Source organism: Rhyacophila brunnea, unplaced genomic scaffold, assembly GCF_057557595.1.
Source record: "Rhyacophila brunnea isolate RB1 unplaced genomic scaffold, BYU_Rbru_1.0 scaffold_12, whole genome shotgun sequence".
In the NCBI taxonomy this organism is placed as follows: domain Eukaryota; kingdom Metazoa; phylum Arthropoda; class Insecta; order Trichoptera; family Rhyacophilidae; genus Rhyacophila; species Rhyacophila brunnea.
Window position 1 is genome coordinate 40,419,543 of NW_028232774.1, and position 72,089 is coordinate 40,491,631.

The window sequence follows — 72,089 nt, forward strand, 5'->3', positions numbered from 1 at the left end:
TCTGAATAGCGACGGACAAAACATTGAGAGCGTCGACAGCTTCAAGTACCTGGGGGTACACATCACGGGAGATGGCATTTTGCAGAAAGAGCTCGCTATCCGAATGGGAATGGCTGGAGCAACATTCAACTCGATGCGGAATGTCTGGGACTCACGATTGTACTCGGTCAAAACTAAATGCCGCCTATTAGACGCTTGCATTCTGGCGGTGCTGCTTTACGGTAGCGAATCATGGCTTCTTACGAAGGCTCAGAGCAAGCTTTGAAAACAGATATTTGTGACGAATTCTGGGTGTGCGGTGGTATGACTTTAGGAGCAACGAGAAGATAAGAGAACGCACCAAGCAGCTTCTCATCACGCTGAAAGTGAAGAAGCGACGTTGGACCTGACTCGGCCACGTGCTGCGGATGACAGAAGAGAACTTCAACCTGGCTTTCCTGTTCTTTAAAACGACTGGATTACGGCGTCCTGGAAAGCCGCTAAATACAATCTACAGAGTGTATACGGCGGAGCTACGGGATGCTGGTTTAACCTGGAATGAAGCAAGAAGACTGGCGAGTGACAAGGATTCATGGAGGCGCCACGTGGTGTCCATGTACTCCAGTTAAGGGGCGGATATGGCCAAAAAAGAAGATAAATAAAGCTACAGTTTGTCTAGGCAATCTTTTTGATATTGTAATAATTTTTTTTCTTATTTACGTCAAATTTATATTATTCTATAAAAAGTCCATTAGTTTAATATGAGTAATAATATCACAAGGTGTATTTTGATAATAGCTTTACCCTTTAACAGATACATTAAATAACTTCCCTGAAACCAAATTACACTAATAAAATATGTCAATATTATTATGATAATGGGATATTTAGAATTCCGCGATAATTGCTAATAATTATCAACATAATTATTATACCAATTTGGCTCTAATGACTATCTGGTTAATTAAATATATTTCTTTTCTATAATCTTGAACAATTATGCATAATTATGGTGATACTGATTGGGGGGTCGAACGCTGTGTTTAACAGAATTTGATCGATTGTGGAGTGAATTTATACGGACAGTGTGTATATGGACAGTGACAAATAAAAGTCTACTTTTATATACAAATAGGTAATAGTAAACGTGGGATTTCTGAAATTTATTGCAAAAACGTATTATAAAAATAACGGCATTTCTACAAGATATCACAGCATTGCTAACTGTGTATCGTTATTACAACTAAGCTAATCTACAAGTACGATATATTAATAAACATAGGTAATTGATTTAAAATTCATTATCATTCATATTAACGAATGATACAATTTTATGACGAAAACAACTTGTGCCATGTAGATAATGATAAGGAATATCTTTTTTTGTCAAAGGAGATGAAAAAAAAACTTAACGTAACATAAAATCACCTACCTACTAAATCTATCATTTGTATAGTAAAATTTATCAAACACAAAGCATCTCCCCGACAGAAAATAGTTTTCCTTTAATAATTATATTTTTGACACAAACCAAATAATGTTAAAAACGTGTACCTGAGATTTTTATGATAGTTTATTATATCATACAGAATATTAAATATAAATGACAACAAAAAAAACACGTGAAAATACAAAACAATATGAGATACCACTGGATTATTCATAACAATACAGCAAAATACAGTCAATTTTTATATACGTTTCTTGGCGTAACAGGTAAAAATATTTCCACGCAGCTTGATTTATCAAACGCTTCCTTGATTGTTCTAGTTGAGATTTCGTCACACTAACTATGGATACATTCATTATTAAAAATAAAAATAAAAGTAAAATAGTCGAAGCAATATTACGAACTTCCTCACTTAACGTTTTGACGGTTTGTACAGAGATTAAATCATTCGTGAAGAATCATGATTTAAATCGCGGCGTCTGATTGGCCGGTTACGCAGAGAGGGTTTTAGCAGAACAAATTTATTTTCAGAGCGGGTTTAGTCCATCACCTCGATATCTATTTTGGTTTTTTGAAGAAACAGAGAGAAATTTAAAACTCTCACCCAGAATAGAAGATAGATCATACGAAAGAGCTCCTGCGTACATTCAAGACTATTTTTTTTTTTAAATCGCCCATGGTGGGTTTTGTAACTCTACGCTTCATAGTTATATTCTTTGCGGTTATTATTGTAATTCTCTCTGTATCATGTACTTTATGTACGACGTTTTATTATTTTATTTGAAAAACAATACTAAATACCTAATATCATTATTTTGTGAACATATTTCATGAGGCAACGGGCAGCTGTCTTTGGCATCAATATGGCAACCACTTGCTGACGATGCATATTATTTGTGACGAATACTGAGTATCCAGTAATATGACATTAGGAGCAACGAGAATCTGAGAGAGCGGACCAAGTATATTTTCGTGATGCTGAGAATGAAGATGCGATATTGGATCTGGTTCGGCTACGTGGTGCGATGCCTGAAGAGAATTACAACCTGGATTGCATTTTCTTCAAGCCAACAGTATTCCGGCGCCATGTAAGGTCGCTAATTACTAGCTACATAGTACATAGTGTATACAGCAAAGCTACGGGACGCTGTCATGATCTGGAATGACGCAAGAAGACTGGTAAGTGAGAGGGGTTCTTGGAGGCGTTGTATGGTATCCATATGCTCCAACTAGCGGACAGGGTAAAGAAGAAAAGAAAAGAAAGAATAGCATATTGAACGGATATTAATTTATATTGAAAGAATTCATGTTCAATTTGATCAATATTTCTTGATGTGTAGGTACTAGTGTTTTTTGTATTAGTTAAGTAACATTAAAAATAAGACACATTATGTCTCTATTACAATAGCAATAACGTTACTATATTATAATATGAATCCATTGAGTGTAATCAGGTGTTATTAATGGAATGCTTTTAAATTTTCATAGAAAGAAGAAACATATACCTACGTTTGAATCCTTTTTCACATGTAAATAAGTACCTATATGGTGATGTGAAATACTCCTAACTACTAAGCTTGTAAGCTTATGTGTCATTTGTACTTCTTTAATTTCTCCACCCTTAAATTATTATTTTTAAAAAATATAGAAAATAGTTTATTACTAATATTTTTTTATTATTCTTTATTTAGGTCAATCAATAGTATAAATCATAGATATAATTATTCATAATAAAAATATAAAAAATACAGAAGAATATAAAAAAAGTATATATAGAGACAGACAACATAAGAAAATAAATGCAATAAAAAAGTGAAATTTGTTAACCGTATCTGTGATACGTGAAATGTTGTATCGGAAATATATGGTCGTATATGAAAGACCGTCCAACCTCTTAAGCTCGTATAGTAATGAGATAAAATTAATGTCTAAATAAAACACGGTTCTTGTCAGTTTAAACTAGGAAGCCAGCGGCAAACAAATTTTGAAAATAGCTGATATGCTGAATCATTTATTAGGTTAGGTTAGATGTAAATTGGAACATTATTGTCTGCAATGTCCACGAACAACGCATATTTTTTCATCTCTTTCCGATAAGAGAGTTCACTGCGAACTGTACTACGGTGGAATGTAATACGTACAATTTACATGTAACCAGATTTTTGAGGAACTTAATTCGAAAGAGAGTCAAACAGAATCAGTCGATAACTGTGAAGATTCAAGGTTTTGCAGAGTCGAGTCAACATAGATTGGTTTTATATGTATGACTGTATAAAAGTAAGAAAATGTGAGGACGAATATTCACTCTGGGTACATCACATTTATCGTTAGACAGTAATTGTACATAGGGAATCTGAATGGTTATTAATTAATTTGTAGTTGATATACATTTTATAATATTAAACACTTTTTTTTATAACTCTTCCATAGAATTTATTTTTAATAAAAAAAACCATACTAGATACAGTAAGAATGTGTGAACTAATTACACCAGTCCTTACTTTAAAGGTTGTGAGTTGTGATTTAATTAAGATATGGCCTTCTACTAAAGATCAACCGTAAACAGAATTAATTGTACAAGGAAATCCGTCTAAAAATGGACCCCTTAAAGAGCAACATACTGAATTAATAAATTAAATATAATCCTTATATATACCTATATAGGTGGGTATGTATCAAGTTACCTAAAAGAGCCAGTAGCACAATTAAACTTGCGTGGAGTTTCAGGTAATCCATATAGAATAAATAGGGGTTGATTATTAATTTGTTATTAGACCCTATGAGGCCGTCAATATAATGAACCGTGTGAACTTAACTTACGATATCTGTTCTAGTAGATATATTTTCACTAAGTGTATAGCTGATCGGTTACCGCGTTGGCTTATAATGTCAAATTCAGTTGTTGTTTTTCAATGTGTGTTTGGATCCTACCTACCATTTCTCTAAAAAACAAAAGTCTGTTAATACAATCTCCAATATATGGAGGCCCATATGATTATTTTTGGATCGAACATGGTTATATATTACATGGTCGATATATGTTTATATATATATATGTGTGTGAGTGTGTACGTATCCGGTATATAAACGGTTACGGTCAAACGCTTACATACCCAATGAAAAGATGTTTTCTTGAACAGAAGTCATACGTTTTGTATGGTAAACAGTTCAAAACCGAAAAAAAACCAAAATATTTTAAATTATGAGTGGCGTGCCAAAGTTAATTATTAACTTGTTGACCGCGGAGCAATTACTATTTAATGACCGCATTTAAATAACATGCTAATTATATTGAATGGCCAGTTAATTAGTGTACAACAGGTGTACCTTCCGCTTAAGAAACAGCATTGTTCCTTCTTATAAAAGAAAATAGATTTTGTCCAAAAATAAATAAGTGTCGAATAGTCAATTTTCCATTATTTCCATTGATTAATTATTAAGACACATTTAAAGGTAAATTTTGAAAACGCTTGTCGTTAAATGATCCTAGAGCAGTAGTGGTGAACCTTTTCGATTACAAATTACGCCAGTATGCAACACAATTGTAGAACCTCACCCAGGACGAAAAAAAACGTCCCGGAATTTTAAAGGATACCGTCGATACTTAGTACCTAATATAATGGAAAATTGACTCTGATTGTGGATGCATATTTATTTTTATTTTGTAAGGAACAATGCTATTTCTTAACTCATTCGCTTCTGACTAGATAATGATTTTTTAATTACCACCTTTAAAATTCACGTTAATTACATTGATCGGCCGCCTGGTCATTACGCGCCAGGTGCGTCTTCAGAGTCCAAAGTATTAATATAAATAAAAAAAGAAAACTTTTATATGCCACTCATAATTTAAAATATTTTGAAGTTTTTTTGGCACCTAAGCATAAAAAGATTCACCTTTTACATTTCGCATTACATTTTCCCTTTCAAACAAATATCAAACTAAAGTTTAGGACTCCTAGCATGGCTGAGCTTCAATACTTTGTACAGGACTTCCTCTTGCGGTGGGATAGCTATGCGCCACTGCTATGGGAAAGTTTATTAAAACACTTTTTTATTGTCAGTAGACTATTTATTTATGAAAAACACATAAAGAAATGTAATAAAGATTAAAAATATTTAAATAAAATAAAGCAACAATAATTAAACATAACAATAGGTATATAAATTAAGTAAAACATAGCGTACAACAACAACATAGACAAGACGTAATAATTTAAGTCGTGGAATTCGATTTACGATTCGCGCCGCGATTTACGGTTTAAATTCACTCTGGCGTAATAAAAAGCATTTTAAATTAATTACACAGATAATGCCTTACTTTACACCGTAAATTTTAAATGTATACCATACCTAAATATTCAAAAGGAGCAAAAAGTGTATTACGCAAGAAGCTAGACGTAATAGAGTATCATCGATCATCGTCGTTATTATATCATGACCTCTTTAATATGAAATCAAATAAAAAAAAACAATAGACAATCTCACAAACCCAATATAAACTTTTTTGAAATATTAGGAGTTAATACTCAAGGTGTGGATAATATTTGCTATTCCCAAAAGTCCATTTCGAATCCTGTCAATTAGGCAAAAAGGTATATATTTACAAGACAGAACGAAAAATAAATAGTAGCTTGACAGGGTGAAATAGAATCATCGATGACAAAGATATTTTTTATGTTTTTGATTTAACATTTTGTTTTTTAAATCAATCGAATGAATGAAAGATGGATTATCAATAATGGACTGTTTTATAAAGATAAGATGTAGTAAAAAATCAATAATGTCAATCACGTTATAGGAGAATTTGTGACATCTTCTTTAGGGTCTGATTATGTCATAGGAAAGCATTAGACGACCAATCTGTTCGCGTTCGGGTTAGTGATAAGATTAATGGATTGATAAACCAAAACCTTTTGATTTTAGATATCTCCTGGATCCGTGAATCAGATTGAACATGCAATGTCTGCCATACAGTTTAAAATTCATGGTTGTTATAAGACAATAAATGTGCTACGAGTATCAAAGTGAATATTAATCATAAAAATTACACCACACTTCATTGAGCTTCCTCCTCTTCTGCTCCTTCTTCTTCATCTTCATACTCTTCCTCAGGTTCTCCAGCGTCAGAATTTCCAACCAATTCCTGAACAGGCGCTGGTTCTTCGTAAACTGGAGCAAATTGATGAACTTCTTCCAAATGGATTGGATTATCATCATGTGCAACACCGCCATGAGCAGAAGCTGGGATATAATCGGATGAGATGTCATCGTGGTGTTTATGTCCGTGCTTATGTCCGTGCTTATGTCCATGCTTATGTCCTCCTCCTCCGTGCTTGTGTCCCCCTCCTCCACCTCCTCCGCCGTGTTTATGACCGCCTCCTCCACCATGCTTGTGTCCCCCGCCACCCCCTCCACCGCCGCCGCCATCTCCTTTCTTGTATCCCCATTTCTTGCCAGCATCTTTGGATTTCTTCTGGGCGTATTCTTGGTGATGAGTGTGATGTTGATCGTGGCCTCCTGCGTGCTTATGTCCCTATAAGAATTAAATAAACGTCAATAAAACATATCGCCTTATTTCACATGGAGAAGAACGTTGACATCTTCAACAATAAAATTCATATTCATAGCGAGAGCAGAAAAACCAAACAATGCACTTCCTAGATATTTTTCAGGGATTTACTTTATAAATTTTTTCTAAGACGTTTGATTCTAAATTTTATTATTATTACTTTAAAAAAATCTATGATTTTTAAATGAAAATTCATAATGTTATGCTGTAAATAAATAAATAAAATATCCCAATATATAAATAGATAAGATTTACGTAACCTAAATTAATCAACAAGAAAATTATGTTGAATATTTGAATTTAAATAAAGTTGAACTAAACTTTTGATATAGTATGCCTGATAATTACATGACTGTATTCCATTTCGTAATTTTAATCACACAATAAATAATACCTACTAAGTTTTAAAAAAATCGGGTCGTTTGTTTGTGAAGGTGAAGTAAATCCTACAAAAATCAACGTTACGTGCATATGCGAATGTGTTAATATAATAATAAATCATCTATATAGCACACTATATTATTTATCTTTCACATCTGTCAATAGTAAGCACAAAAACAGCACATTTATTTTTATGGATTCGTAGAAGAGTAATGTGTATTATATTTTTAACAGTATAAAGTATTTTTATACTAAAATCTCTGAAAAATCAACGATTTAATATGATGAACAGACATCTTTTCCGTACCAATAATGAAATAAATTTTTTGATAAGAAAACTTTCCCAGAGACGAATAAAAATGTATTTGAACGAATGAAAGATAAAGTTTGATGAATATATTATACAAAATTACTAACTTTGTGACAGATATTGCAGGAAAGAATTTATATAAAAACCTCGAAAATGTTCATGTTTTATTTATGAGAAATTATTGATGCTATGCTAATATTGGCAAATAAAATATTTCAACACAAAATTATTTTAAAACTACCTTGTAATATTTCAGATAATATTGCAGGTAATAAAAAATGTGTGTGGTATCCACGCGCGTCAAAATTAAAACTTAATCAAGTTTGAAGTGAAAATTTACATTTAAAACGGTTTAAAAGACAAAGAAAATCACAAGTTAAAGTACCAATAATCTTATTAATATAAAGAAAATTTTAGAAAAAATCTTTTGTTCTTTTAATCATAATATTCTTACACCAAATAAAGATTTTCATAATAGAGTTACAATGAAAGATTTTGCATATCATATATATATATATGTAAAATAAAGCTTTTTACGTATATAAAAATACTGAAGTGAATTTCGGTTTATTATAAATACACGGCTGCTAAGTAAATCGACCAATCAACAATATTAAGGTTTCAGAATTTCCATCATCATTATTAGTCAAAGAGTTTTCAGTGGCAATTATATAAAATAAAAAATATATTCTTGTTACAGATTATTTTTTTATGAAATAAAATTAAATATAATATTTACGATTTTATTTCACAAGAAAACTTAAAATGAACGGAACCCATTATCGGATTTTCAGAATTTTTCAGTTATTATATACATATTTTTCATGATTAATAAAACTAACTAGACGCAAATACAACTTGAGTATATACGAGTATTTACCAAATTACGCAAATAAAAAAACTAAGGATTAAGGCTATTAGTTTCAATTCAATTTCATTTATTTTTTATTCTATAAGCAATTTTCCATCGTATGTTTACCCCAGTTGTTAAGGAGGATCCTATATGCCAACATAGTACCTAGCGGAAAAATGCAATCTGAGATTATTAAAATTTAGTTTATTAAGTTTTTAATTTTTTAGAGCTTAGATTTTTTTTACAAATTCATAGTTTTAATGATTTTTATATTTATTTTAAAAAACATCGATTTTTATAAAAAAAAATATAAATGTGCATAACTTGAAATCCTTTTTATTTCTTCTTACATTCTTATTACGTTATATTATATTCTTATTACATATTTATTATTTAATACAGTTGAAATTGTAAATTATCAACAAAAAAAATCTCAAATTACAACCTTCGTATTTTTCCGCTAGGTTCTCTGTTGGCATATAGAATCCCCCTTAAGTAAATAGAATTAAGCCGGGGGTTTATTGTAAAGCCGTCTATATTTATCAGCCGCCATTTTTTATATTCTATTACTAATTTAAAAAATGTTTTTTATTAATTTGAATGACTTTAAAGACATTTTAATTCGCTATTCGTGTATTCTAATTATTCAATAAAATGTTTGCTAAAATAAAATATTATATTCGCAGTTCTAAATATGCTTTATAGATTTTCGCAATTATCTAAAAATTGCAGAATATGGAGGTAACCGACTTTGAAACTAATATTCTCAATTATTAATGTTTTATACTATAAATAACAATTTTCTTCTGATTTACACACTTCTATAAAGATTAGCTTCTTCAGGCTATAAATTCTTTTTTTGGTTCCTTTACCGGAAAATTAAAAACATTCAAGCATTTATATTAATATCATGCTACCCTAATACTATGATATAGTTAGTGATGAAGTTTGGTTTTGCATTCCTTACCTTCAAGCGATTTTATTTTACGCCACCGTGAATTAAAAGGTTTTACGTTAAAAAAATACATAGAAAACTCGCAACCACAGTAAACAATGCACCTAAAGGCGATGTATACTTATTTAGTATATTAATTTGATAGGGAGGCGTATTTACGTTGGATATGTTCTTCGAAAAAATACACTCCTGTGGGAAAAGTTAAACTAAATTTGCATATTTTATCGTTGAAACAACTTGTTTAGACGCACACTAGGCGTACCATTTCAGTAACACATCCACAAATTTAGTTTTTCTAGTTGTTGAAAAGGTAGAAAAAGTTTGCTGAACACAACGGAAATGTACTGAGAAGAATTTCCACGCGGTCTAATTGAGGGATGTTTTCTTTTTCAACACCATGTATCATATGGAATTACAAGTAGCTTAGTGTAAGAGTGTAAGCCAATACAATATCCAGATATTTTTATATAATATATACCTAGCGATTGTCCAAAATTTCGTACACATGAAATACGAAAAGTAAAATCAGACAGATATATGCATACTAAGGTGCATTAGTACAGAAGTACAATGTGTTATATAATTTAAATAATTACTCGTGTATGGTTATGCTCAAATAAAAAAAAAATAGTGCCAATAAATTGTCAGTGAAAAAGATATTAACATAAATCAAAAGCGTAACAAATCAATGAAAATTTTACTGTTTCTAAATAATTATAAATTAAAATCAATTTGATTCTTCCAAATTGGAAACCAAAAACTCTATATGGTCTTCAGAATAGAGATGGAAAATAATTGTATTAGCACTACGCAGAATTAATCATGTTAGTAAATGTGTTTTATATAGTGAAAACAATATTGAAATACTATCTCTTAGTTACAAAATATAAGAAGTGCCAAAACTACTAACATTAATTGAAGAAGAAACTAGGGTATACTAATATATCACTATGCTAGGTATATTATATTTTCACAAAAATGTCATTGTGATTTTAAATTAAAGTTGAAAAAATTCTGAAAACATTCCTTTTCTTTAAAGGTACACCACTGGATGTTCGTAAATTAAAGTCAGTTAACAATGTTGATTGAAATACCTTGTGGTCGTGATGATGGCCTCCCTTCTCATGGTGTCCCTTCTTTCCCTTCTCTGAGTGATGATGGTCGGTCTTAAGGTGGCTACCCTTGGATTTTCCTCCCTGCAATTAAACATTTCTTAATTAAATGACAATTTCTTGATTGGTAGGAATTTATTTTAAAGGGAGAAGCATAAATAGGACAGTTTGACTGTTTAAATAATACAAAAAAATGTTAATACAAATGGTTTATTTAAAGTATTCATTAAAAAAAGATATATATTAATGTTTACAAGAGTTTTAAATATATCTAGTTTAAAAAGTCAACCATAGTGCATAATTAATACTGAAGACTTATCGGTCGGCAGAATAAAATTGGTTATGTTAATTGAACATAACAATGTACTTTATTAAATATTGAGCAAAAAGAACTACGTTTAATGGTATTAACTGTCAATAAAATTTTTATTGAAAAAAATTGTAATAAATATTAAAATAAAATAAAATATAAATGTCGATGTCGTCATTGATATTATATAATATTGTCACCTCAATACTACAACTAAATAACTCTGATTTGGTCATTATTGGGAACATTAATTATAACTTACTTTATTAATAGAAATCTAGGCTATACTTATTATTTAAAATTGGGAACAATAAAATAATTTTCAATTGTATGAAAAAATATTGTAGATATATTATTTTATTTATTTAATGCATTTATAGTTTTAAAGTTATCTAATATTTTTAAACACAAAATTATTAATACAGTTCCCATTAAGTTCTGGCTTAGTTAGTTTTATCATATTGTAGAGAAGGAAATGTAAAATAATATTGAATAGCTAACTAAAAAATAGTGAAAAACAAGTTATCTAGTTGTAGTATATTTAAAATGACGAATTGTATAATGCCTAGGACTACTTAGTCTTAGACCAGGGAAAGAAATCTTTTTATATTGAAAAGCATCAAGGAATTACACAGAACTGTAGCATTTTTAGAAAAATCTTAATTCGCTAAACTCCAATGCAAATTATATTATTCATAAAATTGTCATTATCTGTTCTCATAATATATTTTTTAAAACATATATTACTGCGATGATCAATACATTTTTGAATGATTTTAACAAATAGGTACACTAAATATCTCGCAGCTGGAGAATTATTTTATTAAATCTTATATTATTCACAGGCAACAGGTTCTTCACTCATGCCTTAGGGTTTAAACTATGATTGGTGACAATAGACCCCCGTCAACGATAGAAATGCGAAAAGAATCCTAGCAATATAGATTTTTTAGTGAATTATACTAAAATGATTTCATACATTCCTAATATTTATTTTATTTTAAAAATCCATGCTATAAAATAAATAAATCAATGCAGTCACATGTAAATTTAGCCATTGGTTTGAGAAAAATGACTAGTTCACTTATCATCATCATCAGCCTGAATCTATCCACTGCTGGATGAAGGCTTCTTCAAGCTGCTTCCACTTCTCTCGGTCCTGTGAATTTCGTTGCCACGTACTTTCGCAGAAATTTATCATTTCATCGATCCAGTGGCCTCTAGGTCTACCTTGCGGACGGTTTGTACTTCTTGGATACCACTGGATGACTAGATTTGTCCAACGATTGTCTCTTCTTTGAGTTATGTGTCCAGTTCATCTCCATTGAAGGCTTTTAATAAACTCTATTACATCGCAAACCCTTGTTTGCTTCTTTATCCACCTATTCCTCTTTTTGTCGTTTCGCGTTATGCCCATCATGCACCTCTCCATACCACGTTGTGCTACTCTAAAATTCTGGATCTCTCTTTTACTTAGGGTCCATTTTTCACACGAATATGTGGCCAAAAAGAGATCCTCATCAATGGCAATCAGCTCAAACAGGTGAAAAGCTACATCTATCTGGGACAACAAGTGTCTATAAATAGATGGATGTATATTTGATAAAATTGTTGAAGACGCCTCAATAATGTCTTCAAAAGTGACCTTCCACTGTGCCTAAAGCGCAAAGTGTTCAACTTCACTTATATGAGCTGATAGCTATTACACATAAAATAAATAGTCTGTAACTGTAACGTTTATTCTATGAAGGTATTGTTTTCTACTATTGCAATCTTGTAAAATGGAAATCTACCAATTGTAGTTTAATAGAATCATAGCGTCAAATTCTAGAAATCGCAGCACTCAATAAATACTTATATCAAGTAATATATATATATATATTATATAAGTTGTGCGTAATATACAATAAATAAAGATATTTGAATAGATTGAAAAGGTTAACCCATTATCTTTATAAATAGATTATGGATATTTTTCCCACTTCTTATATTTTTTTCAAATCATTAAGGGGGGACATGCTCGTCGAAGGTCAAAATTGAGTTTGTATTGTATTTTCAAACCATGATCCTGGACACTCCTTAAACGTTGTAGATAATCTATTTATATAATTTTGAAGCCTTATTATCTTTTATAGTTATTTTAAACATTTGATGACTGCATGAAGTATTTTTGTTGCATAAAATAGTATTCTTTTAAACCTCTCGCTCTAATGTTTTAGAATATAGTCATATTTCGGTACAGAACTGTGCAGTGGTGTTAAGATTTTTTACATTTATTAATTTTTAAACGCATTTATAAAACCATTAGTATAATTTATTACGAGATAATTTTTGTAAAATATTCACGATAAAAAATTATTTCGATAATCTCTGTGATCCCAAATTTGACAAGAATTAGGCATTTTATTATTCAAAAATCGGCAAGATTAACACATTTGAAGATGATTCTAAAGATACTTATTATAAGCTATGTCTTTGACCATTCAAGTGTGATAAAAATCTTATGAATAATGATTGCTTTATAATAATTATTGACCTAAGAATAAGGTAGTGTTTTTTTGAAATACGCCATTTCTTTTGTCATTCCCTTGTGGTTAAGCTACAACATACGGCCGTAACCATAAAATGACAAACAATAATTAAAGTAGGGAGTAAAATTATGTTAACGCGCGTGTTTGAACATGTACCTAACCGATTTTTTTAAATTTTTTTTTTAAACGGTACATGTTCAAACACGCGCGTCAATATCATTTTACTTCCTACTTCAATTATAGTTTGTCAATTTATGGCTACGGCCGTATGTTGTAGCTTAACCACTGGGGAATGACAAAAGAAATGGCGTATTTCAAAAAAACACTACCTTATTCTTAGGTCAATAATTATTATAAAGCAATCATTATTCATAAGATGTTTATCACACTTGAATGGTCAAAGACATAGCTTATAATAAATATCTTTAGAATTATCTTGAAATGTGTTAATCTTGCCGATTTTTTGAATAATAAAATGCCTAATACTTGTCAAATTTGGGATCACAGAGATTATCAATATAATTTTTTATCGTGAATATTTTACAAAAATTATCTCGTAATAAATTATGCTAATGGTTTTATAAATGCGTTTAAAAATTAATAAATGTAAAAAATCTTAACACCACTGCACAGTTATGTACCGAAATATGACTATATTCTAAAACATTAGAGCGAGAGGTTTAAAAGAATACTATTTTATGTAACAAAAATACTTTATGCGATCATCAAATGTTTAAAATAAATATGAGGGATAATAAGGATTCAAAATTATATAAATAGATTATCTACGACGTTTAAGGAGTGTCCAGGATCATGGTTTGAAAATACAATAAAAACTCAATTTTGACCTTCGACGAGCATGTCCCCCCTTAAGCTTTTGCGTCAAGTCTATCAAATGAAATAACAGAAAATGATATAGGTCTGAAAATCTTTTTCTGAGATGTGAAAGCTTTTATCTAATATATTACGATACGATACGATATCAGTATACCTATTTTATTTGTATTATTTTCGTTGAAATAATATTATTGTTGAGTAAAATAAAGCTGCATTTCTTCTATTGTTTCTGACCCTTTGCATTCATTAATGTACTATTGGGTACGCCGTCATTGGGTTGACTTAATGAGATTTCTCTTATTTATTCACTGTCATGACAAAACCATGTATTTTCTAAGCATAATTAATACAGCCAGGTATCTTATTTTTTAATACCTTTTAAATAGTATTATTCTACGCGTATTATTCCGCGAATAATTTAAGGCTAAATATGAAAATAGCTGTGACAGTTTGACGTCTATTTGAAAACATGGCATATTAAAAAAATGCTAAAAATAAGTATATAAAAGGTCCATTTATTATACATTTAAAAATAAAGTGACCAATACGATCCAGTTTATTTAAATCGTCATTGGACGATCTCAAGACATTGAAAAACGAGCAATTCGCTTTATTAATAAATAATTTGTAATTCAAAGTGAATTTAAGTATTGATTGAAAAAATATATCATAAAATATATTAAAATAAATTAATGTAATATATATACTATATTACTATATATATATATATATACTATATATATATTTGAATAAATACCTTGTGACTGTCGTGTTCTTGGTGGAATCCTCCATGCTTTTCTTCTTCGCCACCGCCATGGTCTTCTTCAAAGAACTCTATTTTCTTCTCGTATTCGTCTTTCTTGTGGATGTCATGAGATCCTTTCGTGCTGTGTCCCTTGGAGTGTTTTCCCGATTCGTCATACTGAAATTATTACTGGTATTATCAACATGGAAATCTATTTACAATAGATAAAAAACTTTCATCGGTAAATGAAAACGGCCTAGAATTATTAGGATTAAAGTTTTTTTAATAAAAAAATATTTAACGCCAATTTTTAACATTATTTTTAAACCTTTTAATAAATCAAAGTTTTATAAAGTGTAAAACTTTTTTATACGCTTAATAATCAATAAAATAAAAAATGTAGTTTTTGGCCTCTGTCATGAGTTTCAAATCGAAAAAATTAAACTTTTTTGGAATTTTTTGACTCCTGGATAAATTTTAAATCGGCCAATATCTTAAAAATGACGCTTAGGATAATATGTCAATAAAATTCATTATGTTTATACCAATGTCATCATTATCTTCTCCTAACTCCCTCCACTCTTCACGGTCCCTAGTTCTTTGCTGCCACGTAAATCCACCGAACTTTATGAGTTCATCTATCCAACGGGTTTTAGGGTGTCCCTGTGAGCATTTCGCGCTCTTTTGGGTACCACTCTATGAACGCATTAAACCCAACATACATCTTTGCATGCCACGTGTCATTACTCGTAATTTTTTTATTTAAAAAAATTACCAATATACACTATCTCAATTTATTTATTTTTTAATTTATTGAGACTGTTCGCATCTTATTCAACCATAGAGTGTTATAAAATAATTGTAATAAATATATAGTATTATATTTTCAATGTAATGTAATGATTTTAATATATTACTTTTACTTATATAGATAAATTTTGCTTACATAATATACAAAATTACTTTTCTTGAGTTAACTATATAAAAATAAAGAGACAGAGTCTTTTAATAAAATGCTTCAATCCACTCTAAAAGACGATATTGTCCTTTTGGAGGAATAGCAAATAACTTTATAAGGATTGATTTCCTTCGATTGTATCGATTCGACATTACGAGCGAGCTCTTAAAGCTCCCCAGTGCGAGCTTTATCACGTCTCGAGATGAGGTACATTCCAAAAGCTTGTCGTATCTACTATATTCATGGCTCATTGTAGGCGGATATTTATTATTATTTGTACGCATACTTAGACAAAGAAAACTTAGAAATGAATATTGTAAATATAAAAAATCAGCTTTCATTTTCTCGCTTAACGTGGCTCATTTTTTCTCCGCGTTTTAGGATTGACAATAGTACTATAAATTCAAACATAGATATCGATTATTTATAAAAATGTACATGGGGTGAATAAAACGTGATAAAGAAAATTAAAAGTTGTTTTAAGTTAAGTTATATCTGGGATCGACCATCAATAGAAAGACGGATATGAAGCAAGAATAAGAAGACGCACACAAAAAATGCGAAGACACGACTATGATGGGGTATATGAAAGAGTTGTGGAATTTAAATTGTCACGAAAGAGATACTTTTTTAAACATAGGGAAATAATTTAAAAAAATGCCTGTTACATTAAGCCCAGTATCGGTAATGTCATATTCATATTTACTTCATATGACCTTCGTAAAACCAATATATTTATTAAATTGTTTCTCAAAATCATAATTTTGTAGAAAAGCTTCTACCTCGCATGGGGGGAGGGGGGTTCATCAAAAATTTGCTCAAATATTAAAAAAAGGCGCTATTTTATTTCGATGCTATTAACATTATTAAATATGTGGATGTGTGATGCAATTTTTGAATGTTTTATGTTGATAATTAACAACTCCATAATTATTCAAGTGGATGTATTAAAATATTGTTAAATACACTGAATGTCTTTGATTTTACCTCGAACACTATTTTGAAAACGCTACTGTTGAGCGTCACACACTACGCCTGAGGGCCAGCTTCAGAATGTGGGAAACATGCCTCCTTAATGATAAACCCCATAAATAAAGTCTAAATATTATAAAAGTAATGTTGAAAAATCGGTTAGTTTTATTGATAATTATGACAGTGAAAAAAAATATTATTAGTGATTAAATCAACTACCAGTTATTTTGCATGATTGATTTTTAACAAAATTCACACTTTGTGTTTATTAATCATTAATTTTATCAGGTCTGTATTGAAAATATTATCGTCTTGCATTAATATAAAAAGCAGTAAAATGTTTTTATACAACAGAATCGTATCATCAATTTTTTTTTCATCAACAATATTTAGATTATTTATCATCAATATTAAGATTTAATACAATATAAAATTCAAATTATTGTATTGAGAGACTTCAGTGAAACGGAAAATAATTTTCAACTATATGTGCGACGAAATTTTGGACTCGCTGGCAATCAGAGAGTGAAAGTCGAGCTGTAAATACCTCAATTTGTTTCGTGATGGCGACGGGGGTATTTATTCTTAAATCATGTAAAGATGACTAAAAAACGTTACCCATTTACTTGAAAAAGAAAACATGTCAATGAATATATTATTATTGTTACTAATACAACAATAAACAGAACATTAAATGGATGCATGTTGGATTTATATGACAAATTATATTTCGTTTGGCACGCGTCATTTGCACAATCCGCGCATCGCCTAGCCACGATCATTTTAGACCATGCCTCAACTGAGGTATATATAACCTTAAGTAAAACAAAGCAACATTGAAATGTTGGCTATCTTAATTATGTATCTAAAAATACTGCAAGAAATAGGATATTATTTATTTACAAAGTCAAACTCACTAAAAACATTATGGAGTTACCAAAAATAAATAATTCTAAAAGAACAAAAAAAAAGCACCCTCTGGAATAAAACTTAGTCTAATATCTTTAGTTTTACTCTATTATCATGAGATTATTTTATATTATTTTATGAGAACCAATGTCTGAAATTTAAAGTAATCATACTAAACAAATAATGTAAATGGAGTGACTTATAAATATTGATAATCTTCAAAAACTGGAGTATTTTGAAAACTTTACTTGCGATTATCTCAGTTACATCAAAATCGACATGAGAACTTTTACTATGGAAGAATTGACGTCTTATTTTACTGTTTCAAATCATTAGATTAGAATATTAGTAGAATATAAAAATATCCCGATTTGACTGTGTTTAGACTGACTCAATATCTGTATAGCTAGTTGAAGTACATGCATTTTGATGATACTCGTAGTATACATATTATATGTTTTTTTTTTAATATATTTCGATTTAATATCTACCCGTAAACAAATGAAAACGGTTTAAAAACTATATTAAAAGTGTTATAGGTGTACGTCATTATTGTATACTTATATTAAAAAAAAAAAAAAGAGGCCACATTTGCGGGATTTATTTACGGTTGCATTATGTTGTTTTGATTAAACCGCGCAAATGTGTATGAAATAGACTAACAGACGATATTTAATCAGCTTTCCATATTTAATGACTTAACGGCCCACGTGCGCCACGTAGGTCAAAATGGAGATTTTATGGTATTTTCAGTGTATGATCCTGCACATTCTTTAAACGTTGTAGATAATTTATTTATATAATTTTGAAGCCTTATTAGCCTTTATATTTATTTGAAACATTTGATGACTGCATAAAGTATTTTGATTACATAAAATAGTATTCTTTAAAACCTCTCGCTCTAATGTTTTAGAATATAGTCATATTTCAGTACATCCATGTGCAGTGGTATTAAGATTTTTTAAATTTATTAATTTTTAAACGCATTCATAAAACCAATAGTAAAATTAATGTTAACATTATATAGTGAAATATTTACGATAAAAAAATATATTTTACAATCTCTGTGATCCCAAATTTGGCAAGAATTAGGCATTTTATTATTAAAAAAATGGGAACGATAAACACATTTGAAGATAATTCTAAAGATACTGATTATAAGCTATGTCTTTGACCATTAAAATGTGATAAATATCCTACGAATAATGATTGTTTTATAATAATTATTGACCTTAGAATAAGATAGTATTTTTTTGAATGTGGCATTTCCCAGTGGTTAAGCTACAACATACCTACATATATACATATTTGCAAAAAATAGTAATTTATTATGTACATTTTGTAGCGGGGAAAAATTAAAAATACTTTCATAATTTGTCTGAGGGAAGTAAACCTTTTAGTATATATAATATTATATAATTAGACTAATAAATTTGGGGGAAAATTTACGTCTATAGCATATTTTATATACAAACTTGTGCATATATGTTTATGTATATGACATACTATTTAAAGTACATGGAAAAATGAATATTGTTAAGTATATTCAAAGAGAACACGGCTATATTCTTACCTTTAACAAAAGTAAATGGTTTGAAATGATTCTAGTTAGAAATTTAATACAATGATAAAGTCGTAAGGACTTATTGTCGAATGACCTATCATAAGGAAATTAAATTTGAGGAAAATGATAAAAGCAATGTTTTTCAGTATCCTGTAGCACTGTTGTGTAGGTTAAATCGGTATGTGTAATACCCATACCAACACAATTATAGAATAACATTACAAACATATAATGGAAAGAGGCATCTCTAAAATTAACTAGTCTTGTATAGTGTCATATTCAGTTAGCGAATATACACGTCCCATGTAGATCTGTTCATTCCTTGCAAGAAAAATAAATTAGATTGATGTATGTAATTTATTAGGGGTATCTATGCTTGAAATTTGTTTCGTATGAAGGATTGTTTCTGGATTGCAAGAGATGAGCTGTTTCAGAGTGAGAGCAAGCTGGAGAATGCTCAACGACGTAACTGATAAACATCGGGCATAAGAAACTTAGGATTTTACAAAATTATACTCTACGACTGAACTGAATCCGATGAATACATTCAAAATCTGCATATGTGATAATATGTGAAGTATTAAAAGATTCCGTACTATGCGAGTAAGGTGAAATTTAGACCATGGAGTTTACCGTGCTGCACGACTGCTTTATGCTTTCCCATAAGGAGTTTTAAGAGATACTCCAAGCCTAACCAGAGGCTGTTCTGGAGATATTGCCGGCACTACTGTAACTTTTTATTTGGCTAGTGTATTGAGTTTATTTTGTTTTATCACAGGGTGCAGAACCAACAATTGGAAGGGCAATGACTGTTTGTCCAATTAGCTTCGGATATTGATATATTTCACATACGCGAGGATGAGTGTAGGTGGAAGTTATTATATAAATTCTTAACATATGCGGGTATATTCTATACACAAGGCTGCTTTTGGCCACTACAACGGCTAACTAGTGTAGGTTTGTATCCAAGTATTAGCAGTTATTGTAACAATTACAATATGTTGGCTGTAATTGTTGCAATAAGTGCTATATTTTTACACCGCCTCTCTTGGCTGTGATAAAATTTAGAGCGAGATAGACAGTTTCAACTGTTTAGATGGCTAATTTATTGTAACAATTATAATACCTTAATACAATATGTAATAAATATTATCACTTTAGCGGTCGATAGTCGCTTTGTGTATAGAATAGACCCGCTGGTCTACTTAACTCATTCGCCGTACTTCCATGCAATTAATTAATATCTTTTGTATTTATTTTACCAAGTTTTTCTTAGCTCATATTCTTGTTTATCCGGTGGTTGTTTATCCAGTACAAATCTTGCAATCGATTTTTAACTAACTTCCCGACTAGCAAGACATTTGAAACTTTTAGAATATATCAGAATACGATGCCAACGCATTCTTTTGATACTTTAAGCTATCTTTAAGTAGAATTAAATTCATTTTCAGTTAATTCTGCTTTGTATGAAAAGTTATTTCGGAAAAAATCCGTAATCCAATCCACTATTATTGGTTGCTAAGGGGGTGGTCCTAGTAACTAAATTATTAATAATATATACGTGCGTTACTATGGAAATCAAAATGACATTTCAGTATTCTATATTTGTTTGTATGTTTGTTGCAAAATAGCAAAAAAATGATTTATTGACAATTGCCTTATTTGTCCTAAATTATAAATACATAGAATTGTCAAGTTTATATGATTCAACAGAAATTTAAAAACGTGGTATATAAAAAGTTAGGTACTATTTTTATAAAACCGAATATATTTCTTTATTTTGCCATGTCATGTTTTGACCGTATTTAATTATTTTTTTATGAAGTTTGGTATACATAAATAATAATATTAACAAATTTTGAATAACGTTATTATACTTTTACCTAATTTTTTTGGCGATTAACACGGTGTAAAATTGTAAAAGATTGAAAATAAAAATAATAAAAATGCAAGGCATAAGCTATGCTAATAAATATTATTGAAGGTTCATTGTACAGAAATGTCAGGGATACCAGATTTACGTAGGACTTGAGTGGTAATTAAAACGCGAAATCGGCGACAGAAAAGTCGTTGAAATTAACAGGCGGCCAATTTTAATTGCATTTTCGTTTTTTGTTTCAACGCTTTGAGTGCAGGAACAGCTGTGAGATGTTTCGGGTAAGTGGATTTCGAATAACGAGTCATTTTGAACGACGACAGCCTTCGGGGATTCGGAGAAACGATCAACTCATGGCAACCCTGCACTTAAAGGGTTCAATGAATCTAAAAAATATTAATTAATCCTCTTTATTTAAAATGCACGTTCAGCATACAAACAAAAAAATACTGCATTATTTATATATTCTTTTATTACTTGAATAAAATACAGGTATTTTTAAATATCGGTAGTAAAAGGTTATATATTAATATATCGATGGTTTTACCATATATTAGAATCTTTATTTGAGGGATCTGGTCCACAATTCAATATTTTCGGGAAGCAACGTTTTTATGTTTCAAGCTTCAATTATTTGTATTAACATGAGATTATTTTTTCCGTAGTATTCTATGTCAAAATTAGAACCAAATGGCAATTTGTTTCAGCCGATAAACTCTTAAATGTAATAAATATAGGCAAAATAAAATTGGACGTAGCGCTATTTGTACCTCACTTTTAAATTTATTCCGCATAAGGCACATATTTCCGTGGCACTGGCATGAGTTTATCAGATGCTACAGCATGGGAGACGCTCTTATCAATATTGAACGTTCCCTTATTGGTTGACTTAAACACGCGCGAAATCAACAAAGCTTTAAATATTATGAAACACGGACTTGGCGCTTTTTGTAATAAATCGAGACTTAAAATATTTTTTTTCGTAGGGTTATGTCACGTTTTGAAATTTATAGATCAATACATATTGTGTAAAATTATACAAAGAATACGTGCGTATTTTTGACCAAGTGTGGACTTCTTTTTGGATCGCTTTTTGGAATCAGACGTCTCATTTACATAATATGATATTACATGTAATTAATATTTAGTTACAACATCCGTATAATGTCAATATTAATATTATTTTAATCTCTATAACAATAATAATTTTAAGTATATTCCATTATAATATAGTTGTCTTATCTATCTGTCTGTAATGTATACGTTGTTTTTTCTCTGACGCACGTACATTTGCATTGCGTCTTTGTTGAGCGATTGCGTCAATAGAAAACCTACGTTGCACCCCTCTCATGCGCGTTGCACTGAATCGCTCAGTCACGTATATTATGGATTTTGTTCACATGTAAAATACACCGGCTTTATCAAAATAGATACCTACTATGTAATATCTATATTAGTATTTAAATCGACGTTCTTTAGCTATGAATATTGTTATCCTATAATATTGATTTGCTTATTATATTATTATTAGATAAATAGTATTATTGAGCGCATCGATTTGTATTTTAAATCAAAAACAAAAAATCTTGGTGCGATCGGTTAGTAATTAAGATATTTTAATACCTACCTTGATTTAAAATACAAAAGCTGATTGCCATAAATTAATAGTAATACAATTTAGAAAGCGCTTTAGAAAGTACCTATTGTAAGAACAATTAATTAAAATACATCGCAATTATATAAGATTCATACAGCATAGTGGTCAATGCACGTGGGCGCGAATTCCAAGAAGCACAGGCTCGAATCTAGCCAGGTGTTGTATTCTTAAAAAGAATGTTATATTATTAAATCTTGTGAATTATTTGTTTGAAGTGTTTTTTTTCGTGCGTTACAGATAGACAGATAGATAAACCAAGATAAATATATAATAATCTAATTATACAATACGCCTTACAAAAAATTACCGCATGCGACGTATTAAAGCTGCAAAGTTTCATCTTTAATTATATTGATTATCCAGCGAGGTATATAAAAAAAAAAATGTAGATAAGTGATATATTTTCACAAAGTTGTAATTATATTTTATGTTCAAGTGACATATTATAATTAGGTATTATTTTTTTAACTCATTCGCATAAGTACCTAATAGTAATGACGATTTGTAGAGGTTTACCCAACTCTACAACCGCCGTATTATTGTCTGTGGTCATTTGTATGGCACAGACAAATAAGCTAAGCGGAAACGAGAGCTCACAAATCAGATGTATTTTCGGCTTAGAACTATACAGTCAGATATTTACTCGCAACTCAGTGAATATTCAATAAAATCACAATCTAAATCTTACGTTAACTAAATTCAATATCAATCTCACTATTCGTTAATGCCGTGTACAATCCAAAATGTTTTACCACAATATAAAACAAACAATGTCAACGCTGTGTCTTATTTCTATTGTGCCCCGAACATTTATAATACGAGGGTGGGTCAATAAGTCCTTAGAAAAGCCGACAGGTGGCGCGACTAGTACTGTAAGCGGTTTGTTTTCATGCAGCGGCACTACCGATTCAGTATGCTGCGAAGTTTCAATCAGATTGGTCGGGTTGTTGTGTGTTTCTCGTACATTTGAAAAAAAAATTTGAATGTGGAAAATGGAAAAATGGAAAATGGAGAAAATTGAGTTTAGAGCTGTTATTAAACATTTTATTATAAAAGGGTTAACAGCAAAGGAAATAAAAAATGAGTTGGATTTAGTTCACGGCATATCTGCTCCTTCACTTGCAACTATTTATAACTGGTTAAATGAATTTAAACGTGGTCGTACATCAACAAAGGATGAACCACGCTCAGGACGTCCTGTAGAGGTGACTACACCAGAAATGATCAATAAAATCCACGATATGGTGTTAAGTGACCGAAGATTAAAGTTGAGTGAGATAATTGAGGTTACAGGGATCTCAAAAGGTAGCGTCATTTCTATTTTACATGACAAATTGGGCATGAAAAATATTTCTGCAAGATAGGTGCCGCGTTTGCTCACAGTCGACAATAATCGCAATAGGGTGGTGGCCTCTAAAGCCCTGTTGTCGCTCATGCAACGCAATCCGGATGAATTTTTTCGTCGCTTTGTGACTGTAAATGAAACATGGATACACCACTATACTCCCGAGACGAAAGAACAGTCAAAGCAGTGGATTGCGAAGACAAACCATGTCCAAAGAAGGCGAAAACCGTAAAATCAGCTGGTAAGGTTATGGCTACTGTATTTTGGGATGCACGTGAAATTATTTTCGTTGACTATTTGGAAAAAGGAAAAACAATAACAGGGGATTATTATGCATCTTTATTGGACCAGCTAAAAAACGAAATTGAAGAAAAACGGCCTCATTTAAACAGGAAAAAAATCCTCTTTCATCAGGACAATGCCCGTGTTCACACATGTTTACGATCAATGGCTAAAATTGAAGAATTGAAGTTCGAATTGGTCGACCACCTACCGTATTCGCCAGATTTAGCCCCCAGTGACTTTTTCCTTTTCCCAAACTTAAAAAAATGGCTAAGTGGACAACGTTTTTTTTCAAAGAAAGAAGTCATCGATCGGACAAATGCTTATTTTAGGACCTTCCGAAAACTTATTTTTCTGACGGTTTAAAAAAAATTGAGAAACGTCTAACCAAGTGTATTGAGCTCCAAGGAGATAATGTTGAGAAATAAAAAAAAAATACAAAAATAAAAACTGTTTTAATGCTTTTTTCTAAGGAATTGTTGACCCACCCTCGTATCACACACACGACGCAACCTTCTACATACAATTAATAGATATTGGATCTACACACACCAAACAACACAAGACCATACATCTATAGATTACCTACATGTTTATTTACTTTCATCGCTGTTCAACTAAAAACTGTTTGATTTGATTCTGTTGCATAAGACCTTTAAATAGAAACTGTTGACTTAAAATGGGGTGGTCATACTAAAAACATACTGAAATAAACATTAAATATAATATACACAACCCATGAGAAATACAACAGAAAACGAAATGCAAGTTCAATTATATATATGGTAAAATAAACTTATGATAATAAATGCATAAGTATTAAACTAGCCGCTCGATATTACCCGGTACGAGACTTTTCATTTGGTAGTGAATTTAATATCGCATAAAAGTGGAATATTATAATCGTATAAAAATATTTATTACAGCGTTTTTATTAGGTCGTATTCTTATTTGTCTGGTGGTTGTTTGTCCGGTACAAATCTTGCAATCGATTTTTAACTAACTTCCCGACTAGCTAGACATTTTAAACTTTTAGAATATATCAGAACACGATGCTAATGCATTTTTTTAATACTTTTAGCCATCTTTAAGTAAAATTAAATTCATTTTCAGTTAATTCTGTCTTGTATGACAAGTTATTTTCCTAACAACTAAATTATTAATATATACGTGCGTTACTATGGAAATCAATATGAGTGTCAAAATGACATTTCAGTATTATTTCTATCAAATACAATTTTTTTTGATCGTTTAAGCTAGTCTAGTCAAGTTTATATGATTCAATAGAAAATTTAAAAACGTTGTATATAAAAAGTTCCTTCTTTTTATCTTGTAATTAATTTGTAAATAATTTAATAAAATTTAACCTGTTCATTCTATATAGTAGCAATTATTGCAAAAACTATATTCATTTGTTTCTAAATTTTCGTCTAATAAGTAGAAATAATGAATATAAAAATTTTGCCAGCGTGACAAAAAATGTTACAAACATGAAAAATTACTACAGTATGAATTCGTTACCCTCTTATAGAAACGCTTGAAGAAATTTACAGAATATATCTTGTCATGAATGACTCGTATTGAAATTATCTTTTGAAATAGGAGAAACGTTTTATTCAGAGTTAAATAGAAATAGTAACTTAGGAATAACCGTTTATTTGTGATGTTATGGATAAAAAATATGTTCACGAAGAAAGTCAGACTGCTTGGATTTACATCAAGAACTTTGTCAAAGTAATGTAAGGGGAAGATGTTTTACTCCTTTACTTTTTTAGATAAACTCTCGAGTTTTTGGATGCTGCAGATGTCACTTTTGTTGGAAAGTCCTGAGATTTTTTCGTGAACGCAATAAAAAAGACAAAGTATTAAAAAACTCTCTTAAAAATATGTACGTACACAAGTAATACGGAATAAATTCTTTCACTAAACTATCTTAGTTGAAAAATTATTTGTGAATTTAGCACTTGTTTTTTAACATTATAACATAATAGCATGAACAGATCATAAACATACATATTTTTTTGTGAAATATTGACATTAATCGTACTTATTTACTAATTAAGCAACCCTTGCTATTCGGTTTTTTTTACAAAAATACTAATTACGATTACTTTATTCATACTGTATCAGTATTTCATAGTTTTTACGTGCACTTGTTAATATTTTTTAATTGAACTATCAATAATACATAAGAAAAAATAATGTAAAATACTTAACTGAGGAATCCTAATTTTATGTCGTCGTTAAACTGTTAAGACCTACGATGTAACAAAATGGAAATAATACAGAAAAGACAAGAAACTATTTTATAAGCATAAAAATAAACCTATCACTATCAAAATAAGAAGTAATAGGCGGGCTCGTCACCACCAAGTGTTTATCTGATGATTACATAATATATGGAAGTGAGATGATGTAAGGAACAGGCAAGGTTGGTTGGTTTGACTCCCAAATGAATAACTTAGAATTTAGTGCGTGAATGAAAGGAACCCTGGTTTTATTATCTCCTTCCAAATAAATATCAATTTAATTATTACAGATTATATTTAAGCTGAGTGAAATCACGAGTTTGCGTTCTGATGAATTACGAGTTCGATTGGGCGATTACGCCTTACGGTTCAATCTTCGATAACTGAATGACGATGTTGCTTTCTTCTACTGAGTGTTTTATACTGATTCGATACAATATAAAATGCTGCTATCAACTACTTGAATATTTTTGATAATCATGCTTATGAAGTTTATTGTGCAATGCATGATTCGTTTCATAAATTATAAACAATTGATTTTAATTTGCACAATTATGCAGTTTTAATAATTGAGCAAGATTGATTTTCATACAAACACCTTTTGTGCATATCATAGTAAATTTATATAGCATTATTTATTAATTTGCGATATTATTGATTAATTGAATTATTATATTATTTTGCTAAATTAGCTTTCTGTTGAAATTTGATTGACTCGCATAAATCGCTTGTTTTGCAATTTTAACAATATTTTGTTGCAAGATACATTGTAGTTATAAATTAAAGGTTTTCTGCCAACTCATGCTGGATGGTAGGGTATTCACCCTACACATACATTGTAGGAATTACGGTAGGTATTATTAAAATCACATTAGAGATTTCTAAAAAAAATTGGTGGTATATAGAATACATCGGAGTTTTTCACAGCTCAGCGACGGATTATGTTCAATAAAGAATGAGGTTAAAATTAGGTGACATTCTTCAATTATTTTAAGAACAAATAATCTACCAATTATGTATCTACATAATTTTATCACTTCAGAATCCTGTGAATTATTCGTTGTTCTAAATAATATTATCGTCGTATAATATCCAATTATATGTTTGCAAACTATAAAATGACATATTAATAAATGTTTTCATTGTTGCTAAATTTTGACTATAATAGTACTAAAAAATATAAGAAATTAAAATGAATTACGAAAACAGATGTTGATTTAAGTTTAAGAGAAGTTTTTGTTCATTCTGCTATAACATTTATAGAGTTAAGTTTCGAGCTATTTTAAATAGACCAGCGATATTATAATCGAATTGCATTAGGTATATACTGATCAAACGACATATTTAATACAATGCGTTATGAGTGAGTGGAGTGACAACTGCTGGTAAAATACTGAAGATTGATTAAGTATAAATAAGAAGGAATTCAAGCTACAAACGTTTCAATCTCCAATGAAAATTGATATTTTTAACTGTAATATAAACAAATTAATCATAATATGATTGATATCCTACATTTTATTGTAAAAAATATACTTAATTTCAATAAGTAATAATATCGAAATATCAACTCAACGAACGCTGTTTTAATATTTTTTAAATTAAGAATATATTTGTTGTTTTTATTTAATAAAACGTATTTTTTTGTAGTGCTTATTCCACTTTTAATCAATAGATTAGAACCGGTTTTGTCCGCCTCAGAAGGACATTATCAAGTTGAAAATGTCCCTCTGAGGCGGATGCGACCGGTCCTAATCTATTGATTAAAAGTGGAATAAGTACTACAAAAAAAATACGTTTTATTGAATAAAAGTAACAATACAATGCAGTTCCACCATGAATTGACAGTTAACAAAATAAAAGAAAGAATATATTTATCTTTTAATTTAAATATTTATATTTTTTCAATTGTTTTACAATACGTACCTATTGATCAATTAATTAATTTAGTAATATATTTAAATCTAACTCGCAATTGTTTGGTTACAGTATGTGTATATCTTGTAGTTTTATCACTAGATGTCAGTAATGTTAAAATAATATTCCATATTAAATAACGAAACAACATGCAAAAAATGTAGATCTATTTTCCTCAGGGAGAGACTTGACAGTCTTATTGCGCGAATACCATAGGTATTTAATTTCAAGCTGATATACTCAGTTCTGCGAAAACTTATTTGATTCATGAATCCACCACGCAATACAACTGCTTTAGTCATTCCCTCTGTACTACATAATTTAAATTACAATGTTACTTGATTCAGTCGTAAATAAAAAAATACGTCAATTTATAAAACAAAACATTTATTCCGCAATATAGCTACAATTCAAATAATGCATATTATATTATTATTGGTTATTAGTTCGATATTAGTTATTTTTTTTATTATATCATACAACGGACAATTCTATTGAAATAAAAATGAAATGAATTATTTGGTATCTATTATTAACAACGTAATGTCGATATTGTAAATTATTGATACGAGAAACTTGGCATGTGTTGGCATTTGGACGTGAATCGATTAGTTATTACATACATACTTCAATATTCATTGTTTTATTGTAATCGTTGATATAATTTATTGAGAAATACCAAAAATAACTACAGTTTTTCATTCTTATTAATATTAAAGCACATGCAAATAAAGCTATAATTAAATATATGTATAGTGCCTATAACTACACTTAATAGTTGGTCGTTTATAAAGCAATAGTCTCGCAATAATTCCATTTTTTTTTGAAAATATATTTGAATCAGACTAAGCATCCATTAGATTTAATGACTAATAACCGTTATCAATAAAAATGTTAATATAATATCCACTTTGTGCATGTACTCTGCTTAGGAGCGAAATACTGGTTTACTTTAGTTAAAACTTAATTGAAAATTTTACCATTTTTTAGTTAAAGTGAGTTGACCACTTTTGTATAAAGAATTATTGTTGAACATTAAAAATGTGCAATATATATATGTATGTGTATATCATGGCCTCCACATCTAAAAGCGGGCCCCCAGGTTAGTTGGCGGGCCCCCCCTACCCATCGATAGGTTTAAAGGCAGTGGGACATTCTACAGAATAGTTTTCCAAATGTTGTTTCAGGTATTAAGGGTATTCGGTGTATTTTTAGCGTTTTTTTTACTCGAATAAATCCACTTGAATTATGGAGTTGTCGAATCGACACACAATAATCAAAAACTATTTCACACGAGTAGATATTTAAAAATGTTAATACCCTTCAAGTTAGCTCCTCAGGCGAATTTTTTCCCAGTATAGCAAATTTTTGATGTGTGTTTATTACACCTAACCCGGGCCCTAAAGCTAGAGCCCTGTCAGTTCCCCCCTTGTGGGAGCCATGATGTATTTATTTGCCACCTTAACGGTTTTATTACCAGGTGTAGCATTTGTAGCATTTTTAATAAGCATCAAAATAAAATCAAAGGTTGAAAAATATACATCTGGCGTATGGCGTTAAATCTAGTGTTTTTTGACACCGCAGAAAGTTTATATATTTCTTTGGAAATGAACATTAAAACCACCTTTACTTTATTTCTTAATAATAAAATAAAAGTAACTTGCGATGTTTAAATGAGTACTTAAATGTATTTTTAGCTGTATGAAATGGGTATTTACTAATTGCATTTTTTTTAAATGACGTAATGTTTTGAAAATGATAATTTGTAATTTTTTTAATTTTGATAATACATACCTAGAATTTTTTCTACTAACAATGTTATTTTTTACCCTTTTTGGCATATTTTTGTCAATGACTATTAGAAATACTGATGATAAATCAAGTTATTAATTAAGTATTCATAATTATTTTCTCACTATAGGAGTGTCAAATCTTATATCAAAACGAATCTTTGTTGCGATGCCATAAGCGTTTGTTGATATGTCAGAAGTACCGACAATTCGAAAGTTTAAACAATGTAACCTACTGGGAAATAATGTGAAAGCATTATTATTATTTGAAAAAACAAAAAAAAAGTAACCTTTATAAATATTCATACAATATATACGTGCAATAAATAAATTAAAATTGCAAATACGTAACGAGTAGAGAGAAAAAACGCGGGAGAAAACTGCAAAGTTTTCTCATGTTAACAACAAAGTAATCACGGCCTATTAGTAGGAAAATTTTTCCAACAAAACTAATTTCAACAAAGTTCCACGTGCCATCCCATATTTACCGCTTAGTCGCTCCATTTATTTACTGTCTCAATTTTCCAAGACTTAATTTGGAAGGAATTGAAAGTAATTAAGTATGCTGATATAATTAATTATTATAACTAACAGAAACACCTGCGAATACCGGCTTTATTACTAGATTATATTATTACACTCATATGAAAGATAATATACTGAGGTTTGCTGTATTGGTAATCATTTATTCATGATATGGTGAAATTAATCCATTGAGCGGTAAATTTGAAAGGATTTATTCAGAAACAGATATTCTTATTTTTGTGGCCGTTTTTAGCATATCTGCCACTACTATAAATAAAGGTGGCGAGTGAGCTCAAACTTGTCTCTGAGATACAGAGAGATTGCTATTTTTTTTTTTTTTTTTGAATTATTAATAACCATGTCCTTGCTTTTTAGTACAAGGTGGTTGTTAGTAATTTTGAACAATCACAAACACCCAGGCTTTGTGAAAAACACATAAATATTGTGTCCTCACCGGGATCGAACCAAGAACTCTCAGTTGGAAAGACAGCGACTTACGCACTGCACCACGAGAGTCACCTGAGGTTGCTATATTGATAATCAATAATACGTTCAAAATAATCTATTATAAAGTCAATAACTTATTCAGAAAAGGATGTAACCAATGATTCACAAGATTTAAGAATGTAACATTCCTTTTATTGACTATAGATAATTTTGAAAACACTTCTGCGAAAATATATAACTAATAGAAAAAATCCCTTTAGAAAAAAATACGACACCCAGCAGGAATCAAACCAGCGTCTCTCGGGCTTCGCGCCCACGTACATCCACCATAATGCTATAGATATCCTATCTAATTGCGATAAATTTTAACTAATGGGTCTTACAATACTCTCTGAAGCGCTTTCAAATTGAGTTGCTATTGGCAATCGGCTTTTGTATTTTTGTATACGTATTGCATTGTGGTCGATATGCGTGGGCGCCACACCCGAGAGACGCAAGTTTGAATTCTGCTGGGCATCGTATTTTTTAAAACAAGATTTTTTATATTGGTTATAATATATTTTCTCAGAAGTGTCTTCAAAATTATTTAATATATTCCATTAAGTGTCCATTATAATAAATGTGTAATAAATCCATTATAATAAACTCAAGAATAAAGCATCTCATTTGACGAGCTTTACGTAGAAAATGGTACCCCATTCTGCCTTAGCTACACTATAGTGCTAGGATTGTTAAGATATCAAACGAATTTAAATACATACAAAGAGTTTGAAAAGAAACTATGAGTGATTACAGCATTTGACGAATAAGACAAGACAAATGTCAACAGTCGATATAATAACGGAAAAAAAATCATAAGGTAGTTTGATGGATTTTTCTCTATTTATTATCTGCAGTCACTCACTACCCAAGAGTTCAAGCGGGTTCAATAAATACTAGACAATTTGCGGGCTCAGTTTTTCATTAATTTTCATATACTCTGTGACAGCCAGTAAATATACCAATTAACACAATTTTATCGATGTTCGCTCTTTGTTCTAAGTTAAATATATATATTAACGTAGGATTAATAGGAGTTTCAGTAAAAATATATCTATTTTTCCTATAAATAGTCATATTCATATTATTATTCATATATCTGTCATATTATAAGCTTTGTGTGGGTTGTTGCCTTACGCCTACATTATTAACTGTACTGTTACATTGATACGTATTATTAGTGGAAAACCATTATGCAACATAAAATATTAAACTAAATTTTCAGTAAAGTAGATAGATGGGACTCTACGAGAAATATTTTTTTTAAGAATTTCAGCATAATTTACTTAGGCCATGGAGAAAATATAATTATATACTATGTGTATTGTTATGCTTTAAACAAAAAATATAAGTGTTTGATTTTTTTTTATTTAAGCGTTGTAATTTTGATCAATTGGCTTAAGTTTTTGCTATGATTTTTAGAATGTAACATTCTATATATTGAACATACATAACTTTAAAGCACCTCAGATATATACACACTAGATAAAATCATATTTGAAAAAAATACAAAACTCGACGGGTTTTGAACCCGTATAACCATTGGTGTTGCGCCAATCTGTGCATTAAACAATTATGCCGATAGTCAATAATAAAGTAATTTGGTAAGCATTTCATGTATGACCTACTAGTTTAAATTGTCGTAATTATATAGGAGGCTCGTAGTATGATTGGTTAATGCACAGATTGGCGCGACACCAATGGTTATACGGATTAAAATCCCGTCGAGTTTCATATTTTTTTCAGTATATGATTTTATCTAGTGGGTATATGTGTCGCTAGATTTCAAAATCAGCGAAGTCCATAATAGATGAATACGAGAAAAACAGCTTTTTGTTTTCTCAAATACACAGTCACAAGGGTGAAAGTTTATATTATTTTGAGCATAGAATATTTAAAATTAATAAATTCCACATTTTGATAATCAGAAATGTTAGAAAGCAGTAGTTCTTCAGCAATTCACAAAAAAGTCAAAAATGCCTAAAGGTGGACTTGGCTGATTATGAAATGTAGCGACACATATATCTGAGGTGTTTTAAAGTTATGTATGTTCAATATGGAATGTTGCATTCTAAAAATCTTAGCAAAAACTTAGGTGTTTTTAAGTCGTGTATGTTCATTATATATTATTTTGTGTATTAGATAATATCCACCCCTCGAAAATAACTAACGCACAAATCATTTCAATTTATATACTACTCAGAAAATCAAATTAAATTCCACATAAACGTTTTCCGTTCAGGTGATTTTAAGCATTGTAAAATTTTATTATTATTATAGTGTTTTTTAATTAAATGGTAATGGGTAATAATTTTTCCATACCTCTGCCTTCTTTTGTCCTTTCTCTCCCTTATGGTGCTCTCCGTGGTGACCATGTTCTTCGTGAGATTTCTTCTCTTTTCCTCCCTTATCTTCGAAATGGCCCGAATGTCCCTCTTTATCGTGGTGACCCTTTTGTCCCTTTTCGTTTTCATGGTGTCCCTGTAATCACAGATAGAATTCATTATAAGTAAAATTTGTCAGCTAGTCATATTATTTATACAGTTTACTGCGTGTTATGCATATTAATCCATACTGTAGTATTAGTAGGTGTATATTACTAAATTACTTTCAATATATATTGATATATTCCACTTACGTCAGATTTAATTTAGGTGGGTGTAATATTTAAAAAAAATGAATTGTTTAATTCACACGACAGAATATCTGCGTGTTTAATTATTATATAACTTATTTAAACTTAATCCAAATAATATTTTGTGAACGTATTTTACTTATAATTTATAATATATGTATTATGTTAATAAATAAATCAAATTGATTGAAACCAAATTAATCACTAACTTGGTATTTATATAATTAAAGTAGGTACGTCTATAAGAATTAGATTCTGCAATTGTTTTACAATCGATGGTTAAACATGTCAAAGTTATTCATGTGAAACTTAACACTCGTAAATAAATAGTTTTAGGAATGTCATATTTACGCCCGAATTGGCCTGGTTATAGAGTGGCCGTCTTTGCATATATACAAAATCATGGGTCCGTATTTGAACTTGCGGCTATCAAAAATGCATGAGTGTGCATTTACTCCAGTGCATGGAGCCATCGGGTTGAGTAAATGGCAAGCAACTTTTCCCCGTAAAAAAACGTATGTTGATATAACATCCTCTCTGTGAAGGCACATTTGCTCTGTTTATGACCGAACATGGTAATATATATTTTTTTTACATATCTACAGTTTTATATTGAAATAAGAGATAAAACGTCCATGAGCTGATTACATCTATGTATATAATATTGTTCTTTTTTTAAATATATTTTTTTACTGAATAATACACATGATTTTAGAATATGAGAGTCTTTATTGAGTGGAAACGTTAATTACTAAAACACTATCCCTGCACGCGTTTGATTAGAGTTAAAATATCACTCGGCTAATTCTCGTAGTTATGTTCCCGAGGCTATGAGGGAAAAAACGTATTATTAAAAAATTGCAAAATATATCGTCACCGTTCAGGCAAAAGTCACCAACCCTGAAAATGGCAGTTTTGAGTTGAGTATGTCACCCGAAGCGTAAAATTATGTTCTTTAAGATGCAAAACTCACCACGGTACATTAGTTAGTAAAATTTAGCTTAAATCCGAATTATTTGTTTTTCACTAAATGACTTTCGATAAAATCTTAACAAGCAAAAGTCATTATAGGTGAATAGACATTATTTACTATATAAAAAAAATAAATCCTTCGTTATAAATATACAAGCAAAAGTCACTATACTATGGATGGTGAGTTTTACTGATCCTTCTTTTGGCTAACATTGTTCAGATTATTAACAAGCAAAAGTCACCAAACCATAATTGAGCTACCTTGCCTCCTTCAAAACCTTCCAGATGTTTTAATTAGCATCAAAAAGTAAAATTACCTTAAAGAAATTATTAAGAAGACATGAGAAAATAATTTAATGTAGATAAAACGTTAAAAACATTAAAATCTGATTTTTCCTGCATTTTCAAACTTTCAAATTGCGATATCTCAAAACTATGTTTTTAGGGTTGGTGACTTTTGCCTGAACGGTGACGATATTATATAATTATTATTTTTAAACTAACTTGTCATACGTACCAACTCGTTTTTTGTATATTTGAATAAATTATCGATACTACATGGAAGCTCTAATTTGAGAAGCGATCAAAATGCATACGCCTGTATCATTGATTTACCTGTTTACACAATTAGCTACGTATTCAATTTCAAATGCACTTCTAACTTAATGCTCTTATGGGCTTAATTAGATAAGTCGCTTGCTACTAATTATTATCTGTAGATCTTAACGTTAGAATTATATGATTAACGTACCAATTAATATTATATCTATCATTAACAAATTGTATAATTATATTATGGATCGTTATAATTAAAAAGGTCATTCATTAATTACACTATTAATAAAACCAATAATTAAATAATGTAATTCTTAAAAAGCATTTTATGAAAGTTACACAAAAGCTCTTACGTATCGGACTATAATGTCCTAGATACCGGGTTCAAATCATTGGTCTGGCAAATTAACATGTTGGGTTTTCAATCTATGTTTGTACACAAAGTATGGACCTAATAGGTTGAGCAAGTGGCTAACATACATTTCTCGTAAAAAAAATGTTAATTCAACCCCCACTCTATGGACGCCCATATTATGATCCTCTTAGAATTAAACATGGTTTTATACAGCAACGAGGTCTGTTTTTACATCGTTTTTCTTAACTCGTATTTTTATTTGTCCGGTGGTTCTTTGTCCGGTACAAATCTTGCAATCATTTTTTAACTAATTTCCTGACTAGCTAGACCTTTGAAACTTTTAGAATATATCAAAACACGATGCCAATGCATTATTTTAATACTTTTAGCCATCTTTAAGTAGAATTGAATTCATTTTCAGTTAATTCTGCTTTGTATGAAAAGTTATTTTGACAACATTATTGGGTGCTAGGGGTCTGGGGTCCTAGCAACTAAATTATTAATATATACATGCGTTACTATTGAAATCAATATGAAATGTCAAGTAAATTTTTTTTTGATCGTTTAAGCTAGTCAAGTCAAGTTTATATGGTTCAACAGAATTTAAAAACGTTGTATAGGTATAAAAAGTTCTTTTTATCTTGTAATTATTTAAATATGAGTTCTCTCATTTTTATATGACATAAATAATCGACTCAATGATTTTCCGTTTTAGAATTTGAACTACTTGAAATTAATACTAGTAACAATCGTGAAATTTAATATTTACATTGTTCGGGGCGCTAACTATGGTTTCGCGGATTATCGGGTAACTCGCAAGTTACCCCTTGCTGATAATGTTTCTGCCTTACAACAATAACTATTATTACTAGCTGAGCTAGCTGGCTCTCGCCAGTCTGTCTCGCTAGGTCTTGCAGACAGCTTTTCGTCATAGTGACTTGGTGTTGGATTTAAATATAAAAATTGTAAAGCGTGTATAGACGGCGCCATAGTTTTTCCTTCGGGATGGATTTTCATTCACGTCAGATAATTGAAAATTTAGCTGATTTGTCAGTTTTACGATCTGCATGTCGTCACTGCCAATACAAATTTGGAGTCATGTGCGTAGTCTATTCTGGAGTCTGGCCTTCTCAATATCGTCTGACACTATTTCAGGCTGCTAGGCCTAGCAGAACAGACAGAAAGGAGTAAAATCAGGCTTGGGAGGCTATTATCCAGCAGAAGATGGGTTCAAGTCAATGATGATAAGGACGATAGAAATATGTATAATATAGTAGTAGAATCAGGTTGCGGAACCTTTCATCCAGCAGTAGATTGATCCTGGTTGATGATGATGACGATATGAATATGTAGATAAATGTAATATCACCGATTTTGATAAATACAGAAATTCATATCACAGAAAGGAGTAGAATCAGGCTAAGGAGGTCTTTATTAAGCAGTGGATTGGTTCAGGTCGATGATGATGATGATGATGACGATATGAATATGTAAATAAATATAATATCACCGATTTTGATACATACAGAAATTCATATGACAGAAAGGAGTAGAATCAGGCTAGCGAGGTCTTTATTAAGCAGTGGATTGGTTCAGGTGATGATGATGATGATGACGATATGAATATGTAGATAAATATAATATCACCGATTTTGATAAATACAGCAATTCATATGACAGAAAGGAGTAGAATCAGGCTAGGGAGGTCTTTAATAAGCAGTGGATTGGTTCAGGTCGATGATGATGATGATGATAATGACAATATGAATATGTAGATAAATATAATATTACCGATTTGATAAATACAGAAATTCATATGACAGAAAGGAGTAGAATCAGGCTAGGGAGGTCTTTATTAAGCAGTGGATTGGTTCAGGTCGATGATGATGATGATGATAATGACGATATGAATATGTAGATAAATATTTATTTATTTATTTATTTATTTATTTATTTGAAAAAGACACGTTGAGTACATAACAAATTATTAATTCAGGACGTTCACAACATGACATTTAGAATAAAAATTACAAGTAATCAGTTAGGAAAATCAGAAAAAACAAAGTGGAGGAAAAAAAGAAAGCAAAAATAGTTTTATACAAAAGAAATAAAATTTAAGAAAACAACAATGATTCAAAAAATACAAATTAAACAATAAAATAGAATTTAAAAAACAGAATATATAATGGATCGCCAAAAATATCTACATCTCTAGGGAGTGCATTGACCAACCGCACAGCCCTCGCTATTGGTGCCTGGTGAGCCTGACATGAGGAAACAGCTTTCACCCAAAATAGGTCATGGCTGCGACCACGCATGTAATTGACGGGTGTGTAAAAATTTAAATTTTCTAGAATATCGGGATTGAAAATGATACCACGTGAGAGCAGGGAAAAATGCTTTAAGAGCAGAAGTGACCTACGAGCTTCAAGAGAATGAAAGGCGAGCATGCCTTGAAGAAAGTTAGTCGGAAAATACTCGTTTGAGAAGGTGTCAAAAGGAAAATAATTATAAACTTTAAAATAGAGATGACGAAGAAATTTTTTCTGAACACGCTCTAAAACAAGCTTATAGGAAACTTCATAAGGACTCCAGATGATGGAGCCATACTCAAGAATACTCCGTACTAACGACACATAGAGTGTGCGTAAAACAGTTGGATTCTTGAATGACTTGGCTTGTCTCATGACGAATCCTAGAAGCTTGCTCGCACGCAATGCCGTAGAAGTGATGTGCGAGCGAAATGATAAACGTGAGTCAAACAATATGCCAAGGTCTTTAATTTCTGATTGACGGTTCAGTAATCTATTTGACATATTGTAGTTGAAAATAATTGGAGATCTTGATTTCGAAAAGCTAATACACACACATTTATCAGTATTAAATTCGAGTTTATTTTTTTCCGCCCAAATTTCAATTGAGTTGAGATTATTTTGTAATATGTGACAATCTAATTCACTGTGAATTGACGCATATAATTTTAAATCGTCTGCAAAGAGTAAAAACTGGATTCCATTTATAACATTGACAATGTCATTGATGAATATAAGAAACATAATTGGACCAAGATTTGATCCTTGGGGAACACCTGAATAAGTTTGAAAGACGTCGGATCTACACCTTGCATACTCCACATATTGACAGCGATGCGAAAAGTAAGATTTGAAAAAGTTGATAAAATTTATAGATCCACCTACTGCACTTAATTTTTTAATGAGAATATCATGATCTACCCGATCAAAAGCCTTTGACATATCTGTATAAATTGCGTCCACTTGACAATTTACGTTCAGCGAATGAGATATGTACTCAGTATACGTCATAAGGTTTGTAACTGTTGACCGAGCTGATCGAAATCCATGCTGAGCGTCAGTCAGTTGACCGTCTACATGTTTATAAATATACCTATGCAAAATAGACTCAAATAACTTAGCTGGTGCAGATAGAACAGCCACCGGTCGAAAATTTATTATTTCAGAGCGCGAGCCTTTTTTGTGCACCGGACGAATACGGGTTAGGCTCCAACAATCTGGGAAGACAGAAGTACTTAGGCTGAGATTAAATAAATATAGTAGGGGGTCAGTTAACAGCTTATGACAGCCCTTTAAAATCCAAGGGGGGATACCATCAGGACCTACTGAGGATTTTGGATATAGTCGAGAGAAAGCATACACCATGTCAGTCTCATCCAGAAGACCAATATCTAGTACCGGCCAGGAAGATGAAATACTATCCGGGTGAGGTGTGGGCAATATCGAAGGAGCTTTAGAATATACAGACATAAAATATTGAGCGAAACCGTTAGCAATGGACTGGGAGCCACTCAAAACATTCCCTTCCAGAGACATAGATGATAATTGAGCAGAAGAGTCGCGCGTACTTCTAACGTAATTCCAAAATGATTTAGGATCTGACGCTAACTTCCCCCCGATACCATCAATGTATGACTTATACGCAGCACCAATGGAACGATGCACACTCCTACGCAGATTAGAAAATGAAATATAATCGCTGAGACACTTCGATTTCTTCCATTTTTTGTGATGCAAGTGCTTTAGTCGAATGTTTTTAATTAAATCAAAATTGAACCATTTTGGGTAGCTGCGCGAAGAGCCCGATGATTTTTTTATAAAGAATGATTTGTCAAATACATTATATATACATTGGTAAAATACCTTCACTGCAGCATTGACGTCACTAATTGAATATAAAATTTCCCAATCAACATTCTGAAATTCGTAATACATATGCAATAGGTCGCCCTTAAAGAAGTTCCACAAATTATTATTAATAAACTTCGATTCAATACATTCACTGTCTCCATTTCCAACATTATGATGTTGAATACGACTATTTGTGAACCGTAAAGAATTTAATGGCAAATCTATTGAGAGCGCGGGGTGATATGCATCTTCAGGTATAAGTGGGTCGGCACAGGCATGTACCGGTACACAACAATCTGAATCCGCCAAAACTAAGTCCAAAATTCGCGATTTTACATTTCTAATCTCTGAAAACTGCTTGAGATTCATACAGGACAAAAAATGGGCAAACTCCAGATCGATATTTGTCGAGGATGAATACAAATTGAAATCACCAATGATGGTTATGCAATTTTCAACTGGCAAGTTTTCAAAGTATGAAAAGAACGAATTATATGCATCGCGAGACGATCGCGGTGGAAAATACACGCAACAAACAGTGAAAAATGACCCATTGCACCGTAATCGAATAATAACGACGTCAATAGCTGCAGCAAAGTGACAGTCAACAACAGATATACTGTCCACTCGGTCGGAGCGTACAGCAATGAGAACGCCACCACCTCTCTGTCCAAATCTACGGTCACAACGAAATACCAGATATCTTTCATCAAACAGCTCGGAATCACACATTGAGTCGTTGAGCCAAGTTTCGCTCAGACATATGACTGTAAAGTCAGATGCTAGAACAGCATTTCGCAGATCAACGGACTTAGTTCGAAGACCCCGAACGTTTTGATAATAGATATCTAGCTTCTGAAATGAATTAATATTATTTGGACGTCACAGTTTCGGACTACGAGAAGGCCGTTTCCACTGCCACTCGCTTACGACCGAGTTAACAGGCCAAATATCGGGTATCATAAATTTGTTTACATCCGACTCCGGAACGACAACTTTAAATGAAGCATAATTCTTCTTTGTTAGAAGTTTATGAACAGATATTTTCACACTAGCTACACTGTCGTTTAAAAAACTAGTCAATGCCTCCACGGTAGTATCAGGATGAAGCGACCAAACGTGAATTAATTTTGTCTTCTCGATACCAGAGCAGGAGGCAGTGCCTGATTTGGTACCTCTAATGTTAACAGCTGCTTTGGTAAACTTGTTGTTTTGACGTTTGCTGCTTTCCACCGTGGTCCATATTTTATCATCAGTGCCGGCTGACTGCGACAAATAGTCTTGGAAAGGGGCCGGTGTGGCCGGTAAAGTCACTACATTAACTGTTTCCGCACAGCTGGGAGCGACAGGTGGCTTACTCATGGTTAAATTTTTTGTTTTCGACCTTGTAATGACTGTTGTCCTAGAACGGACAGCAGGGACTGGACTGACCGGAGAGATTGGCTGTACAGCAGTGGTAATAGTCGATGGCTGCTCCAAGGAAATGGACTCCAGGTGACAGTTGCATTTGTCACACAATCCAGTAGCGATTACATTCTGAAGAGCTTCCACTCGGTCAACAGCTGACTTTAATAATGCGAGCAATTGAACCAATTCCATTTTTGTATTCATTTTAAGTTTTAAATTGGTAGATAGTTTAAATTTTATGACAGATAATAAAAACACGATAAACAATATCAACACTTTCAGTTATTTCGTAAATACTAATTAAATGTTAATGAGCGTAATGACGTCAATTAAACACTTTTGGCCTGACTAAGCACTGACACATAAATCGCGATATTGATACTGTAATATAACTTTGAAGCACTTTTGAACTTTTCTTTATTTCACAAAAACGATGATTAATCTTGAATTGTAGGTTAAGGATTAAAATGATCTTGTTACAATACGTCTTTATGCATACGAAATATGTATACACATACACGATTACTACTATAAATAATATTAAATCGGCCGAAAAGGTACGAACACTACTACTCGCAGTGAATTTGTGATGCAATATAATATAATATTACCGATTTGATAAATACAGAAATTCATATGACAGAAAGGAGTAGAATCAGGCTAGTGAGGTCTTTATTAAGCAGTGGATAGGTTCAGGTCGATGATGATGATGGTGAAGATATGAATATGTAGATAAATATAATATCACTGATTTTGATAAATACAGAAATTCATATGACAGAAAGGAGTAGAATCAGGCTAGCGAGGTCTTTATTAAGCAGTGGATTGGTTCAGGTCGATGATGATGATGATGACGATATGAATATGTAGATAAATATAATATCACTGATTTTGATAAATACAGAAATTCATATGACAGAAAGGAGTAGAATCAGGCTAGGGAGGTCTTTAATAAGCAGTGGATTGGTTCAGGTCGATGATGATGATGATGATAATGACGATATGAATATGTAGATAAATGTAATATCACCGATTTTTATAAATACAGGAATTCATATGACATAACGGAGTAAAATCAGGCTAGGGAGGTCTTTATTAAGCAGTGTATTGGTTCAGGTCGATGTGATGATGATGATGACGATATGAATATGTAGATAAATATAATATAACCGATTTTGATATATACAGAAATTTGTATGACAAAAAGGAGTAGAATCAGTCTATGGAGGTCTTTATTAAGCAGAGGATTGATCCTGGTTGATGATGATGATGATGACAATATGAATATCTAGATAAATATAGTATCACCGATTTTGATAAATACAGCAATTCATATGACAGAAAGGAGTAGATTCGGGCTAGGGAGGCCATTATCCAGCAGTGGATTGGTTCAAGTCGATGATGATAAGATGGATAGAAATAGGTATACTATCATAAATTCGTTCAACCGATAGTAGTAGGATCACGTTGCGGAACCCTTCATCCAGCAGTGGATTGATGATGATCATGACGATATGAATATGTAGATAAATAACATTAGCATTTTTAATAAATATAAAAATTCAATACTGTCATGAATACAATCAACGTAGAGAGGCCTTCATCCAGCAGTGGATTTATTGAGGCTCGTCATAGGTAGATACTAATATAATATCACTGATTTTGATAAATATAACAATTCATGTGTAAGTAAGGAGTAGAATAAGGCTGAGGAGGCCTTCATCCAGCAGTGGATAGGTCAAGATTGATGATGATAGGGACGATAAAAATAGGTAGATATTATACAATATCACACATTTTGATGACTATAACAATTCGTATTAATTTCTTTCATTGTTTGCAATGGCAAATTTGTTAGTTTAATATGACTATCTGATCTATGGAAATTAGTAGCCTAGGTAATTATTCCATAAAAAAAGATTGAGTGAACAGCCACAAAGTATTTTAAAAAAATCAAATTTGGAATATCACGTTATCTATGAAATGGCCGTCAGTGGCGTACCCCGCTGTCAAAAGATATTATACGTAGTAAATTGTACCAGGATTATGGTTTTTTCACCGGAAAAAAGTGCGCCAATGCCTACATTACGATATTTGAATAAAAATAATCGAATCCATTTGTTAAATAAAGGATTAGAAGGTCTTAAGCGACAAAGACGTCATTCTGCTGTATGTTAAAAGAAGTATGGCGAATTGTATACGCTGTATGAGAAAATATCAGTTTTAAACGTCACGTACCTGTAAAATCATTGAAAATTTCTAAAATGTGGTCAATTCAAATGGTAGATGAATCGGTAGCGCACATTTTGAAGTGAATATGTAAAAATAACAATAAAATGTCGCTTAAATGAGCTGTTAGCGAATTTTCCAAAATCTCTTAGGATAATAATAATGAAAGATAATTCTTAGATCTACTAATAAACAGTGGCCTTGATCTATACACGCAAAATTTTCTCAATTTGACATGTTTTCGTTACCAGGCATTAGTTATTCTAAATACGGTTACCATGCAAATTTCTAATGATATTCTCATGGAAATCTTAAACACCCAATTCGTTTTCGTTCTAGGTATAGGAGTTTAGAAAAATATCCACTAGCATTCATAGTTCACGTATAATAATACAAAAATAGTATGGTAAATTATTTACCTTGTATCCTTTGTCCCCCTTTTCTCCATGGTGTGAATGGTGTTCTGATTTGTGCTCTTTTCCGCCTCCTATAAATAAAAACAATATAGAAAATAAATTTTCTGAAAAATAACGGAAAACAAAACAAAAGAAAAACATTCAAATGTGCTTTTTAAAAATATACAGCGTCAAATAAACTATGCAGTAGTTTTTGTAAACTATTTGGAGAATGACAAATATTTTTGTGAGCAATGCAGCTAGCTTAGAGTTTGTACTAATTAAAAGCTTAACAAAGGTTATATACTTTGGCAACACATGTTAGAAACAGTGCTTGTTTTTAATGTTTTTGAATTTTGTTTTAGATGTTATTAAAATAATAAACTTTACGATATAACTATAATAGAATTTATATGATACAGAAACAAATTTTTTAACTTTAATTTTAACAAAATTTTAATTGTAACTAACAGTTTTAAAAATAAATACATTAACAATTTTGTCACACTACCAAATATATTTGACAAAGCATTAAACACAATAAATGATACTGATTTAGATATTTGGAGTAAACATTATTTAAAACTACTAGATTAATTTGTAATAAAAATACGATTACATCCATGAATTTGTCACGTCCATTATCAAATACTAGTTACAAAGTTAGTTATCACCTTTTTTTACATCTATTCATGATTTTGTTTTTCAAGTTCTTTTTGTTACAAGCAAACAAATTCAACTTCTGTCGTTAGCAAAATTAGGTTTAAATCAGAAACTAGTTGCATTGTCACTTACATCTGTCAGATAATAACGGTATAGTATTTTATCAATGAAAAAATATTGTTTTATGATAATAATTAATTAGAGTGTTATTCTATTTTGTTATGCGTATGTATATGTATTTAGTACATTATTTAAATAATATATTATGTAATAAGTATGTATTTAAATATTTTTAAACAAAATTTTATGAATGTAATTGAATTTTCTACCATTGCTTTACACAAATAAATTTATTGTTATCAAAAACGGCTGTAGAAAAAATTTAAAAAATTAACTACAAATCGAGCGAAATTTATCAACTCCAAAAATACACTGAGATTTTTTTTGTTGTTGTGAAAATAAGCTGCACTATGAATAATTAATACACCATTTTAGCTTCCCTTTTATATAAAGAGCGGAGTTGTTACATTTGTAGTGGTCAACGATATTGGAAATTTGGCACCTGCAGATGGGTGTTTTGTATAAATAACGATAACGCATTTATTTATAGGTTTAGGAGTTTAAAATTTTATGTGAGTATATAAAACATACTTTATAACAAAATGTCATCAAAATCTCATTTTTGTGCAGTTAGCTGGTTTACACAGTCATTAAGCCGTCGATATTGAGAATTCAAAAGCCATGATAAACAAACAACGATTCATGCAAGTATCTTCAGTGTGATTAGCGGTAAATTTCCTGCTATGTTTATACTGCCAGGCGACTGAAGTAATCGTTGGCAACTCAAATTTTGAATAATGACTCTGTATAGTGCGACTATCGCACAAAATATCTCCGTGTGAAAGGCTTCATTTATTTTGATATAAATCCTGTATATATCATAATATGTGTATAGGATACGTAAATTATCTATGTAAATCCGTTAGAAGGAGGTATTTTCTTTTAGATATCTATTCTTGCTATCTGAATACTCATGTTTTCATATATGACCATTCCGTTTCATTTATAATTATTTTTTATTACCTACTATAGATATAGTTATATTGAATCTCGCGTTCTATTGGTTAGTTGTTAAATTCTAATGGATTTAAGTTTTGTACTATTCCATTTGAGTCATTTTTGGCGACCCGGGTTTCGTTTTTGCCTTTTGGTGAGTTTACACAGTACGAGACGAAATGGCGAAACCCGGGTCGCCAAAGACGACTCCTCAAATGAAATAGTATAAAACTTAAATCCATTAGAATTTAAATTCAAATTCCATCAAGTACCATCGGTCGATAGTAATAATAGTTAGTTGTTAATTGATAAATTCGTATTTGGTGCTGTTACTTTTGATACAATAAATTTATTAACAAAATAATAAAATAATAACTTAAAGGAAATTGTCCCGAATCCAAAACTTATCGTTACGGGAGTATTTAGGTAGTCTTTTCGTAATCCTTATAATCCAAGAGAAGATTAAAAAGTTTTTACCGTTGTTGCTACGATAATAATATCATAACAATCAGAAGTATTAGCATAATCGCATCTATTATTAAGTTAATGTTTCACAAAGTTTTCTTCACTTCGCCGCGAATTGTGGAAAATGTAGTCAACTGACAAAAACTTACCGTTGAGAGTTGACAAGTAAATATCATCTATTGAGACACGAGTTTCAATGAACTGTCTCTATTTTGAAAAGAATATGTAGATTTTACGTGTATTTCCGCCTTTCCGTCGGATACGCTATATTATGTTCAAATCGTTATAATTACTTGTTGTTGAAGTATTTTTAGAAATTATAATATATGGTTTTGACAACCTTTTGCATACTATGCGCCAATTTTTTCACATACGAGTTCAGATGCGCACCTTTTCTACCTTTTAACGTTCACGGTTGGGGTTGGAAAATAGAGATAAGGGTCGTGGACCCCGCTGATGATGCTACAGCTTACATAAATATGATTATATAATGTCAAAAACTTCATTAGAGCGCCAATCTGAGGCGAAAGAGATTGGCATAATTTTTGACCCTTCGTTATCTTTTCATTCGCATAAAATTTATACAACTCTACGTGCAAAGCAAGTTTCTAGGATTCATGATACTACAAGCAAGACAATTCAAGAATCAAAATGTCATACGTACACTCTGCGTTTCGTTAGTGTGTAGTATTCTTGAATATTGGCCTATTATCTGGAGTTCTACAAGCTTATTTTAGAGTGCGTCCAGAAGAAATTTCTTCGATGTCTTGTATAATATTTGTCTCTGGAAAATCTGGCCTACGCACGAATATTATTTTCGATAAGAGAGGGCATGATATGCGTGACGTAAAAGGTTAGTCGTTATTGTCATTTTGCGCAAAGTGTAGAAGAAAAGAATGTATGAGAAAAATAGAAAAAGGTTGTTTCCTTTTGCGTTCAATAATGCCACCCTAATGCCTCAACGTCGACCACTTGTTAACAGACCATGGAGTGAATCATTTATCAAATTCGGCCAGGGAAACTCAATATTGAATTTACCATAAATATCTAATATTCATAATATTTTGTTAATTTGAGAATCACAACAATGACGTATCATCTTTCCCGATATATAATTATTGTTGATCAGAACAGACGGAGCTTTGAGCTTATTGACAGAATAAATATCTGAGACTTAGTTTTTAATGGAAATATCTGATATCTCGGTATTTAACTGAAACACTGTAATACAAATAGTGGTCGTATACCACAATTATTTTTCTTCATTGGAGCCTTATAACTAATTACCGTAGCTTGGATGATAGTTTGATAGCCTTTATAGCCTAGCTCTATCCGTATCGCCATTCAGTGGTGTATAAAACTTGTATCCGTGAGAAAAATGTGGAAATCTTGATTAATTAATGTTTCCATGTAAAAATATCTTGCACTCTCTGACCTAATCAAATACCATGAGTTTTTAACATGGAACATGTTTTACTGATGGCCTCCAACGCAAAAACGTTACGAAAAATATACCTAGAAAAACCTTAGACGCGCAGCCCGCCCGCGGCCCGTGCCCCGCCTCGATTACTTACGCGCGCCGATTATTTTTCATTTTACGCTCAGTACCTAGCCTAGCGGTACTCAACCGGTGGTCAGTGAGAGAATTTTGGTGGTCCGCAGAGTAATTTGTATATATTATTTGCAATTTTCGTATTTATTAAAAAGTTTCAGTATATTCTTAAAATATATTTTTTTGCAATTGTAGCCTTAATACGTCGTCAGTCCATATTCAATGTGTTAAACAAGAAATAAATTGTAAATAAAGTTTTCTCTTCGTTTGATCTTCGCTCGCTGTATCGAGAAAATTCATTCTAAATAAAAATTAAATAACTTATTTCAGCTATCATAAACCCATAGTGTCCATTACTACTTGTTCATAGATTAAAATTTTCAGAAATATTAAATTGTTTGAATTCTTTGGATTCGGTTACTTTCACAAATAAATTTCCTTTCGAATTCGGTAAACCAGCATTCAGAGATTCAGTTAGCAGAAAATCAGATATTTGGCAGCCAACACGCTAAAGAATTTTTTGTAGTACTTATTTAACTTTTAATCAATAAATTAGGATCGGTTTCGTCTGCCTCAAAGGGACATTTTCAACTGAATACATTTTTTTTATTAAACAATATTTATCAAACAAAATCAAAAATTCAGTTGAAAATGCCCCTCTGAGGCGGACGAAACCAGTCCTAATTTATTGATTAAAAGTGGAATAAGTACTACAAAAAAAATAATTGCGTTTTATTAAATTAGAACTACAATACAATACAGTTCCACCATGATTTGATAGTTAACAAAATAAAAGAGAAAAAAAAACGCTAAAGCATGATCCATGTTTCATAATTTTAGCCATCAGGGTTTAAGTAACCATCGTCTGAACCCCCGCGAGGCGCAAAGCACCGAGTTTTTGATAAAAAAATATGTTTTTTAAAATAAAATATCCTTTTTCCCAGTATTTCGAAAATTTTTGATTTTATAATACGACTTGCCAATTAGAATATTCCCATAAATATTGCAAGTGAAAGCTTTTTTTAAGATCTTTAGATATTCCGATAATGATATAATATTATGTTAAGTTCATTTGAATTAATAGTAGTTAATTATATAAAAAAACACATACCTAATTATTAGATAAGATGCAATATGCAATTTTAATGTCCGCTATGGTGGATCAACTTAGCATTGAAAGTGCACAGATTGCGATTTTTACTACTGCGCACGAATTATTTTAGATTGTTATCCTCCTTGCAGACTATTTAATATAATATGGAGAGTCCAATAAAGACAAACAAAGAAAACTCTGCCTCGAATCTGAAGTTCGCTGATTATAGAATCATTGGTTTGTTTAACTATCCACGAGACTTTCAGCATCCGCAATCAGCACCACAGTTCAGAAATAAATCTATCCTCTGCTTCTTGCCTTTACATACTAACTTTCAGAGGCATATTTTTATGCAAATTTAGAAAATAGTTAACAGATCATTTTAGTAATGCTTTTGTTCTTCGAAATCGGTTTCAGTTTAGATATTATTGCATTTTTTGCCAGTATTATTTTCTACTATTACTATTACTAGTATCAAAATTTATTACTAGTATCAAAAATAGCGACACCAGACACCAACACAAATTTTGTCATTAACAGCAAATCAATCGAACGTGTGACCCATTATAAATATTTAGGTACATTGGTCAATGAGAAATTGGACCAGTCTCAGGAAATAAAAACTAGAATTGAGATCGCAAGGAGCGCCTTTCTCAAAATGAGACGCCTCCTTAGCAATCGAGATCTTAACCTAGGTCTGAGACTGCGTATGGTACGTTGTTATGTTCTCTCAATTCTTTTCTATTGTATGGAAGTATGGGGACGCTAAACCAAGAGATGTCACGGAGACTTGAAGCTTTCGAGATGTGGCTATATAGACGCATCCTCAAAATTCTTCGGACTGACCGGGTGACAAATGTTGAAGTTCTCAATCGAATGGGGAACGACCGAGAAGTTCTACGTTGTATCAAAACCAGGAAATTACAGTACCTCGGCCACATTATGGGAGGTAAAAAATACAGCATTCCCCAACTTGTCATTCAAGGAAAGATCAATGGGAAGCGTAGCAGAGGACGGCGCCGCATTTCGTGGCTTAAGAACCTCCGTGATTGGTACGAGTGCAGCTCCACTGAACTGTTCCGGGTAGCAGACGACAAAGATAAGATCGCCTTGATGGTGGCCGACCTCCGCTAGGGGATGGCACAATAAGAAGAAGAATTTTCTTTTTAATTTCAGTCTGGTATACATCTTTGTTATAGATGCTCGGCCTGAAATAAACATTATTCGTTGATCATCTATATGTCTTTTAGCATCAGATTGGGTTGTAGCATAGTATGATTACATTTAAAATAATTATAAGGAAAAAATAACTTTTTATATACAACGTTTTTAAATTTTTTGTTCAATTATTAAGATCAATATGATCAAACTTGTACTTGATATGAAGTAAATAAAAAAACAAACAAACAAACAAACAACTATAGAATACTGAAATGACATTTTGATTTCTATAGTAACGCACGTATATATTAATAATTAAGTTGAAAAGACCACCCACTTAGCAACCAATAACAGTGGATTGGATTAGATTACTGATTTCTTCCGAAATAACATTTCATACAAAACAGAATTAACTGAAAATGAATTCAATTCTACTTAAAGATGACTAAAAGTATTAAAAGAATGCATTGGCATCGTGTTCTGATATATTCTAAAAGTTTCAAATGTCTAGCTAGTTGGGAAGTTAGTTAAAAATCGATTGCAAGATTTGTACTGGATAAAAAGTTACCGGAGAAACAAGAATACGAGCTAATAAAAACGTTGTAATTAGGTGGGATCTTGGTTGATTTTTTTCAGTTTCCCATAAAGTATATACAATTATCAGTTTATCAGAAAGCATCAAAATCTCAAAAATATATATACTTTAAACAGTCTAAATAAAAAAACAATCAAAGAATAAAAATCGCGGCGACATAACTGTTTTTGTTACCAAATGGCATTTTATCACCCAGACTAAATACCCTTAAATCATCCCAGTGGTTTGGGTATCTACGTAACTAAAACTTCCACTATTGTAAACGTTTATAAATTGTATTTCATAAGAAATGTCTGGTTATTACACAACAAACTGAGACGATGCTCTAAATTTAAATACTCATTAAAAAAAACGCGTATCTTTGATTATGGCGGGAGACTAACTAACCCGTGACCAACGGAAATAGAGACAGGCATTCAGTACACTATTGTACCAGTTATTAATATTTTTTTAGTCCTTAATTAGCATACGAAATGACAAAAAATATTACCCAATGAATGAAAATCATTTAAATAAATTAAAGACGTTTTGAATTCGTATAATAAGATCACAACGACTATTTGCTATTGTTGTAATTTAATATTTTTTGCATCTGACAGTCGAGTTGCGCACGCCATTAAAACAATATTTGCCTCCATCTCGTATTTTCATCTGATCGCTATGAATGTAGGTAGTACAATTTAAAAAACATGGCTGAAAACTTTATGCTTGTAGTTGAAAAAGGAACTATTGAAATAACGATAAGAAACTATCATTAGTTTGAATTTAGGATGTCAAAAATGATTACATCAGACGGCATAATAATATGATATCACTGGGAATAGATAGTATCTACCAAAGATGATAGTAATATTAAACAGTAGATAGTAGTAAAAATTACTGTGGTAGTCTACTACATATAAAATAAAAATTATTTAATAGAAACTGGTTTGAAAAAAAATTAAAAGGCAATATTTAAAAGCTTTGCTCAATAATGTCCTTTAACAAAATACAGAGCTTTAATTTGACAACGCCTTTTGTAAACGTCACCAGCGTATATACTCAGTGTAGAGATTATGAAGCATGGTGGATATGACAACATCAAGATTACATTTGCATTGTACGGAGGCGTTTCTATACACTTCGAGTTTCATGCTTCAGAGAGATCATGCCCTTTGCCTTCTATTTTCGACGGTTGACAGGAGCAGATTGGTAGCGTGAGACAGACAAAATTTGAAATCATCATTAGCCCGTTATAAATTTATTATTAGTCTAAATATTTATTTAAATTTTAATATCACAATTATTAAACTTGTTTTATAAAAAAACGGTGTGTGTACTTATGTACGCGCGTTAGAAGTTATATTTTCTTGGCGTACAAAATAAAATAAACGCACGCCGCGTTAGTCAAAATTAATATCAACCAAAAATATTCAAACAGTTAAGAAAATAGTTTTCACATAAACTAAATATGTAATACCAGACAAAAGTAGCTTACCTATCACAGTTAAAAATATTAAGCTTAGTTTTGACAGCTAATCACATATAAAAAGGAGTAGGTACAGTTCATAATGGTCACTATGGTCGGCTATGATCAAATCATTGCGCGAGCGTCATGTTTCAGATCTGTCAAATAATAAAGTATGATATAAGAATTGACGTTTTAATAGCCCCATATAAAAAAAACTAGAATAAAGGAGGGCCGCTGGTTTATTTCTAGATACTTTAACTTATATCACTAAATAAATTATTTAATTATTTCTCGTTGTTTTTATTTTATTTTGGCCAACAATAAAAATAGATCTATCGTGTTAATATAACTATTTTTTTTACTGAATAATGAAAAGGATTTTACAATGTTAATATCCTTTCATAATTTGGTACAGCATCAGAAAAATACCTTTAAACGAAAACTTTACCAATTGAACCACCGACAGAAGTATTAACCATGACGATATCTTCCAACAAAAACGAATATTAGTTTTTTTGAATTCCGTCTAAAATGACAAATAGTGTGGTTAATAAAAAAAATATATACCCGGAATGGGACAGAATATGTATGTTCAAACGCCACTCGGTCTGAGATTTTTCAATGAATTATTTTATTTAATAAGTATCTGTTTCAAATTAATTATAGCACCTACTTATATTTATTTTTTACAACGTTTTTATTAGGTCGTGTTCTTATTTGTCCGGTGGTTGTTTATCCGGTACAAATATTGCAATCGATTTTTAACTTAACTCCCGACTAGCTAGACATTTGAAACTTTTAGAATATATCAGAACACGATGCCAATGCATTATTTTAATACTTTTAGTCATCTTTAAGTAGAATTGAATTCATTTTCAGTTAATTCTGTTTTGTATGAAAAGTTATTTCGGAAGAAATCCGTAATCCAATCCACCATTATTGGTTGCTACGGGTCTGGGGTCCTAGCAACTAAATTATTAATATATACGTGCGTTACTATGGAAATCTATATGAAATGTCAAAATGACATTACAGTATTCTATATTTATTCAGTATTTCTACCAAGTACAATTTTTTTTGATCGTTTAAGCTAGTCAAGTCAAGTTTATTAGAAAATTTAAAAATGTTGTGTATAAAAAGTTCTTTTTATCTTGTAATTATTTTTGTGTATGTATTTCCCTGTACATTATATAATAAAGAATATGCTATAATACGTTCTTTTTTTTTAACTAACTACGCTTATGCAAATTAGATAAAAAATTATGAACATAAATGTAATCTTGAAAAACCTCGTAATATTGTTACTTCTTTAAGTTGTATTAGTTGTTTTAAAACGAATTTGAACTCATATTGAATAAAAAGGAATTAACAATTATACGCAAGTACAATAACGTCATCAATAAATTTGGTTAACACCTGACGCCATTTATAATCATGTTATTTAATTATATTAATTGTTTACAAAGATGTGTACCTTTAAAGCACCTCAGATAACGTCATTATTATAATTAATTTGCATGATTCATAGATAGATAGGTAGATAATAAGCACTTACTTATCTGGATAGTGAAATATGTGAATTTAACTCTCACTCTGGCCATTTTATTTTAGGATGTTTTCTAGTGGTTATATCTTTGATTATATATTTTGATTAATAATAATACAACAAACTTTAATCTTGCGTGTATGCAGTGCTCAATAATATAATTAAATTATTAAAAATTCTTATTTTGAATTAAAGAAATGGTATAAAATAAATTACTTTCACATTGATTGTAAAAATATTCGAGCTCTAAGCAAAAACCCGAGACGCTGAGAGCGTTTCATTTAATTGCATTTATTTGTTTTTTACACTAATGAAAAAGAGTTGAATCGAAACTGCAGTGCAAGGTTACTGATTGAACAATAAACATTGAAAATATAACAAAGTGTTCGACATGATAAAAGCGTAATTTACACAGTACAAGACGTTGGTAAGTATTATTTACTATAATCTCAATCTAATTATATAATTTCAAACTTATATATAGTAAGTAGTTGGGTTATATTATAATACATTTACAGTTTCCAATAAAATAGCAAAAAAATGCATTTGTATATTGTCGATTTACTGTTTTTTCCAGTTCAATCCACCCCTGATGACAGGTAAAATATAGACCGAACGAAGTAGTGTATTACCACTATATAAGTTGGAAAGGTCTCTTAATATGATATTGATGTACCGTTCACAGACAGAATATACTTATGAAGATGGTTTTAGAACAGACTTGACCTGGCCGGTTTATAATATATTCAAAGCGACCTTATTTATTAAATTTAAGTTAAGTATATTCTGAAGCTTTTAAAAGCTTAATTGTGTAAAAGCACAGAGACACTATTGCACATTAAATAGGTAACAGATGAAAGTTTTCATAATCCATACTATGTTAGTATGGATAAAAAGTGTTATTAACATCAAAGGATTAAAATACTTTTTTAATATAAGTATACTTTTTATAAAATGTAAATACTTACTTTTAAAGTAAAAATATTTTACTGCAATAAGTATTTCTTTTTTATAACATTATTATATAATGGTAACGTGTTAGATTTTCTATTTTTGAAGCCGTGGGAAGTGAGTTTGAATCCGGCGTCTGGAAAATTTGTATACTATTTTTGGATCTTATAATATTTAAAAATACGAACGAGAGATAAAAAAATAGTATTATATACTTATCTACAATTACTTACGAACCATTTATTTTCTCATATTTATATTATAAGTTTTCTTTTAATTCATATAAATTAATTAAAAAATGTTTATTTAATATTTAAGCAGTAAGTATTTCTAGTAAACATTTCAACAGTTGTTAAGTTTCTTTAATTCTAGAAAATTTAAAAATCCATTTTAATAAGATATATTTGTAATAATATACATAATGTTCAGAGCATTGATCGATTGAACAATTGTAGTATTTCATTGACATAGTCGAACGATGATTCGTCCTTTATGAAAAAATATAATAAAATATACCCAGTACCATGCATTCGATTTTTGCGCATTTATTCTATACACAAAACTGCTTTCGGCCGCTACGGAAGCTATCTAGGATAGGTTTGTATCTATCTAGGATAGGGTTGTATTAATACTTATTGTAACAATTACAATATGTTAGCCGTCTAAATAGTCAAAACTATCTATTTCGATCTAAAAATTACCACAGCCAAAAGAGGTACGGTTAAAACATAGCACTTATTTTAACAATTGCCACTATCTTATTGTAATTGTTACAATACGTGCTTATACTTTGATACAAACCTACATGATTTATATGAAATACTACAATACTTTCATTATTTAGAATTTCAATAATAATCTACTTGAAACAATATTTTCTAGTTATAAATTGAATACATCAGGTTTATACCTAGTATTACCAGCAAAAGTTTAATGCTACCGCAACGGCTTATTGGTAAACTGTATTTATTTTATACATGATATAATATAATGAGTATATGATATATTTTGTCATTTTATTATCATGCGCGTGAAGAACGAGTATAGATGCTTAAATAACAATAAAAATGTTCCTACGTAATTTTCTTAGAGCCCAAATATTTTTTTTGCAAATTATTTTAACTATTAACAGTTGTAATCAAAGATAAAAAAGCTCTCAATGAAAATATAATACAATTGTTTGAAATATAAGTACTTAGTCAAAATTATGTTTTTAAGAATATTTCATTTTCTATGAATTGGACGACCTCGCTATTACCGTTATCGTTAATTATAAGATAATTAAAAATGCAAAACGTTATATATGTCTCTCGTCCTGTTGAGAACTGGCGTATTAATAGTACAATGTCAAAATAAATTGCTGCGTTCAGAAAATATTATTTATTATGGTATGCAGTGAATATTTTTCGAAATATTCGAATTATAATTGATTATACTACATACTAAATTATTAAAAAAAATATTTGGAAAAACTAACGCTGTAATATACGTATTGTAGTTTTTAATAATTTAGGAGTAAACAAAGTGCTTTGATTAATTTTCATAAATTGGTATCCGAGGATAATGCTAGTATTAGTATAGTTGTACCATAAATAAATTAGTATACAAAGATTAAAAATAAACGTATAATCAAGAATATTATTAAAAAAGTTACATGATTTATAAATAGAATGTAAACGTGCAAATCGAAAATTTTGAAATACTATAAAAATAAAATGGCTAATAGATCTCAGTCGCTTCTATTCGTGTTTAAAGATACACGGTTTTCATATGTTTTAAATACAATGAATAACCGAGAGTAATCACTAGGGCCCGGATTTGTATGCAACAAAAAACATGGTTATATGCATGCGCGTATGCACTTAAAATCAATAAAATATGCACTAAAACCGAAGAAATATGCAGTTAAAAATTGTCATTTTTTTTGGGAAAAAATTGTAAATACCCACTTTATTATTTACCGACAAAAAATCGAATATCTAGTTATAAATTTTTCAACATAATACGATATCAGAACAAACAACACAAACAAAGAATATAAAGTTAATCAATTACAATTTTCAACATGGTTTTTTCACAAGTACCAACAAATAATTGAATAATAAATGCAATGTAAACCAAACATAACTTAAAAAACAAAAACGACACACTTAACTATTCCTAAATACTATTTTCTGTTTTTTGCCAGAAAAAAATTACATTATTTTTTCAATATTATGCTCTGGCATTAAATTTTTCGGCATATGTATCTGTCAGTATTTTGTTTATATGCGGAATACTACCTCTCAACGTCCACTTGGGCAAACTTTAAATAATAGTGCCCGAGTTGACTTCACTTTTTCCACTGATAAATTCACAGCTCGGAGATGGCATTAAAAATGCAAGTGCATCTAAACTATCTTTCTTCCTAACTTAGTTATATTTCGATAAAATAATTAAAAAAAACTAAAATTATACATTCAAAAGCTCTAAAATATGCATTTATTTATGAAATATGCACTAATGTCTTAAATATGCTCTAACGTCTCAAATATGCATTTATATGCACAATAAAATTTTATTTTTGGATTCTGTGTCTTTCAAAACAGATTTCTGTGCAACTCTCATAGCTGTGCATACACCCTAACAAAACATGCACTAGCATATAAATCCGGGCCCTAGTAATCACATTAAACAAAATCAAATAATTTAGCAAATACCTACATTATGTATGTATAATAAATATTGGCTATGGACACGTCATAAATTTATTTTATTATTGACTTCTTTATGTTTATTCAATGGATATTTGAAATAAAAAATCGCGTGGGTGGTATTTTGTAAGAAGGCGTTCAGAAAACTTTTCAAATATAGTTTGAGTTTTTTTCCCTTTCAGTATTGTATGGAGAGAATTGACAAAAATCTATAATGTAAATGATAAAAAGACTATTGTTCATTTTTACAAAATATATTAGGAAAAAATTCAAATTACTCAAATGGTTAGCATAAAGAAAGTAATTAAAAAAATTGAACGATGATTTTGAAGATTAATTATAGAACACAGATAGGTTTATATAATACCTTTTATTTCAACAGTTTTAAATAATTGACTTGAGTACAAAATAAAAAGAACTTTTTATATAGAACGTTTTTAAATTTTCTGTTGGAACATATAAACTTGACTTGACTAGCTTAAACGATCAAAAAATAATGTATTTGATAGAAATAATACTGAAATGTCATTTTGACATTCATATTGATTTCCATAGTAACGCACGTATATATTGACAATTTAGTTGTTAGGACCCTAGCAACCAATAATAGTGGATTGGATTACGGATTTCTTCCGAAATAACTTTTTATACAAAACAGAATTAACTGAAAATGAATTTAATTCTACTTACCTACTTAAAAATGGCTAAAAGTATTAAAAAAATTCATTGGCATCGTATTCTGATATATTCTAAAAGTTTCAAATATCTAGCTAATCGGGAAGTTAGTTAAAAATCGATTGCAAGATTTTTACAAGACAAACAACCACCGGATAAATAAGAATACGACCTAATGAAAACGTCGTAATAAAATAGATTTTAATATCTTACCATCATAAAAATACTTTTTTCACTTTCAACTAAGATCTTTCAATTTTATTAATGTATTATTTTAGGACACGTATAAGAGTAACACCCACGGTGGCCGCGCGGCATAAGCGTTGGACTATCACGCCGTGGGTCTCAGGTTCGAATCCTGGGTCTGGCAAGTACACATATTGTTTTTCAATTTGTGTGTGAGTCAGGGTATGGACCTAATAGGTTGAGCAAGTGGCTGACATCCATTTCTCGTAAAAAAGAAAATCTTTTAATACAAACCTCTACTCTGTGGAGGCCCATATGATCCTATTAGGATCGGACATGGTCGGAATAAGAGTATTATTCTTGTCACATTTATTTTATTGAAACTAAGATATTTTTTTGTATTATGGCTTTGGTCTAACGATACTAGGTTGGTTTGTTAAAGACATCTAATACTTTATATTTCAATTAATTATTGTCATATTACGAAATTAATACATGGTAGGTAATTTAAAAAAAAATATAATGTACACATACCTACATAAAGTCTCAAAAATTGTATTATTATGCCTTTAATACATATTTTTTATAGCGGAAAATTGAAAAACTAAAAAATAATCTTAAACGACGTACCTACCTAGGTACATAGTATAAATATTTATTAATATTAAGAGCGTACTTCAGTGAAACGGCAATTAATAATTTTTAACAGCAGGTGCGACGAAATTTAGCACTTGTTGCCAATCCGAGACCGACAGTAGAGGTGTGCGCACGTCGATTTGTTTTGTCATGGCGTTGGATGAATATATTCTTAAATCGTGTAAAGATGACTAAAAAACTTTACGTATGTACTTGAAAAAGAAAACATGTCAATGAATATACTATTATTATTAGTAATATAACAATAAACATAGCGTTAAATGGACGCATGTTGAATTTTTATGACAAATTATATTTCGTTCAGCACGCGTCATTTGCACAATCTGCGCATCGCCTAGCCACTATTTTTTTACACCATGCCTCAACTGAAGTATAGCCTTAATAAATTTGGTTTCATGGTTTAGAGTTACCAAAATTATCAAAATTTAAAACTAATACATTCTTAATAATGGTATTCCAAATGAAAGAAGTATTTAATTTTAATATCTCAGAAATATAATATGTACCTAATATGCTATTGATTATTATATTAAGTATTATCAGGGTCAGTATCTATTTTTTTCTTATTGGATTTTATAAAGCATGGTATAAAGTATATACATAATATGGAATATTGAAGCCGTTTATGAGTATATGGCTTAAAAATAAAATTTAAGAACTTTTTATCATAGTTTTTTTTGACGATTTATGGCATTTCTCGGTACGGGTCGTTGCTAAGTTATTATATTATTGTAAAATTTAATTATCCCATTCTTATTTTAAAAATGCAAAAATATAAAACTTTTGTAACAATTAATATTTGGAGAGTTAAATTAGTTCAGTGACATTCAAAGTGTTCTCTGCAAGCCATTCCTAAGGAGGCCGCTAAACAATTTTAATTCTTTGGCGTTTTATTTATTAATTAAATATTTTATAACATTCAGCGACTATGTTTTTCAAGCGATAAAAACCATAAACTGCTTTTCCCTTATCGCTACGGTGACGATTCTTTATGTATTTTATATACTTAGTGTAATTCAGATATAGGTATTTTACTTACCATTTTACAAAACGTAATATTCAAAAAAATACTGCGAAAAGAAGAAAATAGTCTCGAATCTGATTTTGACGGGAAAATTTTTTATTCACTGCCTAGAATATACATGTTTCGGGTGCCGTGAGATAATCTGACGAAAAAGTTTGAAAACCACTACTCTACCTCGTTCTCAAAGTTAGCACGGCCTAGCGAGAGACTGTTAAAAGATATCACCTTTTGACAGTTCAAACGGTTAACTTTTTTACATAATTAACCATCAGAATACGTAATAAGTGATAAATGTGATATATTTATCACAATTAATTATTAGTTCTTTTTTATGTTAAGTAATATGTTAAAATAGGTCTGAAGAGTACCTAATTAGACAGTAAAAGACACGTCGGGATTACTGTATTATTTTAAAACGAAAAAAGAAAGGTTCTTATAAAAAAAGATAGATAACAATAAAATTTCGATTGAATACACCACCGCAATAGTTGGCTAAATTAAATGCTAATTCAATAAATACAAAAATTTTAAAATGGAAAATACAGTATCATCATTTACATAAGTATATTAAGTTCAATAATGTTGCAACTTTTAAAAGATCTTGAAAATTTGTTAAAAAGGTTATTACACAATTTGTAAAGGCCCTTAATAAAGGTCCAACAAGGTCTTTAAACTAACCTGAGTGTGTTTCCGAACATTGTGAAAGTGAAAATACTTCACGCCTCATCAAAGTATTTCTGCAACATCAATAATTTGTTGACATAATCTGAAGGTTGCATTGCGCAAGTCATTCTTTTTATAAAGCCTCTTTTTACGTCAAAGCCTGACAGGCCGTTAACTGTTGGTACATCGGTGGCGTTAACTAGCATAAATGTTGTTCTCAGTGGGCATGCGGAATAATTGAAAGTTGAACGAGCCGTTAAGGCGTGACGTATTCCTTAATACGAATCAAATCCGTTGAAAATCCATTACAAGCTGTCATCTGGAGCAGTGATTCTCCAACTTGAATGCATGAAAAATAATCATACGTAATAAAAATGAGCATTAAGCAATAAAGAATGTCATCATATTATAATATTTACGTAATTTTCCTTTTTTATTAGATTCGATCATATAAATATTTGTCATCATTTGTATATTTTAAATATTTTTTCTACTGACGTGTTCAATACCTCTATTCAGGCACTCGAAATTGCAGTAATTTAACTTTTATTTAGTGTATAGTCAACTTTTATTTTACAATATTTAATGTTGATTTTTTTACATTGTAAGTATTCTATTGTTAGTAGTTTGAATGATAACTTGTAGGTAATTTGTTTATATTATATTTTTTACCTGATTGCAATATAATATTACTATATTTTATATTTATACGAAAATTAAATAATTTAAAATTCAGTTCTTAATGTCAAACAACACTATCTACAAAAGTGCAACTTAACAGGAGAGCCAAAAAACCTTGTTTTAGTTTCTTGTAACTCAACAAAGGAGATGTTTATTTAAAACCGAATTTTCATATTTTTTGTGTATTGTACATTTATCTTGCTTATGGTGATGTTAAAATTTATAGGTATGGTTTTAAAAATATATGAAAACAAAGGTTACTTTATGTAGTTAACATTAAACTTTATTGATGATGTAGAAACTAGAAGAGATTGACATAAAGTTGTTTGAGTATCATGTAACCGAGAATGTAAAATAACGTTATCTAAAAATAAAAAAAAACATCAAAAGACGCCTTTTGGGTAGTTGTGTATCTTCCACCCTTTAGCCTACCAACCTACCAAACTGAGTCGCCTTCTTTCACGTTTGAGACGATAGAGAAATCTCTGAACATTATTAGTAGTCAGTGACGTCCCATGGGGGTAGGCAGATTGAGCGTCGCTTGGGGGCGGCAGTTACTCGAAGGGCGGCAAATCGAGGATAATCATTTGGTGTATATAGAAATAGCTACCTACTTAAACTTAGTAATAACGAAAATATCTTTCCATTAAACATTCAGCTCACTGGTTGGAAACAAAATGTATTAATTAACATAAAAGGTTTAACAGGACGGACTGTAATTTTTGTAGGGTTCGCGATGTCTAGTTTACTTCCGTTGCCCTTCGACGTCATTGGTGATCAGACGACACGTTCGCGGATGATGAAAAATATTGTATAAAAAATGTGGCGGCGTTTTGGCGCTGTCCAAAGGCGGCATTTTGTCTAGGGACGTCACTGTTAGTAGTTGGTCGCTGTACCTTAAATGTGACTCAATTTAGTCGATATGACTCTAATTTTTTAATAAGATTTGCACTAATGAAGGCTTCGTAGGGTGAATATTAGTTTTTTTTAGATAAATCATCATCTATATATTATAGTAGAATTTGTTTTCCAATATTACCAACATCGTTTTGAGGCGTCATTTATATTATGATCCCAGATATATATGAGAAGTCATCGACATTCGCAAATTTCTGGCTTTTTAGCTAATAAGCGTGGTCGATCAAGCCTCACTCACAGCCATTTGTTTTGTTTGAATGACGTAAGAGTCCCATTTCTTGTGCAACTCTTTCCAGACCATCGTAAATGTTTTAATCTGGACTAGACCCTTTTCTAGAAATCCGATTTGTAAAAATAGGCGCAGATTGTTTACAAAATATTATATTGAATCATTGACATGATTTATATGGCCTCATAAAATGAGTAGCATTAACTTAAGAAAATTAAAATTTGGAAATTTAATGATATTCAATATTTTTACAATACTGCTTACAAAATAACAATGCCATTTCATCAGAATGTCGATTTCTATTACAATACGTACTTTATCTGCATCCATTTTCCGGTTTGTTTTGTGATCTTTCTACGCTATGTCAAACATGCATTATTTTATTCTAGTTAATATCAAACACGCGTGCACTATTAGTTTAAGATAATACTTTTATACTTAAGATATACTTTTGAATACAATATTTAACCGCCCGAACGCGCTCTTTTGCGCACTTTTGATCTATGCGCAATTTGGTCAACAATGACAGCCCATCTCTAACATATCGTAAGACAATCATATTTTCTTTAATTGCAAGCAGTTATCAAACATACGTATATTATTAAGTCTGTCTTCAGTACACATTGTCATATTTATCGATCGGCTTGACTAACTAAAGGTTCATATTCTCTGCCTAAGTGGTTTCACAGTGAAACCACGTTATATTATTTTTGTACTGATTTTATTATCTGGTTTTGAGTAACCATAACTAGAATAACATATAATAAGAACCATATTTATAATAAAAATAAAGTTCATGAAGAAAATATAGGAACAGTAGACTTTTAAGAGATAAAATGGTAATTCATCTTAGTCAATCGGAATTTTAGTCCGCGATTAATCAAAAATTTTGACTCAAAAGAAATAAATCATTTTTACATTAGGTCTTCGAGATTTTAACTGTAAAAACAGGATAGAGACCGATACAATATTTATTTTAAATATGGACACAGAATCGGAACAATTTCATCATCACCAAACTATAGATTCAAAATACACTCTCATTGTCTTGCCTGTGGTGCACTCTTATGCAGTCATATTATAACCCACAAGGCAGATAAAAATATGAAAAAATATATAATTTTTAATCAGGTTAAAGATTCGAGAAAACGAAGAAAAGCTTTCTTCAAATAAATGTATCGAATCAAGAATGCAAAGAATTAAAGGATTTTCGGTACTAGTCGGTTATCCTGAAAACAGTGGCAAACGCATTTTGAAAATAGCCGATATACTGAATTATTTGTTAGGATAACCTAACCTAACCTAACATAATTTTACCTAACCTAAACTAACCCAAACTAAAAAATAATCTAGTATATCGGCTATTTACAAAATGTGTTTGCCGCTGTATCCAGGATAAACGTATAGAACCGGATTCAAAATTTTTGGTATTATCGTATATTATTGTTAGTTTACGCTTGTTTTTCAAAACTAAAATTTTTATAGTTATGTAGTACACCATCTCTGACTTATTATATGTCCATATTCTGCCATTTTAAAATACCCGCGAAAAAGCGTCAAGCACATTTAGGATAGCAAATACAAAATTTAAAATATATTTAAAAATAAATAAAAAAACCCTTGTTCAAAGTTGATTGAGTAATATAAAAAATAGTGGCTAATTAATATAACCGGTTATCTTCGGTTTAATACTATACATAATATGGATACTATCCGTAGCATTATCCAACTGGCTTAGGTATGCTCTCTTAGGTATGCTTAAAAACTGTAGTTTAAATGCTAGAAGTTATTAATATTTGGCCACGTATTTTTTCGACGTATATGTGGTGTAAATGAGAACTCTGCCATTCTTGGTAGTATTGACTTGTACATCCTTGATGAGAAATCGGGAGCATTAGTTGTTTGTTCTCACAAAGAAGCAGAATTAACCTGCCGTTGGTGATGCCAATTGGGAGGGCAATTGCTTCGGATGTTAATATATTCTACATACGTGAAGATCAGTATATAGGTGAACGTTGTTTTATAAATTGTTAAAATAGGGTCTGCTTAGGGGGGACATGCTCAGCGTAGGTCAAAATGGAGCTTTTGTTCTATTTTCAAAGCATGATCTTGGACATTCCTTAACCGTTGTAGATAGTCTATTTATATAATTTTGAATCCTTATTATCCTTTATATTTATTTTAAACATTAAATGACTGCATACAGTATTTTTATAACATAAAATAGTATTCTTTTAAACCTCTCGCTCTAATGTTTTAGAATATAGTCATATTTCAGTACATAAATGTGCAGTGGTGTTAAAACTTTTTACATTTATTAATTTTCAAACGCATTTATAAAACCATCAGTATAATTTATGTTGACATTATTATAGTGAAATATTTACGATAAAAAATTATATTGATAATCTCTGTGATCCCGAATTTGACAAGAATTAGGCATTTTATTATTCAAAAAATGGGCAAGATTAACACATTCGAAGATAATTCTAAAGATACTCATTATAAGCTATGTCTTTCAACATTCAAGTGTGATAAACATCATACAAGACAATGAAAAAAATCAAAATCACGAAAAATATCATAAAGATAAAATGGCAATTGTGGCAGTCCCGATAGTCTCATGAATTGTGAGGGAAGAATATTTCCAGACCATAGAAGATCACATCGGTAGAAGAATAGATCATTAATAGATCGATGAGGTGACGAAGTTTACCGGAAGTACAAGACAACAAAAGAATAATGGACACAAGATTTATAAATTGTTGTGGTGTTCGAAGTTTGAAAAGAGCGCGCTAAAATAATTTGACTTGAGAGGCGGCGCTAAGCTATTATACCAAAGAGATGACACGATAGCAGAGGTTATTCATTTAATTTCCGGTCCAGCGAATACAATAGTTCGAAGAATACTGCCCGCTGCTCGACATAGAAGAATGAGCATTCGTCGGCAGTAGGCATTTGCTAACGTTATTTTGCGATTGCAGAACGATAAATTGGTTTTGACACGGCCATTGGTATTGTGCAACGATCGCATTTACACCGGTTAAGTTAACTGATTTCCCAAGAATTAAAATTATTTAAAAAATGGCGAATAAATCGAATTATGAATTTCGACATGGCGTTGGTAATGAGGCAAGTCGTTATGAATTTAATATTTCGAATCGGAATGAATCGTTGTGACAGTTTTTTTTGTTGTCCCCAATGCATAATAATTAACATTACTTAATAAATAAGAAGTATCGTATTTATTGTGGTATTTCCTGTTTTTATACCCCAAGACCCAAAGTGTTTTTATTCTAGATTAAAAAAAATATGTTCAATAAAAAATGTTGCATTCTTCCATCTTGTGAATCGTTGCATAAAAAATAGTTTATTTGTTAACTATTTACGGCTTAAGAGTCGGCTTAATGTGTCGTGGGTCTCAGGCTCGAATCCTGGGTCTGGCAAGTACACAAATTGTTTTTCAATTTGTGTATGAGTCAGAGTATGGACCTTATAGGTTGAGCAAGTGGCTGACATCCATTTATCGTAAAAACAAAATCTGTTAATGCAAACTTCCACTCTGTGTAGGCCCATATGGCCTTATTAGGATCGGACATGGTCAGAAAAAAATATTAATAGGTACCGTGTCCTTTCACAAATAAATAATAACATTTTTCAATTGGCATTTATTTAAAGAAACCTAGGTAATATTATTAAACTTATATTTCTAATACATTGTTTAAAGTTATTTTTCAAAAAATATATTTTTTCAATTAGAAGATTTAAGAATTCAATATTCTTAATGAAGAATACATAATTTTGAATGATCTTAGAAATTTAAGAAAAAATGTACCGAATATGCCTTGAAGCCACATTCATCGCAATATGAACTGTTGTTTGTTGAGCAAGCTAACGATGTAATTAGCATTCATGAAGAAATTTCCCAACAAATAATATGAATTATATAATATTATGTCAGTATGCTAAAGTGTAGGTTTACGAAGTCGTGGGGGGTGGATTTGAACCCCACGTCCGGAAAATTCACAATTTATCGTTTATCAATGGGAATAAATCCAGAATAATAGATTTATAAAGTGACTAACACTTGTTTAATTTGTTAAGCAATCTCGTCGGGAGGCAGGCAAAACCTATTTTGGATTGTAAAGTAAAAAAAAGAAAAATATCTGTTCATAATAATATGTATTATGTATTTATTTATTTACTGTTCTAAACTAGGTCAAACGATTTTAAAGCTTTTACAGTTATTATATATAAAGACAATTTTTAAAAAACGAAACAAATCTTGATAATGAACCAAACTAGCTATCAACTAAAGCAAAAATATTTTGGAAATTAATATTACTAATATTATTAGATTATATCATCATGTTCAATTCTAAGAGGATCGTATACTTATATGAGTGGAGGTTGTATTAACAGATTTTTTTTACGATATATGGATGTTAGCCACTTATTAAACATATTAATACCATTTTCTGGATCGAAAAACACATTGAAAAACAACATGTGACTTCGACCGACAAAAGATTTGAACGCGGGATCTATGACATTATAACTGGACCATCGTGGGCAATATTATATTGATGTAAATTTGTATTCAAATGAACATTATTCCTTAAGGAGGTCATCGATAATTTTTGATGAAAATGCTAGAAAAAGCATACTACGACGATAATGGTAACTTCCTGGGAGGATTTATAATTTAAACTGATTTCAAAATCTATAATCATATTAAAAATCTTAATCCAATATATTTTTTATTCGAACCTAGTACCCACAACATTCTCAGCCAATGCGTAAGCCGCTCAGCCACCGTGGGCGTCAACATACTTATAACTGCTAATAATTTAAATAAACCATTTTTTTTATTCAACGAATAAGACACAAGATTTTAGAATGTAACATTTTATATACCGAATACACATAATTTGAAAACATTTCATTTACTACACAACAACACACTAGGAAAAATCATTTTGTAGAAAAAATACGATACCTGGCGACACTTGTATCTGCAGGATTCGTGCCAGTATGCTTTTCCAATTAAGCTACGGGAATATTTTGAATCACAATACTTTTAATTAGTACTTTTTATATGAAATGCTTATCAAATTGCGTTATAATGTTGGCCATCGGTTTTAGTATATTAAATTAAGGTAGAAATTAATTAATTCTTTAATTACTAACCAACGTCGCGGATCACTCCATTATATAATTTTTTATGACGTACTTATACTTGCTAATAATTTTAATAAACTATTTCTTTAATTCACCGAATAAGACAATAATTTTTTCTAGTGTGTATATGCATGAGATGTTTTCAAGTTATGTATATTCAGTATATATAATGTTACATTCTGAAATCTGTAATCTGAAATAAGTGACTGTCAGAATCTGCTGTGCAACTTTGACAATAAACCCATATTCAAAACAATCTATTACAAATTAGGTAATTTTGGGTAAACGACTTAATGAATGATTGTTCTGAAAATATGTTTAATTATCAAACTACTCTTTTAAACCCAATTGGTATGACATTCTACCACGTAAATGCCAGTGAAGTCAATATAGTATGATAGTGTATCTGCTAAAATAGTATCTATACCAATTTGACACGCTGTAATATTTTATAATAAATAAAAGTTAAATAACATAATTATTATATTTTAGTGAGCATACATAATTTGTAAACATCTAATGCTTATACTCACTATTTTTTTTTTTAAATATTTGTACGTTCGATATAATATAGACACACAGCTTGTCTCTTATCGTTGAATATAAGAAATAGCTTATTATATATTTTAGTGTAGTTGAGGAATCGAAAGCATGCAGTATTGTTACGATTTCTTTTATATTCATACAAAGTTATATAACTATTACAAGTGTTAACAATATAATTTTATTCTGCTAGCATTTTCTCCTTTGTTTAATTTTCGTGACAGAAAATCGTGGCCACTTTGAATAAAGTGAATTCGAAATAATACACTGTATTTTACGAAAACACCGGAAGCCGTTAAAATTGACAAAGGCCGTATTATTCAATAAAGACATAAACAATACTCAATTATGTATAATTATATAATAAATGAATACAGTAATAAGTAGCTTTCATATGAATATAATAATATGACTGTTTAAATCGAAGACGTTGAATGAAAAACGAAATCTAAAACTGTGAAAGTGACGGTGGAAAACTGTTGCAAATTATTTGGCATTACACATGTATCTATACCAAACTCAATATTATTATTTAATCTGTTTAAAATCGTAACACAATATTAGATGTATTGAGTCAGTATATTACCAAGCTAAACCGTGTAAATTGAATTTATTTTGAATGGTTGGTATTATTTTATTGATTATTAAATTTAAAACGACCATTTTTTCGAGTACGAAAAAAGTGCGGCTAGTACTAGAACCAAAATATTTACTTACAGCATATTAGGTACAACCATCCTGTGAATAGTAATCAAAATGACTTATTTTCATTAATATAGTAGTAAATATGTACTTAATAGTTTTTAAATAATTTTATGAATTTCTGCACATCATACAATATAATTAATATCATCCTATTAGGTACTAGAGAATACACACTCTCCGATAATGCATCGACCCGTGTCGACATGAGTAGGTACAAACCGCTGCGTTACTCTCTATGACCCGTGCAGGTATACTTCGTCTACTGTTTTCCACGTTTCCTATCGAAGAAGTATGTGCGGAGATAAGCGTTGGTAAACGCTGCTATATACAAGGCTGCTAACGGCGACTATCAAGGGTAGTTTATCATATTGTTGTATTGAAGTATTGTAATTGTTACAATAAGTTAGCCGTCTAATCTGTCAAAATTGTCTATCTCACTCTAAAAGTTAACACAGCCAAGAGAGGTGCCGTTAAAACATAGCACTTCGTGACAGTTCAGACGGTTAATTTATTATAACAATTAACCGTCTAAACTGTCAAAATTGTCTATCTCACTCTAAAAGTTAACACAGCCAAGAGAGGTGCCGTTAAAACATGGCACTTCGTGACAGTTCAGACGGTTAATTTATTATAAAAATTAATCGCCTCAATTCATAAATATGATAAACTACCCTTGATAGCCGCCGATAGCAGCCTTGTGAATATATTAGAATTGCAGACGTTGCATTTGGGGAAGATGGTAAAAGAAACAGTATTAATAACATTAATACACATTATTTATTAAAATAAAACCATATTTACGGTGTAACAAATAAGTCCACAGTAATTATTATTTTTATAACTACCACCCTAGCTACTAGGTAATGTTTTATAACCAGCTTATGAATCTATCTATGCAATTATCCAGGTAAGATAGGACAGGCGAGATATTTCACGATGATCTCTATCGTGCGATTGACCTATTTGATTGGTGTTTTTTAATAATTATATTTACAGGTGTACCTACCTATTCAATACTATCACAATATGTCTGGTTGAGAAATGGTTAACATCCGTTTTTCGTAAAAATATAATGTATATAAAAAAAGATCCACATCGTATTATAGAGACAATGAAAAAAATGTTATAAATTATGTATTATGGGTAAATATTGCATTTGTATTATTTTCTTGAATGCTTAGTATATATTGTTTTATTATAAAGTTGTGTCTAATGCGTCAATTACATTGAGCTACTTTACGATCTGTTTGTTGGTGAATTTAATAGCGGGCGATTCAGCTACTGCGATTGTGATGATGACACACAAAATTTTCCATTCGCTGAGAAGCCACAAATCAGCGACTATTTTGACAGAACGTAGTTCGTTTTTTTACCGGGAGGTTGCTACTGCGCTCTACTGCGCAGACGCAGTCGCTATTACCATTACCTATCATTAATGATAAGATAATAAAAAATTCAAAACGTCAGATATGTATCTCGTCCTGTTGACAACTGGCGTATTAAGGGCGGACGTGCTCAGCGTGGGTCAAAATGGAGCTTTTTTTCTATTTTCAAAGCACGATCCTGGACATACCTTAAACGTTGTAGATAATCTATTTATATAATTTTGAAGCCTTATTATCCTTTATATTTATTTTAAACATTTCATGACTGCACAAAGTATTTTTATTACATACAATATTATTCTTTTAAACCTCTCGATCTCATGTTTTAGAATATAGTCATATTTCAGTACATCCATGTGGAGTGGTGTTAAGATTTTTAAGATTTATTAATTTTTAAACGCATTTATAAAGCCTTATGTAAAATTTATGTTGACATTATTATAGTGAAATATTTACGATATAAAATTATATTGATAATCTCTGTTAGTCCGAATTTGACAATAATTAGGCATTTTATCATTCAAAAAATGGGCAAGATTAACACATTTGAAGATAATTCTAAAGATACTAATTATAATCTATGTCTTTGCACATTTAAGTGTGATACACATTCTACGAATAATGATTGTTTTATAATAATTATTGAACTAAGCATAAGGTAGTATTTTTTTTAAATACGCCATTTCTATTGGCAAAAAATGTGTCACAGAAGTGTATATTGCAGTGCCTGCTTTTTCTTTTACCGTAACCTCAATATAGGTTCATCAATTTGTAAAATTAATAAATATGATTTTTTATACCTTTTGAATGTTTTCCTCCGCCCCCACCTCCCCCTCCGCCGCCACCGTGTTTATGTCCACCACCCCCTCCACCACCGCCGCTTTTCTTATGTCCATGTCCATGTCCACCACCCCCTCCATGTTTATGGCCGCCCCCTCCCCCACCGCCTCCATGTTTATGTCCATGCCCATGTCCATGCCCGTGTCCATGACCTCCTCCACCCCCACCACCCTTTTTCTTATGGTGATCTTCTTCTTGTGCCACTTCTTGGACATCTTCTTTTTCTTCTTCCTCTTCTTCTTCTTCTTCCGGTTCTTCGTCTTCTTCTTCTTCTTCCTGAGTTTCACTTGGTGCATTTTCACTGTCACCAGATTGCGCTACGGTAGCCGCAGGTTTTAAATCGGGTCGCTTTTTAGTAAACTCAAAATGCATTGGTCTACTCAGTCTCTTCAGATTGGCGTGTCTTTTCATATTCCACTTCCTGATAGTCAAATCATCAGGTTTAACATTATGTGTATTTTCTTTGGGAAAAGCAGCTGCTACATGGTGGACATGAGCAGCAGGAACTGGACTATAATTTGAATCATAAGAATATGACACAGGTTTTGCTATTCTCTGCGTTTCAGCAACCACTAAATCTTCTCGCTTATTTCCGTTATCAACACTTCGTCTTTCTATTCTAAATGCGTCATTTTGACTGATCAATAAAAACAATAGAATAAAACCTAGCAAAGAACCAGGTCGGATGGTAATAGTCATTTTGGAGGTGTTATAAAAAAAATAACCAAGCACTAAAAAACACTTCACCACATCCAAACACTAAAATTTTGGCACTCTTAATTGATTGACTCTTGATAACTGAATGATGCTTTCCCTGCACTACACCCGGTTATATACTTTAACACGATCTGGAGGGAGAAACTGCATGAAGAAAGAGACTGGTATCTTGTGACCTGACATG

General features: G+C 30.8%; 1 protein-coding gene across 1 annotated transcript; it reads right to left on the reverse strand.

Annotated features, from left to right (window-relative positions):
• Positions 1-5,488: 5,488 nt before the first annotated feature.
• Positions 5,489-34,673, reverse strand: LOC147078182 (uncharacterized). The gene is made up of 5 exons (XM_085940181.1): positions 34,656-34,673; positions 33,888-34,046; positions 15,048-15,212; positions 10,595-10,696; positions 5,489-6,965 (listed from the first exon to the last, which is right to left on the reverse strand). The coding sequence occupies exons 1-5, from the start codon at positions 34,671-34,673 to the stop codon at positions 6,489-6,491; spliced, it is 921 nt and encodes a 306-aa protein (XP_085796307.1). The 3' UTR covers positions 5,489-6,488.
• Between the last annotated feature and the right edge of the window lie 37,416 nt (positions 34,674-72,089).

What these genes read in the sequence shown, in the direction of transcription:
- LOC147078182 (XM_085940181.1), bottom strand. An exon ending in AAGGACAAAAGAAGGCAGAG is followed by an intron (nt 15,213 to 33,887) that starts GTATGGAAAAAT and finishes TAATAATTTCAG; the next exon opens with TATGACGAATCGGGAAAACA. An exon ending in AAGAACACGACAGTCACAAG is followed by an intron (nt 10,697 to 15,047) that starts GTATTTATTCAA and finishes GTTTAATTGCAG; the next exon opens with GGAGGAAAATCCAAGGGTAG.